This window comes from Eurytemora carolleeae, unplaced genomic scaffold (assembly GCF_000591075.1).
Source record: "Eurytemora carolleeae unplaced genomic scaffold, Eaff_2.0 scaffold901, whole genome shotgun sequence".
Lineage (NCBI taxonomy): Eukaryota > Metazoa > Arthropoda > Copepoda > Calanoida > Temoridae > Eurytemora > Eurytemora carolleeae.
Window position 1 is genome coordinate 13,791 of NW_019396793.1, and position 72,089 is coordinate 85,879.

Here is a 72,089-nt window from a genome sequence, read left to right on the forward strand (position 1 = left end):
CTTGTAAAGTCAAATAATCATTGGTCAATTATGAAACCAGCCTTTTTCATAATTTGGTTTTCTTTAACATTAATTTTAGATTTTCTATAAAATGATATTCCAGGGCCCTAAAGGTTACATAGCATAAATATGTGAAGTACACCTGCAGTATGGAAACAGTACAACAAAATGGCCGTTTTACACTTTTTTTTTAGCAAATTCCCCTCTAATATATATTCTATTCTCTTTGATTACATTACATGAAACAATTTTAAAAGATGAGAAGAACTGAAGGTTAGAATTAGATTAAATCGAGGTGTTTTCCCTCCAGACCAGATTTGAGTTGACACAAAATCAAATGAGGTCTCTTGTATTTGAGAACAATCAATTTCGTTTTTCAAAGGTTCAGTTACAAATATTAAAAGCTCTTCGTTTCTCGAAAAGACTGTAAAGACAACCTGAAACTCTTTAAAATTTGATGATTTCATGGTTAGACTAAGTCTTTTGTCTTAAATAAAGTCGCAAATAACAAAACTAGAAAAAAAGTTGCGAGGAACCACGGAAATAAAAAAACAGACACTATACATTACATATAGACGTCTTACAAGTTAAATATTTTCGGGTCACTCTGTTCCACGGCTAAACATTCTTTCTCTTTAACCTATCAGAAGCAAACAGCAATATTGTCAACCATTAACATTAAGACCCCCCCCCCTTCTATGTAATGTCGTCTTCAACTTAAATGCTCCTCTCAGAGACGAGAAACCAAACCAAACAATTTCAGCCCGCTTTTCTTCTTTGTTCTCCGATAACGGAGTATAAACGTTTATCAATTGTGAACCATTTCAAAGTTAAATAAGAATATTTCTATTTAAAGAATTAGTGACTTTCATCAACATTTAATTGTTAATCTTTTCAGAAGTTTTAATGTATAAAAAGCGTCTTCGGACTTTTCGACAGATAGTCTCACGAATATCTTTTCATTATAAATTTGTAAACCCTGTAATAATTATTTATCATTATTCATTTCATTATTTTTTTAGGAAATAAAGAGTTTTCTGCATTATCGATTTTGATTTGTGGGTTATACCTTGTCTATCTGTTCATCGTCAGAATCTTGTTCCTTAGCGACAACAAATATATTTAGCTACTGAGAATAATCAGTATTAGCTAATTCTCACAGATTTTTATCATGTCAGAGATTGTATATTTCAAAGGTCTATTTGTTTCAATAGATCGAACACAATGCATTAATTTTGTTCTAACAGTATTGAAAAGATAAGCTTTCACTTTAAACTATTCACAGAAGAAAAAGAAGGTAAACCTTGCTTTAACCCTTATTATGAATTTGTAGCTTCTATAGTTTTGAGTTTACAAGAAAAACAAAGGAATTGAGTCTTTGCCCCAAACTCAAATTCTAATCCTTATAACTTTGCCGTCTTATGTTGTATCATGTTGTATCGTATTTTAAACTTAGATTCACAGTTTGAAATAGGTAAGAAATGCAACATTGGGTTGCAAAGGATATTTGGATTTGAAAATCACATTTTGTGGCATAGACTCCATTCCTTTATTCGCGGTTACATACAAAACTCTAAACATCTTTGTTCTTCTCAATAACTCTTTAATAAGAGAAGTTATAAAATATTTTAAGTTTAACTTGAGCTTTATGTAATTTTATATTTTGGATAAGTACTCCTAGCTTGAGACCAGTTTCTGGTGTTTCTAGTAAGAGAGAGAAAATAAAGGTTATTAAATTATGTTATTTGATCCAATATCTTGAGTGAGTTAAAGAAATTTTTCTTTTATTAAAATAATAAACTTTCTTTCTGAGGTGATAGAGAAAAGAAAATCATAAGTCAGGATAATCTTTGTAAAATCCTTTTTTCCTACATTCTACCTTTTGCTTTTAGCTAGAAATATTTCTATTGAACTTCAGGTCAGATCGTACTTTATAATATTTGTATTCGAATTACAGGGTGTCCCACGAAACATGACAATAGAAAGGCGACTTGAAAGTCTTCTTTAATATTTGAATTTATTTGTGACATTTAGTCTTCTATCTACTTTAACATGTATGATTCTTGAAACAATTATCACATAATTCTCCTAGCTGTGGCATTTCCAAAAAGGGGTCTGCGTTTTTTGTGCTTTCAATATTACCGGAGATATAAAGAGTTTGGTTCAGATTTCAATTTTGTTAAATAAAAGCAAAATTGTCGAAATCTGAACGAAATTGTTCATATCTCGGGCAATATTGAAAGCACAAAAAATTCAGACCACACTTTGGAAATGGCAGGACTAGGGCAATTTTGTGATTATTATTTCTAGAAATTTACTTCTAAAATTAGGTTGACAAATAAATGCAGCAAATTATATAAAAAATCAAGACAATATTCAAATCGTCTTGCATACTGATCATGTTTCGTGGGACACCCTGTACCTTCCTACTTCCCATTTGAACTACCTTCCTACTTTCTATTTGAACTACCTTCCTCTATGATAATTGAACACACATAATTTGATGAACTTTCTGCCGTTATCAATGGAGGGGACCCCAAAATATTATTTTACTATTACTATAATTATTATTATCTTATTAGTTAGATTTGTTTAACAAATGTAATTTGAAAGACCAAAATGCAGTTCGATTCTTATCGAATTTAACGCGTAGAAAAATAAAGAGGTTCGATCAATCAGTAGATATTTCAAACTATTAATTTTAAGAAAAAATAATTTAAGTTTTAAATATTAATATATAGGGATTAGAAAATTTAAGTTTGTGGCAAAGACTCAATTCCTTTAAATCATCTCCACGTTTGAAAATTCCTGGGTATCCCCATATTCCAAATCTTTTTCTAGTGTTCTAGGGTAGGCGGAAACAAGAATTTGCATGATTAGATTGTAAGATCCAATATCTTGAGCGAGGGTGTAGAAAGCCTTCTTATTATACCACTATATCATCTTTTCTCAAGGGTTATCACAACTGTCTCAGAAAGGAAATATATCATATTTCAAATTTTTAAATTAGAACCCTGTCCCTATTTTTTACAAAAAAAGGATTTTAACGAATTTTTTGGATAGCATAATTATGGTTATAAAAATTGAAAAGTGCTTGCACATAAAAGTATCCATGAAATTGTTTCTTTACACCCAGAATTACCCCGTAGATTTTTAACACGAAAAAGAAGCTTTTAAATATAGATTTATTAAATATAAATTTGAAATTAAAAATTCAGATGAAAAAGGAACTGAGTCTTTGGAACAAAATCAAATATTTAAACCTCAATATCTTTAGAACCCAATGTTGTAAACCTTTGATATTTCAAACTCAGATTATTTGATTTAACAGAATTCATAGTTTGAAATATCTAAGGTCTGCAACATTTGGTTCCAAAGATATAGTGATTAAACAATCAGAGTTTGTGTCGAAGACTCAATTCCATTGTGCAATTTCGAGCTAGTTCAATGATCTTTGAGACTAAGGATAAATTTTAGTCCGTATATTATCTAGCTTTTTAAAACGAGAAAAAGCTTTAAACTATTAATACATCAGTTGTAAAAGTTCAATTCCACGAGATTTTAAAGTTCTTTGAGACAGAGGACAAAGTTTTCTTAGACTTTAATTAAACAAGATTTTGATCCAGTAATAAAAAGAAGCTTAAAAAAACTTCATAGTGTGGCTGCTATGAAAGTCGTCTTTCCTTGAAGAATTTCTCGCGGCAAGGAGAAGGATAGGGGAGTTTCTAGAAGCCACGAGATATATATATATTTTTCTAACTTTGTAACTTTATATTTAAAAATATAGTTAGTCGTTATCTAAATCCTCGTCTTATTGCTATCCGCCAAAAGAGATGTTATATTTCAAAACAAAAAAGTCCTCTATATTTCAGCATTAATATTCTTATTTATCTTTATGAATAAACATCGAGCAAGTTGCCGCATGGGGAAAATCCTTTGGAAAAATACCTAAAATTTTTATTGGGACGCCCTATATCAGATGAAAGGATTAGAAAACCTGATTTACTACAGTTAGTTCATTTTCATGAAAGGATTAAAGGGTTATTTGTTATTTATGGTAAATTCGAAGTACATTTTATATTCTTTTCTTTATACTTTCTGATAGCTGAGTTTTTAATTTGCTTGAGCAGGTATAGGTTTTCCAAATATCTAAAATGTATTCATTCATGATTGAAAGATAATTTCTTATTTGAAAGTTTTAAACCTTTTCATTTAAAGTTCTTAAAAGTTCTTTCTTAGTCCAATTAATAATTCAGCCATTTTCCTGAATGATTGGAGTAAATCTTTAAGCATAATTTCCAAATTATTTAGAATATATAGGTTATCATGCTTTCAGGCAATTCTTGCCCCCTTTACTTTTAACAAATGTAAACTCAATTTTGCGCCCTTTGTTCAAAATTAAATATAAAATCCATATTAAATTTTAGGCCCGATAGGTTCAGCCGTTTCGACTTTTTTTATACAAATGTAAGATAATGGTTTAAACTTTAGAATACCGGATTAAACATAGTTTATTTTTGAATTGAGGATTTGCAGATACTTCTGAATAATTATCAAAGTCTGAATAAAAATTTCCTCGGTAATACTGAAAGCACAAAAATGGCCCACCACATTTTGGAAATATTTTGTGAATATTACTTTTTTTAAAAGATCAAAAACGGCCTTGAAGTCGAATTTCCATGCTATCATACATAATAGGATATCCTAGAGCTGGATGGTGTTGTAAATTTTCAACTCTAGATTCACAACAAATGTTAAATGTTCTAATCTTGTTTTGTCTTTTTTCTACATCTAAAAGGGATAGTTTTGAAAACTTCTATTTTGTTTCTGCCGTAGAAATGGACAAGTTACTTTTGTCATGAAACCTCAATTAAAAATAATCAGTATTCAAAATTATATAAATTTAATATTTATTCATACTTCATTCTACAAAGCTTCTAAGGAGACCTTTGTGAATAGGGAGTTGCTGTCTTTGCAAGAAGGGTCACTTGAAATCACGCCTACAGTCCCCTTAAAGAGAAGCAAAAAAGGAAAAAAGAAAAAATGATAACACAAGTAGAGTTATTAGGCAAACGGTTTAGCATTTAGTTATTTTGAGTTTATTGTGATAACGAGGTTTATTAGTGATTTTTTAAAGGTTTCAGTTCTTCATTGAGTGATGGATGAAAAAGGTGAAAAGTTAAGTCTCCTTTCTCTCTAATAATGATTCATTCCGCAATAAAAAGCGGTTTTTTTTGGTATGCAACAATTTTCAGAGAATCACGCTAATTTTATACTTATAGGCCTAGATCAACTCCTAAAATGCTTATGTTTCAGCCTATACCTCCTTTATTTTTTTTCTTTAAAATTCCTGTAAGTATTCGGCCTTAGATATAGTAATCTAATGACTTACATAATGATTTGGCAAATAAATAAACAATTGTTTACCTTTGCAGGGAATCGTGTATTAAAGATACAGACCGTATAATTTCCGTACAATCGTCTTTGAATTTTCCTCCTTGGTGGGAACCCTGTTTATGGAATTTTCTAATCCGCCTTTGTTAAAGAGCCCTTATAACATATAAATGTAGATTTAACTAATTCACAGAGTTTAGGAAACTAAAGAGAACTTGAGATTTAAACTTTTCTACAACCACTCTTCACTCTATTATTTCCACTCATACACTACACCCCCCCCCCCCCTTATATTTCCCACCTCTGAAGTTGTATCCAATTTCAATTGATCATTTCTCGCTTTTAATTTTAAGCAACGTTTTCCCCATTATAAACCTGATAAGAAGAAGTGTTATTAACAATTTTTATCGTAAGGAGGATGTGCCTAAAAATAGTTCTCAATATTAACAGTATCTAACAATTGCAGCTTTTAACTGTTGCTTTTCAAGTCACCATGTTTCATCATACTCTGCAAAAAATATTTTTTTGCACGGATTTTTCTGTCTAATTGGTGGATTTTGAAAAATGATAAATGTCGAAATTGTTTGGGCCTTATCGGTTCAGCCATGTTGACGGTTTGACAAGCCTTCTGTTTTTTTTTCATTTCATTCGTTGCAGAAAATCCCTGTTGGTCATCTTGTTTTAAAGATCTTTCCGATCTGTAAGCAGGATTAGGATAAATTATCCCATTATTACCCAAACAGAAGAACAGATCCTTGGTTCAATATTTGATACCTCAAACATTACCTAAAGGAACTGAGTTTTTGTCACAAACTCTACTTTTCTAATCACTATATCTTTGCTATCCAATGTCGTAGACCTTTGATATTTCAAACTATGAATTCTGTTAGACCAAATAATCTAAGTTTGAAATATCAAAGGTTTACATCATCAGGTTGTACAGATATAGGGATTAGACAATTTGAGTTTGTGACAAAAACTCAGTTCCTTTCTAGACATTTTGTGCCTCTTGTATTTTCTTCAACTTGAAACCTAATCCACTGGAAGCTTCTTCTTACACTAGAGAGTTCTCCTAGTACTTGGTAAATGAATTAAATTCTATTCATGCCAACTCAACTATAGCAACTTAGAATTAATGGAAAACAATGTTCTCATTCTCTTATATAATGGCTTTTAGAAATTATAAAAATATTTATTCTTCACAGGAACTCAATTACTTTTAGCCCCAAATTTTGAGAAAAATATATACTTTAGCTAGAAAAGTGTAAAATTCGGTCGAGATTCCTTCTTTTTTTTGCTGTGTCAATCCACCACTAGCCTACAAAACAAATTAGAAAAAACAAGGAAAACATAATTATTTTTTTTCTCAATCAAAGTTTTATTCAGGGTTGGGATGTGAATCAAGCATGCCCATCGGGTCACTAAATAGTCCCTTTTAATTACGTTTAATGCTCCTTTGATCGCATTTAAACTTGACTTAAGGATCCCTTTGGTAGTGTGCCATTGACGATACATTACATACACAGTATCGTGATAACCAATTAAAGACGAAGATTTGCCGATTTTTTAACAAAATTAAATTTTCTTCACATCCATCGTTTTTGATGCATATCTTCTCAAAACAAAATGTGTGGCTTGAAATCTATCATAATTAGATCAAATAAAGTCTAAGTTAAACAAACAAGAACTGAGTTCTAACAACTTAGATTATGTTCTTAGAATATGCAGTTTACTGACTTCTTTCAAATATTTCAACACAAAAGCTTGAAAATGCCAATATTATTTATGAAATAGAAGAAATTTAATAAAAGTCTTCCCAGCTTTGTCACAGCAAGAAAATTGAAAATACAAAAGAAAAACATATTTTTTGTTTCTTAGTTCTCTCTTTTTGTAACTTGTGAAACTATAAAAAAACGATTTTATATCTCTAAGTGACCGCACTATTAAATCCCACTTTTTGTTCTGAATGGTTCTGAGCCGCAATTTTGTTTTCTTACTTTTGGACCATTTTAATGTCCTAAGGTGATGAAATAGAGAAAAATCTGCAATGCTTAATCTTCATCTTAATCACACAGAGAAAACTTTATAATTTTCTGAAAAGGTGCTTGATCCTTTGACTTAAATTCCGACCCCAGGATACTTAAGAAACATTAGATTAACCCTTTGGACAACAAAAGCTTAGAGATATGAGATAACTTCAATCAATTTCAAGATTTAAAACACAAAATTTTACCTGACGTGGCTGGATTTTAAATAGATGAAGGATAATATTTAAATGACAGAATAGACATTATATGTATTATTATTATATTTTTGTATATAGTCATGAAGCTGTGCTAGAAGTCTGAACACTAATGACGGAATGATTAATTAACCTTCCAATTCTGAACTGAATCTTAATACAACCGCCCCCCCCTCCCCAGTTTAACCCATTGTAACCATTGTACATTAAGGAAGTTGCAATGGTGTCGTTCAGAAAAAACGAACGATGGAGAAACAATCTTAATCGTTCAGAGAAAAAAGCACTATTGTTTTTTATAAAAAGAACGAAATAAAAAACACGAACGATTTGAAATCTTTCGAACAAACTTAAAACTTGAAATTTTAACGGACGATTTTTTAACAAAATTTAAAAGACTAGGTTTTTACTGAACGATCGTATTTACTGAACGATCGTTCAGTGAAAATGCTAACGAAAAAGACGGAAAATGGATGATAAATTTGAGAACGAACGAGATGAAATAAGCCGAACGTGCCCACATATAGTATCCCGTATTCAGTATCTAGTATCCTGTATCCAGTACCATGTATCTAGTATCCAATGCCTAGTCCCCAGTATCCTGTATGATGTTATATCTAGTATCCTGTATGATGTTGTATCTAGTATCCTGTATCCAGTACCATGTATCTAGTATCCAATGCCTAGTTCCCAGTATCCTGTATGATGTTGTATCTAGTATCCTGTATTGGTATAAGAGAAAAATAAAGTAAAGATTCATGAATACAATTCAAGAAATATTTTATTTTATTTATTTATAAGAAATAATACAGATACATGGGGATTTTCTTACAAATAAAATAATTCCTGGGAATTTACATAAATTTTTATTTGCGGATAATGTAAAAAGAGCAATTTCATAAAAAAAATGTCTAGCTTTGAAAGAATTAGAAATAAAGAGCTTAAACATAATCCCATGATATGCGCTTTGCTTTGAAAAATGAATCATAGCTAGTTTGAAACCGTAATTAAATTTTTTTTAATATCTTTTATGACTCTTTTCTTTAATTTTTTACCTTCTTTATTTCCCCTCACCTCCTAAACCCCACAATCTAAATGTTCAACAAGGTTGTCAGTGTATTTATATTAGAGATAAACGCGAATAACAACTTTAAGAGAAAAGCAGGAAAAGGTAAAAAAGTAGATTTTCAATTCATCACGTAGGTTCTCTAGTTTTGATTTTAATAAAGAACAAGTTTGAGAAAAGCTACATTTTTTGGTTACATAATATAAATTAAAAAAAACTTTAAACAATGTACAAAGCGCATTTTTCAAGCTTAAGTGTAAAAGAAGTTCTTTAAAAATGCCTTTTTATCAAAAGATCCTCCTTTCTGTAGATTTCTGTGGTATAGGCTGTGGGATTTTTGTAATTGTCAAAATTCACCAAGTTTAAGGATTTTTGTGTTTTTACCGTTAATCACTTCCACATTTTTCAACAAGGGTGCAAAACTTGTTTTGATAGATATCAATCCAAAATTTTTTTTTCAATTATTACTTCAAAATTTGTTTTCATATATATTTTCAAAACGTTTTTTTTATCAATATTATGTTTTGATCTATATCAATGAAAAACTTGTTTTGATCTTTATCAATCTAAAACTTGTTTTGATCTCTATCAATCCTAAACTTGTTTTGCCATATATCAATCAAAAACATGTTTTGATCTTTATCAATCTAAAACTTGTTTCGTTCTATATTAACCCTATCTCCGCTGGGGTACTTGAAAACCAGGATACGCTGGGGGGGGNTTTTGATCTATATTAATAAAAAATTTGTTTTGCCATATATCAATCCAAAATTTGTTTTGATCTTTATCAATCTAAAAATTGTTTTGTTCTATATTAATCTAAACTTGTTTTGATCTATATTAATAAAAAACTTGTTTTGCCATATATCAATCCAAAATTTGTTTTGATCTTTATCAATCTAAAACTTGTTTTGTTCTATATTAATCCAAAACTTGTTTTGCTATATATCAATCTAAAACCTATTTTTATCTATATTAATAAAAAAACTTGGTTTGCTATATATCAATCTAAAACCTATTTTTATCTATATTAATAAAAAACTTGTTTTGCTATATATCAGTACAAAATTTGTTTTGATCTTTATCAATCTAAAACTTGTTTTGTTCTATATTAATAAAAAACTTGTTTTGCTATATATCAGTACAAAATTTGTTTTGATCTTTATCAATCTAAAACTTGTTTTGTTCTATATTAATCCAAAACTTGTTTTGCTATATATCAATCTAAAACCTATTTTGTTCTATATTAATAAAAAACTTGTTTTGCTATATATCAATCTAAAACTTGTTTTGCTATATATCAATCTAAAACCTATGTTGATCTATATTAATAAAAAACTTGTTTTGCTATACATCAATCTAAAACCTATGTTGATCTATATTAATAAAAAACTTGTTTTGCTATATATCAATCTAAAACTTGTTTTGCTATATATCAATCTAAAACCTATGTTGATCTATATTAATAAAAAACTTGTTTTGCTATATATATCAATACAAAATTTGTTTTGATCTTTATCAATCTAAAACTGATTGAAATATATCAGAATTTTTTAGTGATATATTTCCAAAACTTGTTTTGATAGACATCAATCCATAACTTGTTTTCCACCTAAACCTGAACCCTGCAAACATTTGTATAGTGTTATGTAAAACATCGCTGATTCCATCTTCTTTTTGGCATACCCTGTATTTCGTTACAAATAACATAGACAGTTGTAAAGAAATTAAGATGAATCGAAACCAAATTCTCAAAATATATCATACTTTGATTTATAAATCTACCTTGAGTTATACATACATTAATCTAGAATTTTGGACTGGAGTTCCCACTGGGTTTCAAAGTTTTGTAAAACCTGGAATGTGTTGTGCAAGAAATACCCAAAATACAGGATTTCCTTTCCGCCATAGTTTTCACTTAAATATAGTGAAAGAGGGGGGGGGGGCTATAAGCTTTAATTTATCTTATTTTCTACACGTTATAAGTATACGCCCCTGAACACGGGTGTTCAATAAAAACTTAAAACCAGAGCTAGAAGAATTGTTTTTGTGTATCTATAAAAAATTTCCACTTTATAAAAGTGACTGAAACGCAGTTATTTGTTTTCTTTTTCAAAATCATGATTGCGTTGTAAATCTGTTTGGTGGGAAAAAAACGTTTATAGTAAATAAACAGTTGACACATTTTGATGTCCCAATATTTAAATATATATTTAAAAGTGCAAAATTCCAATTTGAACAGAACTTTTAACAGATTAAAAGGACTGTACCCGATGCACAATGGTACCAGATAAAAAGATGTGTCTGACAAAGTAGGAATGAAACATAATTTTTTATTAGAAACAGAATTTTTTCATTTGTGATTTTTTTAACAGAATTTTAACATTGTTCAATTATCAAAAAATAAGACGTTATCTGCCTCAGTTTAAGGTCTCAAGGGTTCTATTGCGAATCGGGCATGCTTCTCTTAAAACTACGACGACAGTCCCTTTTTGAAACTTTTTATGATGCTGTCATATATTTTTACATTTTGACATAAAATATTGATATATTTGAAAAATTTAGATCTTTTTATAAATAGGTAAAAAAATATGTTTGCAAAAATATATAAAATATAAAACAAAATAAACATATATATTTCTTTAGTTAACAGTAATTTATCAATTACTATTTATCTAAAAGTATTTCTATACAAGATGATTTATTATTCAACATCTAATCCATTTTGTTTCCCTTTCTCCTGGACTGCTATTCTTTTGTGTTTAACTGACAACCCGGAACAGATCACTTATGTAAAGACAGATGAGGGGAACTGTAGTTAGAGGAAAGAAAGGGGGTGCAGGTTGCAATATGAGTAGAACTATAGAACACAATGATCCAAAGGTTCCAAGGTAAAATTAAAGGCCAAGGCATTGTGACACTAAAAAGTCGACAAGACCATACAAATGTGTGCAACTTTTCATAGAAATCTGCATATATCTATGTAATGTGAGGAAAGGAGAATATGGGGTGTTTCCATTTTTTGACGCATCAGGACAACTCAGGAGGTTGTGTGCTGTATAGAGAATGATAAAAAAGATTGTAAACAGTGCTAGTACTAAGCTTGAGAAATGATTTCTCAAGTTCTAAAATTCGAAAGCTGTCTTATGGAAACACTCTAAAATGTAATATAATCTTCCACTTCCTTTTCCTTAGTAAACTTGTTTATAAATAATTGTTTCACTTTAAACTAGTAATATATGATTTATCAAGATGTACTGTACAAATTTCATTAAGAAGGAGCTATAGTTGATCAACTAATCGCTTATCAGTAAGACAGAGCTAATAAATCAGCTGAATAGTCACAGGGAGCTAAAAGATCAGCTGTTTATCAAGATGGAACAAGCGGATCAGCAGTTTAAAGGGACCGTTTTAGCTACGCTCAAAAAGGGCAAGATTTAACGACTAAAGTTTAGTTAATAAAAAAACTATATATCATGTTTTGCCAACGTGGAAATATTTAGTTCAGCTGGAATCCTCTAATCTTTCCGCCGTATCGAGTTCTAATGAAAACTAAGGGATCGTCTTCCGCCACACCACCGTAGTAAATCGGACATTGTCACTTTGCATGTATTGGGTCACTTAAGAATTACGCTTGCAATGTGTTGTGTTTAACTACTTCGCCCGTTGTAATTTCCAGAGTCTGTTTTCCACCTTTCCCAGTTAAACTATGAGAACTCTTCGATCTACCTGGTTCCTAAAACATGGTAGCAGATGTCTTGTCTCTTTTTGCTCTAAAATCTTCAATCTTCACAGGCATCCAAATAAATCTTTATTAATGCTAACTGTAAATTATCTGAACCAGGAAGTGTTTAGTTGAACCAGCGCTGGCTGGTGATATGTAAAATATACAAAATAGAATTTAAATTCATGGAAAATCAACAAATTGCAAAAAAAAATATTTATCATTAAAATTTAGTTGCAAACAAATGCATAGATACATGTATAACATAACATTCATACTTTGCAACTTCTTGTGCTGTTTTAGTAAAAATCAATGTTTTCATTTTCATCTTTGTTCGAGAATAATATCATATAAGCGAAAACAAATATCTAAAATTTAAAAGCATCTCTGATTAGAAAGTTCGAGGAATTACTCATTTTTTTGCAATTTTTCTGTCTTGAATATGTTTTGGATTTTATAACAAAACTTGAAGGTTTTTAAACAAGTACCGTTAGATAAAAAGCAAAAAATCAGAAAAAAACTTATTATAAATCTTATGATTTAAAAAAATGCTTGCATTTTACAAACGCAATCATAATTTACTTTAGAGAACTATGTATTTTTTCAAAAGTGGTGAATGTCGAGGTAACCCTATAACCTTAAAGCATATTTCTGTCATGTTTTGATTGATTTATATCTAAACTTTAAACTCAGTGCACACTAAACATACAGGGATAAATGTACACCAAACCAACTGAATAAAGCATATATTTCTATTTTTTTAAGGAACTGCTACAGTATTTGTGATCTTTATTTACAACATACTCGATCAATAATATGAAAAAATCTTCGTTTATCTGACTCAAAAATAATTTTAACTCTGACAATTTGTTTAATTGTTTCTAAAGCAGAAATCTATAAAACATTCTTTTAGAGAGACCGCAATGAGAAATAATAAATTTTAAAAGCTTTGAACATAGATAGATAGATAGATAGAAATATATTAAAATGTTAAACATACAAGCTGTGTATCTGAAAAATGTTAAACATACAAGCTGTGTATCTGAAAAATGTTAAACATGCAAGCTGTGTATCTGAAAAAAGTGTGTTTAGTCTTTTTAACATACTAACATGGTTTGGTTTGTTAGAAAGTGCATAAAGTAGGTACAATTTCCGTTAATGAAGGGGGGTGGGGTCGTCGATGAAACATTTTTCTTTTAAATGCCGTTTTAACCTTCTAAGTTGTGACTAATGTTCAAAAATGTGCTCGGTTCCATTTCCGAAGATATTAATTGCATTTTCACCCACTAAACGTCGTTTTATTGTACTAAAAAGTGAATTGGCAAGAGCAATACCCATATTTTGGGGGGACCAAGCTGAAAGATTTATATTTAAAATGCCGTTATAACCTTCAAAATTAACTTGAAATGTACTAGTCCCTTTTCCTAAGATTTTCAAAAAATTCAAACATCAGAGTTTGTGGCAAAGAATCAATTTATTTACCGAAGTATAAGAATATGTCTGTAAGAGTGTTTTTAAGTTTCTAAAATTACCACGAATTTCCAAGAAAATTTGGTGAACTAAATATAATTTAAAGATCTTACAGAATTCTTTTAAATTTTGTTAATTTATTCAAATTCAGACTTTTCTGTCTTACATAATTTAGAAACATAGAGTCCAGATTTGTAGAAATCTTATTTTGTATTTCTCAACTCGTGTTGAGAGGATACAAGCTCACCTTCAGAGAAAACTTGAAAGAAAATATATTTTGGAATTCTTCATTTCTAATTTATCTTTTTAAATGTTCAGTAAATCAATTTAGAAATTCTTCGAAACAATTGAGAAAATTTGAAAAACAAAATTTAATCTGTCTCTAATGAAAAATGAAAAATATGATTTATTGAATCTCGCCTCAATGATCTCATTTTTAATCTGAAAAGACTTAATGTCTAGTTTTCTAGGTACCAAATACTTGATATTTTAAATTTCGTCTAAAACTTTTCTGATAGGTTGAAAATGAAAGCAATATTAAGGGGTCGATAAACATATCACCCCCCACCAGAGGGGGGGGGATATGATTTATAATTTTATAGAGGTTGATGCACTGCACAGTGATTCCATTAGCGCCTGATCCAATCAGGGTTCCATAATGTGTTTGTTGTCTATTCTGAACATTTATCTTTCTATCTATCTCATTATCTAATTAGAGGTAAATCCTTGAATCGGCGCTATCCGTAAATGGAAATATTTACTTCTACTGAAACTATTGTGTTAATCGTATAATTTACATTGACATGGTTCTTTGCAGCTGAACACTAATCTATCTAATTAATAAACTAGATACTTCATCCTTATTTTCAAGGCAGGAAATTAGGAGTTTTGACCTATAAGGTTTTGACCTATAAGGGTTGACCAATAAGGTTTTGACATATAAGGTTTTGACCTATAAGGTTTTGACCTATAAGGTTTTGACTTATAAGGTTTTGACCTATAAGGTTTTGACCTATAAGGTTTTGACCTATAAGGTTTTGACCTATAAGAAATTTTTAAAGTTGCATCCTTTGGTGAAACCCTCCTTAGGGGGGGGATATAATTTATAATTTTATAGAGGTTGATGCACTGCACAGTGATTCAGAATACAGGGTTAATCACAAAGGATGAGACTTCATATGCAAAATATATCTAACACTCCTGTATGCCGAGTCCATTAGCGCCTGATCCAATCAGGGTTCCATAATGTGTTTGTTGTCTATTCTGAACATTTATCTTTCTATCTATCTCATTATCTAATTAGAGGTAAATCCTTGAATCGGCGCTATCCGTAAATGGAGATATTTACTTCTACTGAAACTATTGTGTTAATCGTATAATTTACATTGACATGGTTCTTTGCAGCTGAACACTAATCTATCTAATTAATAAACTAGATACTTCATCCTTATTTTCAAGGCAGGAAATTAGGAGTTTTGACCTATAAGGTTTTGACCAATAAGAAATTTTCAAAGTTGCATCCTTTGGTGAAACCCTCCTTTAACAAAAGGTATCATCACATGTATGTAAAAGTAAAAATTACACGAAATTCAGCACAATTGCAAATGGCCACTAACTTCAAGGTTAGTTTACTGGAGAAGGTTAAAGGAAATTAGTTTTTGACACAAGTTAAAAATTATAATCCCCATATTCATATGCAACCATATGTTGTAGATCTTTAATATTTCAAACTATGAATTCTGTTAGAACAAAGAGCCAAAGTTTGAAATATCAAAGGTTTACATCATCAGGTTTGAAAGAAATAGGGATTTAATAAATTTGAGTTTGATTAACTAAAAATTAAAAGATAACAAATTTTTTGGTTGAATTTAGAGATTCAGATATATTTTCCAAAAGCTCTTTAAAAAAAGAATTGTGATTGAAACATGTAAGATTTAAACTTAACGTGAAAGGAATTGAGTCTTGCCACAAACTCTGATTTTTGAATTCATATATCTTTACAACAATCAGTTGCTTTTGAGCTTCAGCACAGTCAGGTTTTTACAATGCTTTCCTTGTTTCTTGCAGCTGAAGAAAACCCTGTGTGGATAAAACATGGCAGTACACCCTACTTGGAAACAAAGAAAATAATAGTGCAGAGAAGGAGGGGTTTACTATGCTTCTCTTCCCCCTCCTTCTAGCCAGAACAAGGAAAATGGAATCATAGAAAGTAGAATCCTGATAGGTTGTGCACAAATCACTATGATACCAGTTTATGCTCTGCTGGCTGCGAGGAAAAGATTGCTGTAGATGAGGCGGTATTATGAAGTACAATCGCAGGAACTCCCCATTTACTCCAATGTGTAACCTAAAATGCAGCAGAACTCGGAAAGAGTATAAATCCAGAAGAAAAGTAGGGTTTTTTTGTATGGGAGTCCCTTGATACCCTCCCTCCCTACCTACTCCAAATTTCCAACTCCTCTATTTGTCAGAAAAAGCGTTTGGAATTGATTTCTTAGTGGACAACTCCACTTTTAAGACCACTAGGCGTAGGTTTTGGACATGAAACTCAAAGTAAAATTACAGAAACCTACAAGCAAAAACAAGAAGAATAAAGAAAATTGAATAGGACTAATGGTAGGGAACTCTCCAATTAAAGGCTCTACACCATCAATTTTGACCCTTAGCGAATGGAGACATCATTTGAGATAGGGCTGACAGAGGCTCCTTCCCCCCTCCATTTCACCCTAAACAGAAAATAAATCAGGAATATGTGTTTGAAGCTGAATCAGCCCTTTATTAATCGTCAATCAGTTCGTCAAGTCAGGCATTATTGGATAGGCAATAAAACTGAAAACTACAATTAATTTTGAGCAGAGTGTCGCAATAAATACTGGTTTCAACCAATTTTTATTTTCTTTCAAAATTATCAGAATCAGGGACAGTCAACAAAAGGAAAAGAAAAAAGGAAGAAGGAGAGAAATGATGACAAGAAGAATAATCAAATCAGAATTTGTCTATATTAACTGTATCCAATTTATAAAATTCAAAATTCAAAACTCATTGTCTTACCACCTTAAATATTTCAAACTATGACTTTTGTTATATCAAATAGTCTAAATTCAAAATATCAAAGGTTTACATCATTTGATTTATTCGTTTTTTGTGCTGTCCTATACAATCTGAACAAATAGTTTGTATTTTTCCGCTACCGGAAAGTCGTTCCGGTACTTTAAATAAACTGAAGTTTTTAAGATCACCTCAGTCAATTTATTAAATGGACCCTAAGAGTAACTTAATGTGACCCAACTGCAAAGATGACAATGCCAGTTTTATATTGTAACTCTTGAAACTTTTATCTGATCAATAATGTGCTCTGATCAATATTGTAGTTTATCAAGGTTTAAAAGCATTCAATTCTGATAATTCCTTAATTTTTTCATGCAGTGGAAACTGGTAAGTCACTGTTGTTGAGAAACCATACGTTAAAATATCAGTTTGAAGATATCTAATTATTTTTAGGTACCTTTGTGGATCGACCAATATTATCTTCACATGACACTACGCTTACAGTCCTTACAGCCTCTTTCACAATTTAGCTTTTTCTAAAATGACACTTTTGAGATTGTAGTTATGGAATTTTTCAGAAGTTCAGATGTGTTGACAGTTGTTTTTAACAAAATTAACACATACCTAACATATATGCTTTGAGAAAATATGAGCTACTAATTAACTAAAATATTTACCCTAGGAGGACATCTCTGTCAAACCTAATTAACAAAATATTGATAATTACAAAGTTGTCTTCAAAACAGACAAAAATACATAAAAAGATTTACAAAGTTTAGAGCAGTAGTGGGCGAAAACGTCATGTATGTGTATCTGTACCAAAAGTACAAAAGTGTAAGTAATAAAGAACCGAAGGCGTGTACTGTAGGTATATACAGTACATAAGAATCTCGGTATTTGTACAGTCTAGGAGAGTACATTTATTTATTGTTAATTGTTAACTTAAAAATAAGTTTAACATACATGTAATATATTATTTATATATTTGAGTCAACACTATAAGCCAAATTCTCATGGAAAGAATATAATTTGATTAAAGTTTACAGTATACTACTCGTTATTCAAGCTTAATTATAATTGACGACATTGTTCTGCAATTTCCTTGACTGTAGTCATGTTGTGTTTCTGTACCAAAAGAAAAGCAGTGCGATTGGCTTTCTCATGCCAGATAAGCGCCATTTCCCTTCCCTTTGTTCTTATATCTGGTGTAGGTGTTATATTGAAATAAAAAATATAAGAAAATAGTAAATCTAATCTAAATAAAAAATGTAAAAAATAGTACGAAAATATTAAGATGCAAGAAAAAATAAATAGAAATGAAGAACAAATTTAAATCGAAAATCTTATTTTAAACTGATTTTTTTTCTTTCAAGAATGTGGGTATTCCTAAATAAACAGTAAAAAATATTACTACAAAAATATATGAATATTAACAAAAAAAAATAATCAAAGAACATAGATAAATGTATGTAACGTACACAATAATAACATTGACACTTGACAGGATTAAAGATTAAAACTTGCACAAAAGTATTATGTATTTATAATTCAAAATCGTTTTTTGAACGAACGGAAATTTTAAGAGCGAACAAAATTTTGTGGGATCGTTCAGAAAAAAACGAACAATGTTCAAACGAAATTGGATTGTTCAGAGAAATTAAAAAATGACTTACAGATAAAAACAAGAACGAACGATATACAATCGTTTGGGAGATCTTGATCGATCATGAACGATGAATTGTTCGTAATATTACAGAATGAACAAATTTTATGAAAAATTTTGAAAAAAACGATTTTTTCGAACACACTTTCGAAATTTAACAGAGAACCCACATTAGAAAGTAATAGGATTCAAAATATAAACCTTGATACATTTTTTATAGTATTCCTTTCAAATTAGTTCCACCCCGCCTAATTATGTTGTATAAAATACGTTGGGTCAACCTGATGGCACGAATAAACATTTCGCCAGTCAATCCTTGTACTTGGTTCGGCAAATGCAACTTTTGAACTTATGTGCATTTACAATTATTTTACACTTGTACCACTCTACCGCCATGCTGACAAAGTTTGAGAGCCCCACAAGCACAACGACTCAAAAGCAACGCGCAACATTAGTTTAAAAGTTATATTATAAGAACCGGTACAAGGATGTAAGTATTGTCAACTTACCGGCCCGTATAGTGTCCCCATATAGTGTCCCCAGTATGTAATTTACCCAACGTTTTTAATGCAACAGAATAAGGAATACAAGGGGGAAACAGCATTTCCGAAATTAAGTTTTGATATTTTCAAAATATTTTATAAAAGTCGTAGTCCTTCATTCTTCTCATCTATTCATCGGTTCAGGACTCTGCTTCCATATATTCGACTGGCTGGTGCACCCGAATTGACAAAGGCACTAAATCCTAAGGGGATATAGGGAAAATATGTCTATTTGCCAGCATTTTTTGTCTGTGTCACAAGTAACGCAAGGAATTAAAGCTAGCTTAAAAAAATGTTTTCAAAGGAAATGAGTTCTTGCAACAAACTCTTGTTTTCTAATTTCTATATCTTTGAAACCCAATGTCTGAGGCTTTATATATTTCAAACTATGAATTCTGTTAGATCAAATAGTCTAAGTTTGAAATATCAAAGGTTTACATCATCAGGTTGCCCAGCTATAAGGATTAGAAAACTTGAGTTTGTGGCAAAAACTCAATTCCTGTGTTCTGCATTCTTAGAAATTCGAAAACATTTTCAAATATTTTAAAGTTAAATTTATAACTAGATTTTAATTAAATTAGTTTTCTTGCAGTCTTTATTCTTTAATATTTTAGAATTAAATTGAATTTAAAATTCAGATTTTTTTTTCGTTATTTTATTTGCATTTTAGAGCAAATATTTGACGTTATTTGGAAATCTAGGCTTTCAAGAATTAAATTTCATGAATTAAATTTGTTGCAAAGATTTTAGTTAAACTACACTTGGTGGTTTATAGAAACTACACTGAGTTTTAAACCTATGGTCTAAAGAAACTACACTGGTTTGTAAACTTATGTTTTATAGAAATTACACTGGGTGGTAAAACTATAGTCTAAAGAAACTTCACTGGTTGGTAAACTTATGGTTTAAAGAAACTACACTGGGTGGTAAACCTATAGTCTAAAGAAACTACACTGGTTGGTAAAGTTATGGTTTAAAGAAACTACACTGGGTGGTAAACTTATAGTCTAAAGAAACTACACTCGTTGGTAAACTTATGGTTTAAAGAAACTACACTGGTTTGTAAACTTATGTTTAAAAGAAACTACACTGGGTGGTAAACCTATAGTCTAAAGAAACTACACTGGGTGGTAAACCTATAGTCTAAAGAAACTACAATAGTTGGTAAACGTATTGTTTAAAGAAACTACACTGGGTGGTAAACCTATAGTCTAAAGAAACTACACTGCTAGGTAAACGTATTGTTTATAGAAACTACACCGGGTGGAAAACTTATGGTTTAAAGAAACTACACTGGTTGGTAAACTTAAAGGTTAAAGAAACTACACTGGGTGTTAAACCTATAGTCTAAAGACACTGGTTGGTAAACTTATGGTTTATAGAAACTACACTGAATGTTAAACCTATATTCTAAAGAAACTACACTGGTTGGTAAACTTATGGTTTAAAGAAACTACACTGGATGGTAAACCTATCGTCTAATGAAACTTCACTGGTTGGTAAAATTATGGTTAAAAGAAACTACACTGGGTGGTAAACCTATAGTCTAAAGAAACTACACTGGTTGGTAAACTTATGGTTTAAAGAAACTACACTGGGTGGTAAACCTGAAACTACACTGGTTGGTAAACTTATGGTTTAAAGAAACTACACTGGGTGGTAAACCTATAGTCTAAAGAAACAACACTGGTTTGGTAAACTTATGGGTTATAGAAACTACACTGGGTGGTAAACCTATAGTCTAAAGACACAACACTGGTTGGTAAACTTATGGTTTAAAGAAACTACACTCGTTGATAAACTTATGGTTTAAAGAAACTACACTGGTTGGTAAACTCATAGTTTAAAAAAAATCCACTAGATGTTAAAATTAGTACATAAAAGATTAAGAACTAGTTTATTGTGGTTTTTTACATTTTTATAGTGTTAACATAAGACTACGCTCTAGATCGGGGTGGAGAAAATGAAAGTAAACTGTAAAAGACTGAGGACAAAATTTCACTCGACCCCTCATTTAAAGAGTTGCCTTACTGTACCGTTCGCATTAGGGCCTACTTAACCTTTTTTCAGAGAAAAAAAATCATGTTGATATTCCTCTTTTTACAGAATTAATAATCTTCAATTGCAGTTTTAATTGCAGTGAATTCGGAATTTTTCAGCAGAAAAAAAGGAAGGAGACAAAACTTGAATTTATATTGAAGTCATCAATACAACAATACCTTTTCCAATAAAGGGAATTCAGCATGTTACCTAAAAAATTGAGGGTCTCAAGAAAGTCTCCAGTCTTTCTTTTAATGGGTGAACTTGGTGAACCCTGCTCATGCTTCATCTTCTAAATTAACATTTTCTTTTGACAAGCTTCTGAGAGATGAAGCTTTACCGAAGAACATAATTTATTTTGATTTAACAGAAACATTTACTGTGAATGTTAGAATTTCCACGAACTCAGCAGAATTTGACACTAAGATGGGACAGTAATGAATAGTGTCTTGAATTTACGACTTTGATCAATACACTCTACACTCTACAGTCATCATATAATTCATTAGATAGAGCGGTAACCTTTGATCCATACACCACACTCTACAGTCATCATATAATTCATTAGATAGAGCGGTAACCTTTCATCCATACACTACACTCAACAGTTATCATATAATTCATTAGATAGAGCGGTAACCTTTTCTTACAGAGGAAAAAAATCGAACTGTTTTCTGGCTTAAAGGGACTGTAAGCATAATTTTAAGTAATTCTCCTTGCATGACATGAATATATCGATCTAGACCAGGAGCATGAATATATCCTGTCTCAACCTGGACCAGGAGCATGAGTGCATCCTGTCTCAACCTAGATCAGGAGCATGAATATATCCTGTCTCAACCTGGATCAGGAGCATGAATATATCCCTGTCTCAACCTAGACCAGGAGCATGAATATATCCTGTCTTAACCTGGACCAGGAGCATGAGTGCATCCTGTCTCAACCTGGATCATGAGCATGAATATATCCTGTCTCAACCTGGATCAGGAGCATGAATATATCCTGTCTCAACCTGGACCAAGAGCATGAATATATCCTGTCTCAACCTGGATCAGGAGCATGAATATATCCTGTCTCAACCTGGACCAGAAGCATGAATATATCCTGTCTAAACCTGGATCAGGAGCATAAATATATACTGTCTCAACCTGGATCAGGAGCATGAATATATGCAGGTTCAACCTGGACCTGGAGCATGAATATATCCTGTCTCAACCTAGCATGAATATATCCTGTCTCAACCTGGACCAGAAGCATTAATATATCTTGTCAGGAGCATGGATTTGGATATATCCTGTCTCAACCTGGATCAGGAGCATGGAGCATGAGCATGTCTCCTCCTGAATACGATTCAGGAGCATGAATTCGTACATTTTTGTTCACATAGTTGAAATAACTGTAAAGATAGATGTATCAAGATCAAACAGATAACTTTGACAGCTCAAATTCTTTAAGAAAAAAAGGTATTTGATTGTCTAAACCTAGTATAACTACTAGAAAAGGTATTTGATTGTCTAAACCTAGTATAACCTACTAGAAAAATGAGTGCTTAACTCAAATGTTTAAGGTCAGCAAATATTTTTTAATTGTTAAATTGTTAATTTAAATGCTCGGCCGATCGTCTGGTATTTTTCAACCCGATGCACTTCCATCCCCCCAAACGTAACCCAAACTGGGAAAGAGTTAAAAAAGGCAAGAAGTTTAACCCTATCACGATTGTGTCCTCCCCACCCCACCCACGTCGTTTTTTCCATAACTTAAAAATGGCTTACACTACAGCGGCGCGCAAACTACTACACATTTTTAATTTAATAATTTTATACTAATTTTTAAAAATTTGTTTTAAAACCTTCCTGTTACTTTAGCCATAAAAGTTAGACACCTTAAAAAGTTGGATTATTAACATGCCTCAAACATCCCTATCGCAACTGTAAGAGCACAATTAGAGAGAGGGGTAGAATTGGATTGGGGTAAAATCAACCCCCCCCCCTCCTTATTAGCCAAATTGCCCAATCTGGATAGAGTTAAACATGATAGCAAAAGGGTCCGGTTTGAAATCATTAAAAGCCTTTATTTTCTAAGAATTGACAACAAAACGGCCCTCACCCTTTTTAAAAACATACAGCGTACGTCTCTGAACAATATACCACTTTTAAGGGAAAACAATCCAAATGATTCTGACTTAAATTGACTGTAAGCGAAGTTTTAAATGACCTTTTTGCAGTGATGGTATTGTACGGTTCACAACGGTACCCTTTGTCTCTTCAAGTAGAAATTATTATTTTGACAACTGATAATTTTCATTGGTGACTTCTCTGCAAATTTGATTTGTGCATTTCCTTGTCAGGAAAACATTTTCAGAATTTAACACGTTTAAACCCAGAAAACGACATTATTTTTCTTATTTGATCAGAGAAATGATTTTAGCATTGGAATCTTTGCATTGAGGGTCATAAAATTACAATTGCAAGAACAAGTTAAATTTAAAATTTTTGAACCAGTAAATAAAAAATATGTTTAATGTATTTTACATATATAAAAATCCTGTTTTTAAAATCCCCTGGTCAAGAATAATGAATCATGGTTTCCTAATTCCCTCAGGTCAGTTCCCCAATCACGCTAAGCTAGAGGTCCCGGATAGAAGTCCAGTGAGTCTTAAATTTAGAACCTTTTTTCACCCAATAAATGTTTATGTTCTGTACTTTCTCTCTGCCAGACTTTTTTCTTAGGCTATGTATTTAAATTTTATATTATAAATCTTAATTGAGATGTAAAAATATGACTGAAAACACTCCGGTACAGAGAGGATTCACTTGTTGTTATAGTTTTGCGTGTATATCATTATTACTATCCTCTTTATTTATTCTTTAGATAATGCTTTACCAACTTCTCATTCTTCTTATGGAAATCCTTGCACACCATTTCTGAAAAATAATTTTAATTGACACTTTTTGTAAGAAATTCTTAACTTTTGTTTTAAATTTCAAATATAGAAACAGAAAATCATATTAATATTTGATTTAAAAGGATGAAAGGAACCCAAAGATGGATAGAAAAATGTAAATAGTTGACCGTTCCATGCAGACGTAAAAACTAGGTCAAAATTGATGTCATAACTTCTGCTTGGTTTTTACTCCATCTTTAGTCAAAATTAACGTGTCATAGGAAAGTAAATACCTAAACATAAGCTTTACTCCTATTTACAAACCGCTTTGAAAGATGAAAAGTTGTCTTAAGTTAATATTTGCATATGCCTGAGATTATTCAACAAGTTAAGCTTAAGGCTTTCTGATACAATTTTGAATTTCACCTTACTATTGCTTTGTAGTATGTTTATTTCAATTATATACATGGAATTTGTAGTTACATGAAACTGTTTATATATTTTTTATAATTCTGAACATCTTCAAGATTATTATGAATTATGTAAATGTTTGTTTGTTTTTGGCTTGTTTATTTAAACGTATACTGCTAAACCGATCGGGCATAATTTCAGCTGCAGGTCTGTTTTATATGGTTAAAATTCCTATTACTAAAAGCAGAAAAATCTAAAAAATTTTCATTTATATAATCTACTAATAAAGACGTAAGAATAACTATTAGTAGCATGGAAAGTGTCCAAAAGCATATTTTACAATTTACTACACTAATACATTGAAAAACTTAGTTAATTCCTGAATCGTGTTTTAAAGTTCTTTGTTTTTTTTGTTTACCAGAGTCCAAAACTAAAGAACGAAAAGTTTTGACTTAAATTTTAAGTTCATGGTTAAATGCCACTTCTGACTTAATTTAAACCTGAACTTTAACCGTGAGGTTAAATATTTAACCCTGTGGTAAAATATTTAACTCGCCGAAATCGACGAGTTAAAATTTAAACACAGGTTTAAAATCTTGAAATCCTGCATTTTCCCTTTTTGTCTATTATTCAATCATCATTCAGCTGCTGCTGAGAAAGCGGCATTCAACTTAACGATATATTCAAAAGTGAAAACCTTGTTAAAGAAATTTCACGTTTTAGATAAATTAATTTTTGGATGTAAACCCAAAAAACGGTTGTATGTTTTGTTTTCGGTTAAGTAAGAACAGCTGATTAGCGATGGTTATTTAATATTCTCCGTAAATCCTTTTCTCTGATTGGTTCAGATTTTTCCCGGGAAAATCAAATTTAAAATTGAGAAAGTTTAATATTTAAGTAGCTATTCATTATTTTACAGAACTTTTAACCTCGAACTTAAATTCGCGCATTCTTTAGTTTTAGACTCTGGATGCATCATGCTATTCATATTCAAAATGTGTTGGATTTGTTGTTAAAAGAAAATAACTCTATGAATAATTTATAAAAAGAAACTACCTTACAGAGGGTGTTAGCGAAAGATGAAAGGGGCTATAAGGCTTACGTCAAAAATATTCGATGGTGATTGCTACTATTCTTATATGGGGCTGGGCACGTTCCAACTTTTTCTAGCCGTTTCTTTAACGGTTAGTTCCAACCGTTACAAAATAAAAATATCAGTTAGCCCTTAATTTTAAAGGTAATAACGGAACGATTGTTCCGTTAACGTCATTTTCCGCTTTTTTATTACAGTTAGATAACGATCTCAGTTTTATTAACGGCGTTAATGGAAACTTTTTATTAATCTTTAACGGCCTTAGCCCTTAATAGTACCGTTATTACAAAATTAACTGTACATTAACCGTTGACAAATCGTTAACAGCACAGTTTTTAAACTTATATTACAGTACTAACGGCGTAAACGGCGAAAAAAGATTCCTTAACGGTTTATAAAACACAGAAGACGACATTTAAAAACATCAAAACGCGTTAAATTTTTAAATTTTTCAAAAAATGTCATGTACTTTTAATCAGAAAATAACGAAATTTACCGTTTTTAGATTTATAGTTAACAATTTTAACCATTGTTTTTTTAAATGGATAATCCGTTTCATTTATGATTTAAAAATTAATGGTTTTGCCGTTCATTAACTGACTCTTCCGTTAATTTTCGATAACGGAACTTCGCTTTGCCCATTTCTATTGTTATATCTATCTGTTGCTTCTATCAGGAGAAAATGGTTAAATACAACTCATACCGAAGAACGCAGCGTCCATACAAGTTCACAAAGTTACAATATTCGTCTCGGATCGTAAAAAAATCCATTTAATTCTAAAGAAATCATTCAGATCTTACAAACTATAATCATCGATTATTTTTCGACGCATTCTTGTACTCTCAGACAAATAAAGTTTAAAACTGAAGGGAACCTTCAATTTAAGAAAAAAGACTGAATAATTCCTCTAAGGTCGTCTCTAAAGGATCATCCTGTGTGGCTAAAACGGTATTAATTTAGAATTGTTTTTTTTTCCAAAATACATATGTACTTAATATCTCTATTGTAGAAATATACATGACTAGATATTATACAAAGGACACATTTATATTTTAGGGAACTGTTCTTGACCCTCTCACGTCCCCTATTTTCAGAGATGTATACATGCGATATAAAGATTTAGTTTCTTAGTCGGAAATATTAGCGGGGTTTGAGTGAGGGGGAGTTAGAGGAGGGAGGGGGAGGGAGAGTGAATTATATGTATCTCCGACTATACTGGTTCCAACGGAGGAGGGAAGGAGGTCGGAATTGAACAGTAAACAGTGAACTCTCATACTGTAGGGAGCTAGACAGCATAGCCAACTATACTCCTAAAACATGAAAAACTTTTTTTCTGACAATTTTATAATGTTTTTATCTCAAGTGCAGTTCATGGTTTGCAGTTGTCAGGCAGTTTAAGCCAGTTGTAGAAACATTACATAACATGAGAAAGAACAATGATGAAAGATTGAACAATACAATCGAGCTGAATTATAGATCCAAGTTTTTACATTATTTATTAATGTTCATGATCAAGAACACATTAACGAATCAACCCCTCTTTCTATCCGTTATTATATTCTTTTTTATATTTATATACTACTACTATATACTGTCATTTTAATCTTAACTGACTATCAATTTTTAAAAAAACCATTCCCAATTTACAACGGTATCCTTAATAACATAATTCATACTTGACAACGCGTTTACGGCTACCGTGGTGAAACTCTATCAATGAAGGTTCACTCGAAATTACTTTTTAAAGCTCCTTTTAATTTTTTTATATTTAGTTAGACTTACTAAAAGACCTGTTTTTGGTGAAGATAAAACATTTTATCGTTTTGAAGCGCGCGCTAATGCCAAGTATAATTTAACTTTCTTTTGTTGAAGGGTTTATTTCTGTTTCCTAAATATATTCATATTGCTTAATAATTACAGTGCATATGTTTTTATTATCAGAATTTATAAATTTATTTATTATGACAATAGTTAAAAACAACTTAGCTAACATGTGTGTATAATGTATGCACTGCAGTACACCTGAACGGATTTAAGTATTCTACACCCTGAAAACTTAAGCAGTAATACCAGCTTGGGAACCCAGCTTTGCCCGACACCTTGTTTTTCTTATGAAAAGCAATCTGCTCAATCTAGAAGTTTTAATCCCAGCTAAAAACATTCCCGTGGCTCTACCAAATTTTCTAATCGAAATTTGAGGTCAATCTGTAAGGGGTTCATGAGTTATGATTGGGCATAGACACATACCTGTAGACATTACTTTACAGACACAATTAGTTTATAAATGTTTTTAAAATATTTATTCGTCTTATGTCTGAATATAACTTTTTTTTAGCAAATCCTACACCTATCACCAGTCTGCCTTATTTCAATAACGATTTCTAATAAAAATATGAAAAGCTTTTACATTTTTATGATATTATTTGACCTTTTATTATTGGAATAAAAATTGACCAAGATCTGGAGTAAAATGTTTATTTTACATGGTGTCCAAACTTTAGACGTAAACCAAAAATTCAAAAAGCCCTTGACAAATGAATATTGGATGTAGATACATATGTCACATATTGAGAAAATTTTTTCATTTTTACATTTGTTGGTGCATATTTCCCTGCTCCATCGCTCTTAAATAAAGATGCCATGCACGCGCCCCCCCCCATTGAAAAGCTACCATACAGACGCCCCCTCCCTTCCTCACAAAAAAAGTAGAGCTGATATCGTATTCAGCTTTAAGAAACTATTGTTTATATTTTTTTGTCTTTAATTAGAAAATAATGATAAAAAAATTGATATTTTATATTTCTATTAAGGGACTTTAAACGTAATTGTATGGAGGGTCACTTTAAATTACTCTCACAGTCCCTTCAAAAAGAATAAATTGTTATCTGTTTTCTGTAAGTGATGAAGTAAGGTTGTGTTGTCAAATCAAATCAATGAATAGAAATATATGGATTATGTCAAACACTCCTCGGAGAGTAGAACATACATCAAATATTATCTATAACATACTAAATAAAAGAAATACAATCCGTATCAGCATAAAGAAATACATTTGAAATGGTTTCTAAACATGAAAATTTTCTTTAGTTGATTTCGGTCTTATTATTTTTTTTTCGGCTTTACCAGATAGATTCAAAGAGTTGAAAGGAACCAGAGCGCTTCAGCCACAATTTGAGAATCAACAATTTTGCACTCTTTGGTTGATCGAAACTAGTTAGAAATTAAAAGTATTTTATCTTTTCGAACATGAATAAAGGTGTGAATTAGTTAGTATGAAGCATATTGATAGCTATCAATACCACTTGGTTATATACAGTTACACCCAATTGATGTACACCCCATTCATGCACAGTGTGCAGTGTGCACCCCATTCATGTACAATTTTACAGTTTGAACCATATCAAATTAAACCAATTTAATGGGCACCATGGGTATTCCAGGTTTTCTTTTTCGTACTCTAAAGAAACGAAAATACGCAAAAAAAAGCAAAGTTGATATTAACTAAAAGAAAAAGAATTAATTTTTTCACTTTTTAATTAAATCTTGATTAATTATCAATTCTTCACTAAGGTATAACAGTCTTCTCAAAATCATTGAAAAAGATTTTACTTCATTAAATCTCATTAATAATTTATGAGATAATGCATTAAAGTACAATATTTGTATTTTTGCTCAAAATCTCATTTTGATAATTTCAAGAAGTTAATAACATGATAAAAGTTAAAAAAATGTTTAGTAAACGAACTTTACTGAACTGAGTTCTTGTAACAATTTCACATTTTTTAACATTTTGATCTAACATAATTCAAATGTTGAAAAATGCAAGTTCTACGACAGCAGAAGGTTTCAAAGATGAAGGAATTAAAATCAGAGTTGGTATTAAGAACTCAGTTCCTGTATTCTTCTTTATTTACATATCAAGTTGTAATCTCTGTTTGTCTATTTGTTTGTCCGATCATAACTCAGAAAACCCAGGACCGATTTGCCTCAAATTTTAATTAGGTAACTCGGGAGAGCCACGGAAATGTTCGCAGCTTGGTTTTGAGATTCTGAATTTAGTGGATCGACTTTAATAGCGAAAATTTTTTCCCAGTAAAATCGTTCAAACGGAGGGGGTAACTTTTAGTAACCTTGGCAGCGCTGGTTTCCCAAGCTATTCAAAAATAAAATTGTTGTGTTTTCAAGATGGGCCTTAAAGTAAAAAGTAATTATAAGAAATATGGCAGATGCATTTATTTCAGCTTCGACTCTAATCCTTTTCATGAAAGAAATATATAATAAATTCTATAACATGAAGATAATCCAGCTCAACAAAATCCTGTTTTATATATTTTCCTGTTAAACTTACCCAATTATTGCATTTGAACACCTAAAAAGTAACTTTAGCATGTTAAAACAAATTTGAAATTTATTAATTATTTAAAATGAACTGTTTCATCACTACATTGGTTAAAACTTGAATTAAATTTTGTATTCAGAAAAAATGAGGTAAGTATAAGAATAAGTGAATTATGATGAATCCGGAGACTAGTCAGTGAAATAATGTGTCAAATGATTTAGTTACAAACCAACGTGAAACTGAGTTAGCCGTGATGGACGCAGAAAATCGCGTGATCCTAAACTGTGGCGGGATTAGACATGAAACATATAAGACGACGTTAAAAAAGATCCCAGCAACCCGACTGTCAAGGCTCACGGAAGCTTTGGCCAATTATGATCCAATACTAAATGAATATTTTTTTGATAGGTAACATTCATTAAACTATTAAATGCAATTTGTACCTTATTCTACATTTTGTAGATTAATATTGACTTCTGAGAAAACTTATTTTTTTGAACAATTTCTTCCATATTCCACAAAGACATGACATAAATATAAATCTTAAAACAATTATATTTTTAAAGTTAAAAAAAAAAATTTCTCCATCTACTGAAAGATTAAATATAGATTTTGATTCGACGGTACGTTAAATAGCCGGGGTTAATACCGTGGTCAGCATATATATCAATACAAAATCGTTTACTGAACTGGTGATATAGTACAGAGATAATTTGCTCCATAATATATTTGCATATATTATTTATCTGATACATTTATACCAACACTGTATTGATATATATGCTGACCAGGGACCACTTTATTTAGTGACAAACATATTTTCAATCCCAGAATATATATTTTCGTTTTCATTCTTTCGAATTTGCCGGACTCCTTATAAATATTATTATTTTATAATAGTTTACGAGTTGTTAATTCATTCTTGCATGACATATCAAGCTAAATTGAGTTTTTTTCGATACACACTGGACAATGGACATGCTAAGTGCGGGCGCAATATACCCGTTTTCCTTGAAACAATTTTAGCTTTTAACTCAGTCTTATTAGCATATTCAATATTTCATATTAGTGAATAAACAAAGTTTTTGGGGATATTTTTTGTTAAAACTGGTAGATGTAAAAAGATCGTAAGAGACAACATTTTTTCATTTCCCAATTTTGACCAGACATTAACCCGGAACCATGTGAGTTCCCATAAAAAAAATCAATCGTGTTGACGTTTATTGGGTTAGAATAAACAACCAAGCTAGAATAAAAACAAAAAAAAGCAACAAAAGACTCATTCTTAAGATTAAATCCCCCTCACCCAATTCCATAATATCCCAAACCCCCTTTTAATCCCCAGCCACCTACCTTCTAACTTTTCTTTTATCCCCCCCCCTTTTTATGAAGCCTCCTCTGCTTTTTAAACAATAATAATGTTCTGAATACCCATTTCCTTCACTGAATGGGTTAGAAAAGAAAATTTCATTGTTTTGGCTTTCTTCTCATTCTTTTATAAAAGACTATTATTAGAAATACTCCGAGCTCTGTTTCTTCATTAAAAATCATACATTTGATTTTTATTATTTTAGGGTTAGGTTAGGTTAAGACAGTTATAGGGCCGAGCGCTGCGGATAGGACAGGCCAGGGGGGCCGAGCGCCTGAAATTACCCATAAGTTTTCTATATAAATTTAAATTTTGAAACATCAAAATTTTTTTACAGAATAATCTTTGATTTGCTTAATAGGCGGCTTCCAATCCCAAATTTCTTTTTTGCATAAAAGGGTAAAAACCTCTGGTTCTCCAAATCTTGTTTATTCTAGAACTAAGTTTGAATCTTTAATATTTGGTTATTTTAACTTTAAAATCCATGTTAAGCCTTGGTCCAAGTCCTACCAGCCTTCTCATCTTCCAGGGTTAATGTAAACTTGACTGAGGACATTTCAACCGATGTCGGAACTTTGGAGTGAAGTATTTTTAAGAAACTAACAAAACAAAAGTTTCAATCTCCAAATAGTTTTCAAAATGTTGTCTATGTTTAGAATTTAGGCCATTTCGACTAAAAATTCAACCATGTGTTTAGAAATGATCTTATTCCATGTTGTTTAAAAAAAACTTTTTGTTTTAGACATCCCGGTGTTTTCGCTCAGATTCTTAACTATTACAGGTAATAACAATGCTCTTTTTGTATGTTTGAAAAAAAACTGGTTATTTTAGGCGCTTCTTTTTGGGTATGTTCTAAGAGCGTTTTGTTGCTGATCTAAAATATCTAAAAACTTAACTCATTTTTAGGCAAACTTTTTGAATTTTAAATGGTCATAAACATTACAAAAAAATTTAATTATTAATTTTCACACACAAATATAAATTAATATTATAAGGCGTATATGCTGTAAAAAAAATGAATTTATATAAGTCAATTAAAAGAATTCTATTTATTTATTTTCTAATTTACATTCTTTTACAAAGTAATATAGTCAGCTTTTAAAAGAATCAAATATTTTCAAGAGTATATTCAATTCTTTTCAATTAAACATATTGATTCAGTAAGATATCAAATTTTAATTAGATAGAATTGAAAATGTATGAACATAAGCAATTATTTTGATCATGTCAGCACCCAAAGAATCAGTTTTGTCCTTTACCATTATGTCAACTGGCCCTAATATGTACACTGGACAATTAAGGCCACTTTTTAAATTTAAAGTTTTTTGATTTGACATTTTTAAAACAAATTTAGTTTGCATAATATACATTTTTTAGATGTATATATGCATAAATATTAGAAAGGTTTTTTTTAGAAAAATTGCTTTGAAAACGGACTGGGCAAAACTTTTAATGTTTTCTTATGTCTGAGTTTCAACATTGTTTAGGTTTACAGCCGCAATTTTAAATAAATTTTCGCGACAGGAATTACGTGTTTATGGCCTGTAAATTTCCGTTTTGCAATATTCTTGAAAAGGCCAATTGGAGTACTATTACTTTCAAGGGGACCCCATGAATGTATCATCAAAGAACCCCAGATTTTTATCGGAGACCCGGAGACTACCGGATTTTCATTGGAGGTCCCAAGATTTTCGTAGGAAACCACAATATTTTCATCTGAGGCCCAAGATTTTTACTAGAGACCCCAAGCTATTGATCTAATAGACTCCAGATTTTCAAACCCCAACTTTTTGTCGCAGACCCCAATCTTTTCATTGGAGACCCCAAACTTTTAGTTTTTGAACCCCAATTTTCATGAAAAACCCTGAGATCTTCAGTGGAGACCTTAAACTTTGTAAATCTGAAAATTTGAGGTTAAAACAGAAAGTTTGGGGTCAAGAAAAAACATTCGAACAGAATAAAAAAATGAATTTTCAAAGTGCAGAATAACTTGGTTAAATGTTGGCAGAAACCCTCCGTGGGAACTGTAGCCGTCGTGGGAGGGGGTGTCTCAGCCCCAATACCCTTCCCCTTTACTCTGTTTTGAAAGTAACAAAAAATATAGTTGTTCCTGTTTTTTTTCTATATCAGATATCATAGAATTATATTACATTATACTTCTTCAGTAATTTGATTTATATATGTATATATAACATCGTACAACATATTTATACCAATCATATCAATCAGAAATATACAACATAACATTCAGATTTTCAGAAAAACAAATAATCTCAAACTGATTGAATATTCAAAAGGAACTGAACACTCGTCAAAAATTCCAATTTTTGAATCATTATATCGTTGCATCTGGCACTCCAGCCTTTTGGTTCAATACTCTGATTTTCAATTTGATTAGTCAAAGTTTTAAATTTAAGGTTTTCACATTTACTTTGCAGAGACACGTAGAGGGATTTTAAAATTAGATTACCGTGTATTTCTTTTATGAAAGTGTGTTAGTAAATATGAATAATTTTTATTTTGAACCTGTCGAGTCATAATTACTACTAAAGACATTCATATTTTACTAATTCAAAAATCAAGGAAAGATTTTATTACCTGTTTGCAAACATACTGTTACCATCTAAAAGTGGTCTAAAATAAAGGAAATATAAAGCCTAAAACTGATGTAAGTAAATCTACAGAGTATAGAAAAAAATATATTTACATTATAAAAAAAGAACAAATAATGGTTGATACTAATGAATCAAAGAAAGCCGAATCTCTCTGGCAGACCGTATGCCTTTCTTCCGCCTCATATGACGGGTTAATCTTCTCCCTTTCGATTCCTTGTGATTACTGCCGATCTATTCATCTCTACTCAGACCAATCCTACTCCTGCCACCCAATGGAGAGAGCATTGGCCTAAGGAAAATGATAGAGAAATTACATGGGAGCATAGGACTGGTCTGGACTCCAGTCTCTCTTGAGGAATTTGAGGAGTGGATCTGGGACTCTAGATTTAAAGTCATTGGACACTCAGCACGAGACTCTGGCCCCTTTAGAATCAGGTTGCTCTGCTGAACCTCCGTGACTCTGGGCTTTTGGACCCTGACCCTCTGGACTCTCAGACTCTAAACTCTGGCCCCACATCCTTACTCTCCTGAACCCTCATTTCCAAAGCAGAATGGAGTTTATTTAACACAACTCCAGTGATGGTTGGCTCTATTCATACACTCCTTATCCTCCTAACCCTCTCCTTTAGGAGCAGAAGGGAGTTGGTCCCTCCTCTGCAAGGCTTCTTGGATAACTACTCTCTTTAAGCAGTAGCCTAGAACTTATAGGCTGGCCAGGAGAGGGAGGGGGGATACAGACAAACCATCCTGTTCCCTGGGTTCGATGATCTCACACAAACAGTCCAACCTGATGTACAAGAATACCTGTTTGAGGGGGGGATTGGATGGCTACAATACCCACCCAGCCATGATTCCTCCGACATCATTTATAAACTGTCCCGTAACTGTTCCAAGGGACACTTTATAAACTTTCGCGATTTATAATAATTTTTAACCTTTTATAAAAATAACCAATTCTAAGTTCTGCTATTTGGTTTCTTCCTTTCTGGGACGGTACTTTTGCTGTCGGAAAACTATTTCATGCAATGGTTTGTAGAATAATGCTATTGAAATCTATAACTTTTAGGAAATTATTGACAAACATTTGTGCCCTTGTAACTCCTCTAGCTTTAATTTAATTCCAAAGCAAATGCAATTGCTTGCATATTAAAAATTCAAACTTATTTCTTCTCCTCTGCACCTCTGGAGTTAGGCTTGAAAATGTAAAGTTTTTTTGTATAAAGAATTTATCATTTGTCAAATTTATAATTGTCAAATCCAGTTATCTTTGCAACCTGAATTTGTAGACCTTTAATATCAAGGTTTACTCCATCAGATTGCACAGATATAGGGTATACAAAAATTTGAGTTTGTCAACGCAACTTGAATATAATTCAACCTCCAATATGTGCGTAGGACCGGAAAGTTACATTATCCTACTGATGTATGCGGACCTCTGTTCGAAGAGGAGCTTGAGTATTGGGGACTTGATAGTAACCAGGTCGAACCATGCTGCTGGATGACATATACTCAGGTAGTTTAATTAAGCAACATTGTTTCAAAATTTTCAAAGAGGTGGTATGACACTGAAAGTAAGTGTTTGTGAAAATAAAAGGGGATACAGGCAGAATCCGAATCAAAGTTGGTTTTGATCGCTACTTCATGAGGAGGGAATGCTAGAAAACTATCCATGTAAGGAAATATTTCTTTACAAAAATTACTGATATCCTCAAAATTGGTTTGACCATTCCGTTTAGGCCGTTCCTTTTTAACGAACGCATGGACAATGTCCGCCCTGATGACAATAGTTCGTCCGCTAGATGTCTCACGCAAGTTACCGAGTTTACTAATCAAAATTTGAGACAAATCGGTCAAGGGGCCCAGAGATGACTTCTTTCTATATAGATATGTTTACTTATTTTCAAAAAAACGTCTAGGTGTAAAATGTTCCTAAGTCATGAATGATCAAAAGTTTCAGCGCAATGAAAGGGATTGAATCTAATATCGATAGAAATATTTTATACTTTAAATTGTCTATTATAGATTGGACGGTCGGTCTATTTGTTTGATTCTATTTGTTCTTTGTAAGTATCGAAAAATGCGCACAATTAAAAATGAAACAATTTTTTTGGATTAACATTTCCTATAGAGTTTTGTATTAAATATTAAGGGTTTCAGGCTTATAGATGTGATCTTAAATAAAAAATAACAATATGAATTTTCAACCAGGAGAATAATCTTTTCCAAAACAAAGTTTGAAATAAATGACTAATTTGCTTTTCAAAAAATTATTATTTTTAGCACAGAGACACACAAGAGACCCTGGCTGTGCTGGACCGGTTGGATCTAGATACTGATAAACCAAGTGATGAGGAGTTAGCTAAACGGTTTGGTTACGAAGATGCATATTACAATGGTAAGACATTTTATCAGTATTTAACTATATCACGATTGAAAGGGGGGGGGGGGCTGTCCCCCCTGTGTTTTTTTCTTTATGAAAATGGCCTACACACTAGAGCGGTCAAACTTCCTCACTTTTTCAACTTCATAGTTGTGAACTTTAGCAATAAGTTTCTTTTTCGGGATGCAAAGAGTAGGGTATATCAGGTGGTTGTTAAATCAAAAATAGTTCATAACTTTTTTGTTAATTGAGCTACAGATCTAAAATTTATTTTTATGAAAAGCTCTTGACCAGGGTACCTAGAAAAACGAAATTTGTCACTTGAAATTAAACTGACATTTCCTTTAAATTACCTTCCAGTTTTTTAGATGAATGTCAGCTTCACAACGATAAAAAGGAAAATATCCCTTACATCCCTAACTAGTATTCTTGTTCAGCACTTAATTTTCAGATATAACACCAGGGGTAAAGTAGCAAAGGGTACCGTTGTAAATCTGACATGATACTCCACAAATAGAGGAATACTTGAAGATATGCCAACAGTCCCCTTAAAATACCTGTACTATTTTCTTTTAAGATATGAACAATTCGTACAAATTTTTCGCTAAAAACTTAAATATTTTGCATATTTGTTTTTAAGATTTGAAAAAGTTAGCGTCACAAAAAACCCGCGGTTTAATGTCATACGTTGACATCACACAAAAGATCTAGAAGATGGGAGGAATCGTAATTATACCCCACCACTTGCACTAGTTCACCCAACTAACGTGTACACTGGGTTTTTAAAAAGTTGAAAACATGCGTCGGAAAAATGTCGAAAAATATTTTTTTAAAACTTTTGACAAATATTAACATGTGACACATGATATCACATTAATTTTACAATGGCTTTTCAAACAAATAAGTTTTAGAACTGCAGCTTAATTAATGAAAAGTATGGACTGTTATGAAGAATATAAACAGTAGGGAATGGAAAAACACTAAAGGACCATGTATTTGATCCCTCCATCGTGAAAGGGTTAAAACATGCATTTTTGAAGTAAAATTGTAATGTATCTTATGTTTATATGTTTGTCCTGAATTACATTTTACACAATTTACATCAAAAGAAAGTTTGGGCTAAAAGTTGTTTAAGATTTAAACAGTTGTTCATAATTTTGTAATTCCAGGCTTTCCTCTCTAGCTTTTCTGGTTTCAGATCTAATCTTAGTATAACAAAGAAAAACCAAATGTCTTCCAACGAATTTAACAATTAAAATTCTTGTTTTATTTATCAAGTACACGGTTTCTTCAAAAGTTTGAATGAAATGTCTTTGTTAGACTAGAATATATATGGGTCACGTCAAACTAAAGTAAACTATACAAAACTTTGAAATCTTATATGTTTTCACAAAAAATTATGGAGAAAAACTAAAAATGTTTTTAGTTTCTTTATGTAACCGAAAAAAAAATTGCTTTTCTAACATCTGTGTGTAAAATTAGAACTAGAGGAGCAGCAATGTCACAAAGTAGCACCAGTAGTGTCAATTGAATTTGACCTTCTCCTCCTGGTTAGTTTACAGTGGGGTGTTAGAAAACTTGATGCATAAATAAGTTTTTAGCTTAACACGGGATTCAAAGAATCCCTCTAGGAGATTTACATTGGATCTATTTTTTTCTGGGAGCAAAGATGCATTCTTTTGTTCCTAGGTGCTGTTTCAAAATGGATGAAAATAAAGCCTAAAATCTGGAGTACATTCGATGAACCTTATTCATCCCCTACGGCAAAGGTAAATCTGTAAAACGATAATTTTATTTATTTTTTTATTGTTTTCTTAAGATATATATAAGAAGCATATATTTTACCGCCTTTTGACCTATGATTCCCCCTCTGCGAAATTTTCAGAAAAAAAATTTTCATCTCAGAAGACGATAAAATTAAAAAATTACTTAACCGCGGGATCCCTCTACCAATTTTGTCTAAAAAAAAATCGTCTTGGGAACCAGTTGTAAAGTAAAATTTCTTTAACTTCCTTGTAAAGTAGTTGTAAATAATTATAAACGATGTGTACAACTATAATACACATTAACACTGTCATAATAACAGGTTAGGATTTATGAAAATTATTCTTTTATGATTTTGTCATTTTTACAATGTTTTACAATTGAAATTTTACCTTATGTTTCTTTATAGATTTATCATTAAAAGAACAAAGAATAAATCTTAACCTTATCTTAACTGGGTTATTGATGGGGGATGATTTTGCCTTGAGTTCAGTTGAGAGAGGGGAGTGTGATATAATGAATTTTTAGAGTGTCGGTATTGTTTCTGTGTTTTTCATCTGTACCTCTATTCTAACCTTCTGCCTGAAAACACATCCAGATATGAGAGTTCCAATTATTCATAATATTACAGTTAGAACTTCGCAAAATACAACAGGCAATCAATCTATTAATTAATCAATCATTTGATAAATCAACTTTTTATAAAACATCTTTCCAATATTTTCGTTTCAATGTCTAGAAAAATTTATAAATCGTGTATTTATTCAAATGTCCTAAATTTAAGAAATGGTTATGAAAACTTGAGTTTGAAAATAAAAATTGTGCATATTTTACAGGATTCCAGAAAATTAAGGTACGTTAAATTAGAAAATAAATTGCACAACATTAAGTACAATTGCCAACTATTTCAAAATACTCAATATCACAAAGAAATTGAATTTTTGTCACAAACTCAAATTTTCTAATCCTTGACGGCTTTTTCTAATAAATTGATTGGTTCAGCTTGGACTCTGGATAAATATGGGACAAACGCTCATGATGCTTTCTTTTATGTGGAGTGCGTTTGTAATGCGTGGTTCACAATTGAGCTTCTAATTAGGCAGCTACAAATATTTAGTTTTCAACAATTTGAAAAAAAATTTTGTTAAAAAAAAAAATTAGGGATTCTAGAGGTAGCAACAAATTATTAATCTGCCACAGTAGATAATTTTTTTGTCAAATGTTAATAAAAGATTATTTATTTCTTTTTTTAGATTTTGAAAATTTTTCTTTGTAACCTTTGTTGTAGTATGGTCTAAGTTGTCTTAAAGTTTTCCCACAACTTCTTTCAATATTTAAATAAAAACTTTCTTGTGTTGTTAAAAATGAAATAATAAAAAGAAAAAAGAGATTGCAAAAAAACACTTTTTTTAATAACAAGTAACATAATATAAGAATTTGCAGAATGTCCTAAGGGAAAAAATCTTCACTTTGAGGAGAAATATTTTTACTTTTGACACATTGAATGCCTAAAATATTGACATATGTCAGATTCAGATTCTAAATTTATCAATGAAATATTAAACTTTTAAATATTGATATTTTTATATAAAAGGACTGTAGAAAATATTTCAATTGGTTTTCAATTTACAGATTGGCATGTCTGATCTCAATGGTATCCTTAAAATCAAGAATATTAAGATGATATATTTTTTTTTAATCTCTATTATGTTCTTTATTTTTTTATTCTAACTCTGTTCTGTCATCCAGAACATCATCAATTTGCTTTCAACTTTGATTTTAGCAATGTTAAATAAAATGAACTTATACATTTAAATGAAATTATATTGTGGCTGATTTAGATTTATTTCGTGTCCCGATATATGTGATTTCGTACGCAGTTCTGTCAATATTATAGACTGTATTGCTACCCTTAGCTTCTACATAGGAAATATCAAACATCAACTTCAAACATATACTAAACTATGTGTCAGCAACTAAACTATGTGTCAGCAACTAAACTATGTGTCAGCAACTAAACTATGTGTCAGCAACTAAACTATGTGTCAGCAAGATACTAAACTATGTGTCAGCAACTAAACTATGTGTCAGCAAGATACTAAACTATGTGTCAGCAAGTTTTGCAACAAATTGAAGAACAAAACTTAGACAGAAATTTTATATTTTGACATTAAAAAGAAGAACTTTTAGATATCTTGGACAAAAACTGCAACCTATAAGAACAATGAAAAGCATTTAAGATTGTTGATATTGGAGCATATTGTTGATATTGGAGTACATTGTTGATATTGGAGTACATTGTTGATATTGGAGTACATTGTTGATAATGGAGAACATTGTTATTGTTGATATTGGAGTATATTGTTGATATTGGAGTATATTGTTGATATTGGAGTATATTGTTGATATTGGAGAACATTGTTGATATTATTGGAGTATATTGTTGATATTGGAGTATATTGTTGATATTGGAGAACATTGTTGATATTGGAGTACATTGTTGATAATGGAGTATATTGTTGATATTGGAGAACATTGTTGATATTGGAGAGCATTGTTGATATTGTTGATATTGGAGTATATTGTTGATAATGGAGAACATTGTTGATATTTGAGAACATTGTTGATATTGGAGAGCATTGTTGATATTGGAGTATATAGATCTGGTGTTAGCTCAGCTAGCTTCCCATCTAGAGAACGCTGATGTTCTGGAGTTCTTCTCAATCATTAGAATACTTAGGTACAAACATAACAATGTTTTATTCCGTTTTTAATTCATTCTTTTCCAAGTTAAGTTTTTGAACTTTCTATAAATAAATCTTAAACCTTTTTAATTCGTCTGTCAAAAAGATGAACAAATGATTTCAAAATTTTACAAAAGATAATTTGTTTTATCAAAGTCTAAAATGTCTTTTCTATTTGATCAGGCTCTTCAAACTTACAAGACACTCATCTGGACTTAAAATCCTACTTCAGACTTTCAGGAAAATAGATTATTAAAATATTCTTTGTTTTTAAATTTTTAAACTGTTATTAGTAAATACGGAAGTTTTAGCTTAAAAAGTTATGTAAAATAATAAATTCAAAGTTAAATAAAATTTAATTAAGAATTTGAGTTATGCTTATATATATGCTAACTCTAATTTTTTAAATATTATATCTTGACAACGTAATGTTGATATACCTAGCTCTGTGATGTTTCAATCTATAAAAGCATTTAAAATCTAAAACTTTAACTATTTATGAATTCACCATCAGGTTTCAAAGATATATCGAGATTAGAAAACTATTAATTGAGGCGATTGATTACATACTTTCTTTGCCAGAACATTTTTCAAGGTCTTGAATTTTAATTTCAAAGTAAGATTAAGGATTTCTTAGTTTTAAATATTAGCAAAATATAATTGTGGTTATTGTGTGGTTTATCATCATATAACTTTATTCTTGTTACCATTGTATACAGATATTTTTTACACTGGGCCATTTTGCTACAAAATTCCATTAATTTGAAATGTTGGCTTTTGGTTTTACCTAACTAACTCACTAAATTTGTGTGTAGACTTAGACAGAGGTGACAAATACGTTTTTTTGTAAGTATTCAGCAAAGTTTTCATCGATTTTTGCTTGAGAATGTGAGACCTTTAATTCACGGTGGGTAATGTTGATACTTATGAGAATCAAATTGGTCTCTGTGTAGTTGCCAAAATTTATCTTTAATGCTAAAGACAGACCCTTTAAGAATGTTAAGACCAGGTGTCTGTATTTGTATAATTTATATAAAATGTAAAGCTCTATCATTATCATTATCATTATCATTATCTATTATCCTCCAGAGCTTCAGCTAAAGAACTAATGTTACTGGTTTTCTTCCTGGTATTGGGAATCATTATCTTTGCTAGCTTAGGAACAATTCAATAGAGATATGTAGAGTCTACACCCCCCCCCCACTACCTCACCCATTCTTCACACCTTGGGGCCGGTTTAAAGATATCGTAGAAGTAATTTTAAAGGGAGGTTCGCGAAAAATGAAAGGGGGTATAGGCTTAATGCGATAAAAAAGCGCTTTTGATCACTTCTAACCTTACTTCTATCGGTTGCGTCTATAAGGAGAAAATTGTTAAAAACGACTAATACCAAAGAACGTAGTGTCCATACAAATTCAGAAAGATGCAACATACGACTTAGACCGTAAAAAAATCTATTTAATTTCAAACAAATCATTCAGATATTAAACCCTATGGTCATCGATTATCTTTCGCCACATTTGTATATAGTTGATTTTTCATAATATGTTTTGATTTTCTTTTTTAAAATAACATTTAGCTTCCAACTTGTTTTCGAACATTCCTGGAAAATATGAAAATGTCGTCTTCATTACCAAAAATCCTCGAAACAGTAATAAATGTTTTTATAAGTAACTCTCAGATCATAACAATAAAAACATATTATGAAAAATCAACTATATATACAAATGGGGCGAAAGATAATTGATGACCATAGGGTGTAATATCTGGATGATTTGTTTGAAATTAAATAGATTTTTTTACGGTCTAAGTCGTATGTTGCATCTTTCTGAATTTGTATGGATACTACGTTCTTCGTTTTTAACAATTTTCTTCTTATAGACGCAACAGATAGAAGTAAGATTAGTAGCGATCAAAAGCGCTTTTTTATCGCATTAAGCCTATACCCCCTTTCATTTTACGCGAACACTCCCTTTAACTATAATCCCTTAATTATCTCAGCAACTATGTTTTCATCGTTTTTTTATCTGTTAAATCGTTAAATGCTGAGAAGGGTCCTCTTTTTATAGAGAAACCCGATAAATTTTCGGAAAGAAAAAACTTATTGGTTAATTTTACTCAGACGACAGTTTAAAAGGTTTTTTTGTGAATATAGCTCAGGCTTTAATAAAGGGGTTTGGATCATCATTATTTTAATGCAAATATATAAACATCGGTATCAAAATATTGGTCTTGAAACACTGAAATCAAAATTGGTAAAACAGGAATATTTGTTTCTAAAAATACAGAAAAAATACTAAATTTTTTTTAATGTTTTCTTGGAAATACTCATAATTTATGAGTTTTGAAGAAAAAAGCTAATCACTTTTTTCAACGAGAACTTTAGTTTTTGCATGAACAATGTTTAAGTGCGTGTTGATATTTTGAAATTTTTTATATCGATTTTGAGTTACTAAAAGTAACTACCAATGAATTGAACCTAAAACAGTGCAGTATTAATGAAAATTAATGTTATGTTTATTTTCGATTTTTTGTTTGATAAAAATATAACACAGCCGTCAGCCAATTAACCCCAAAAAAGCACCTTACTGCACATTTACAAGATATGTACACTTAGAAATTCTTTACAGGTTCAAGGGGACTGAACATATTCATACCAATGAAAAATCGTATTTTTACTTTGTGTATTCTCTACCCTGTTATTAGAGAGGCCCCTTCACTTAATATATCAAACAATAGGTGAAGAAACAAATCATGAATCCCAATACAACTAACTAAGCTTTGACCCAAATAAGATTATCTTTATTGAATGGTTCAGTGTATTATGCAGAACGAATACAACCCAACCCTCACAATGACTTTAATTCAATTCCCCTTGGACTGTGGTGGGCTCTTGTAACCATGACTACAGTAGGATACGGAGATATGGTTCCTAAGACCTATCTAGGGATGTTTGTAGGAGCACTATGTGCTCTAGGAGGTGTACTAACTGTAGCTCTTCCAGTTCCTGTCATTGTTTCAAACTTCGAGATGTACTATTCACATACACAGGTATTTAGAATATGACACATTCATGTGAATTATGCTTCATTCAATCAGACCTTGCTGTCGTGCTTCCCACCCTTTACAAAGAGTAAAGTGATCGTAAAGGCAAAGTATGTTATAGAGATGCAAGGCATTTTTACAGGCCAAATTTTGTGCCCAGTTTATTGTAATTTGAAATTCTTACTTCAATGGTATAATTATTTGTGAGGTTTTATTCTTCTTTATTTTTGATAGATATTACAGTGGTAAGCAGTTTTACGTTTAATGTATAACATAAAGATTATTTCTAAAATATGACAGAGCTAAAAAGTTTAGAACTGTGGATATCGAGATCAATGCTTAATCTCATCTTTTGTTAATCTTAAGATTATTTAAATCTTTAGTTTGTATTCAGGAAAGTGCCTAAATTCGACCAATCAGAAACCGGGAAAATTGAAATTTTGGGCCCCATTATATATGAGAGAACTCTCATTAGAAGGAATCAATTAAAACATCTAATAACCAAATAAAGATTCACAAGATCCTTTTTAATAATTTCTTAATAACAGGAAAAAGCGAATACATTTAGAATTCCACTTCTTAATATTTACTAGTGATAAGGATTACAATTTATTTAGTGAGACCTTTAAAACTGAGGAATCGGTAATTCTATGCATGTTTAAAATTATATTATGTTTGTTGGGTTTTCATCGAAATTTTCGTTGAACAAAATTTTCGACCTCAGTTTCGTTCAATTTTCGTTCGATCAAAAATCAAAAATTTTCCGTTTCGCATAAAAAAAATTGTATTTTTTCGAAAAAAAATAAGATTTTGGGGGAAAGGTAAAAAATTTCGAACGAATTTTGCGAAAATTTTCGCGAAAATTAACGAAACTTTTCGTTTTCGTTTTTATTTTTGTTGGCTGAACGAAATTTTCGGAAAGAGATTGAACGAAAATTTGGAAATCCTAGTTGTTTGAAAATTAACTTCTTAAGTAAAATGAGTTTGTGAACACTGCACAATTTTTGTTTGTCCTGTTAATTGGACTATTTACAATGCATAACTAACGTCTAACAACTTTCTTCCATATTTCATAGTTTGATTGGTCTCACTTAATTTTAGGCCAGAGCTAAGCTGCCAAAGAAACGGCGACGAGTGGTCAACGTTGATGTCTCTGAGGTCAGAAGAAATAGAAATCGGTCAACTTCTAGATCTGTTACAAGTAAACTCAACATGAGTAAGCTTGGAATGGGCTCAAAACTTGGTAGGTTTATGATTAACAGAAAAGAATAGATTTGTTGACTTTTAATTGAAAGTGACGTTATTGATTGAGAAAAAAAGAAAAAAAGATCATGGAAGACAATTGAATATGATCTTGTCTTTATTGTTATTATTATTATGGCCTATAGATCAGCATATGATTTTATATTTTTTGTAAAAAAGTCTTTTTAAATAGTAAAGAATCAATATCTATCTCAAAGGGTTATTTAGTTGCATTTTGAATTAATTGAATTTTCATCCAGTTAATAATTTGCAAATCTGATTAAAAATTGTAAATATCTGCAGAGCTGATTGAATTGTACAAATAAGTGTTTTTAGCAAAACAGAACATGGTAATTGTTGCATCATCCAGGCTGTACAGTGTGTACACAAAACTTTGTTAAAGTATACTGAGTAGCTTTTATACTTTAGTTAGGATATATATATTTTTGTGAGCTGTTAATCTTTTATTTTTTAATAATTTTCTAAAATGGTTTTTAGCTAAAAACCAAATATTTCAAGCTCTACAAAAAATTCTACATTGCAAGCATTTATAGCTATTTATTTACTGTAAATTGTAATGGTACTATTGTGTGTGTATTTTTAAGTTAACACTGGCAATTATTGAATCTTTATGATAAAGAAAATTACAGACCCCTAGCCGCGGGGTAACTGGGACAAAGGGTAAACATAATGGGCAAGCTTTGTTAAAAAGTAAAATTTGACCTTATCCCTACTTAAAAGTTAGAATAAGTAAAAATTAAATGTTATTGGTATTAAGTGAATGGTAGGATTTTATGTTATGATTTTATATTATTAACACTGCTAAAGAAATGGTTAAAAAAAAAATAAAAAAATAGTTAGTAATCTTTGTTTACAATCGTTGCTTTTTTTTGATAAAACACATTAAAGACGCTAGGTTTTCTAATACAAATATTAACTGTTAAAAGTTTCTCTTCAAGCTGCCATGTTTCTTTGTAAATCTTTAAACAAACAAATCCATGGATCGTATCTATTTAAATAGGCGCATTTTAAAAATGATAAATGTAGACATTTATTTCCGGACGAAATTTTTAAACTTTGACTAAAATATTCGCTGGGGTTTGATGTTTGTTGGATACTAACGGATAGATAGACAAGAAAAGTATATGATATATATATATATACACTATACATATAGATGAGGGAGATGAGGATATTAAAAATCTAAAATTAAAGATAAAGATTGAATCATGTCTTGAAAGAGATGCCAATTGTCAGTGTTAACTTCTTGCTCTTGCTCTCAAGTTGAAATGTGTGTGTCCCTCTCTCTAAACTCTCAGTAGTTTCTGGTGCAGCAAATTTTAGCTTTAGTTTTAAATTTACTTAAAGATTGCAAAATCAAATGTCAAGGACATTATTGATTTATTTTAACAATTTACCTTGACATTTTAGAAACGGTTTAAACTAACAATGTATTTTATAGGGAAGTTTTTTTTCAAATCAAACATTAAGTTTAAGATAAAAAATGCATGCTGCTATCTTTAAAAAGAAAGTATAATCATAATTAATTCAAGTTTAATTATTAATTGAAGGTGTGTATTTGCTGCATCCGTTTGTTGATTAAGACTTTAAAAAGAGAGTAAATTAAATTGATTGGTTAGGCAAAAATGTCCGTCTGAGTGATTTTTATTCTCAACCAGAAGTTATTTTTGTCTATTCCTCGTGAATTTACAACAGTTACTTCAAGATAATCTCTGGTTGGCAAAAGAAGAGTCGATGAAATTAAACTAAAACTGATTATTTGGTCCAGGGAGAAACAATACGGGTGGTCCACCATCCAACATGACCGCGGCAGAGGCATATGCAGCTCGTTGGGACCTTTCCCCTTATCCAACTCCTCGTCCTATTCCTATTATTCCAAGACAAGCTACAGCAGAATTTAACTATTCCTATCCTAACTCCAGTATAAAACCACTTGCTACTCAAAGCTCCCTACCCTCTGACATACCAAGTCCTCAAGTTGAAACTGTTCAGATTAGAAAAAAATCGCGTCCTAGCATTTCCTTTGACTTTTCCAATAACGTTAGCAGTGGATCTCCAGATCATTCAGAGAAATGCCATCTTACCACCCACCTCATTTCAAAATCCTAGTGCTAACTTTTAAATATTTATTTTCTTTCCTTTCATATTTTCCTTTAAAAAAAGCATAAACTTATCCTTTAACTCCTCAGAGATCCAATTCACTTCTTGGTAATTAAACTAAATATATTTGTTGTCTGTAGTAAAGTAGATCTAGAATATTTCTTAAACCCAAAATTTCTCTTTCTCGATGCGCTTCAATGTATAGGTAAATGTCATCTCCTAAGTAATGGACAGTGTAATCTGTACATAACGTCACTGATTATAGAGGCAAGTGAAAGCAGGGATTAGTGACGTTATTTACGGATTTCACTGACCATTTCTTAGGAGACGACATTTTTTCGTTTATTGGAGTGCATTTAGAGTAAGCACCCTTAATGAACAACCTTGATGAAACCTAAACATATTTTAATTGTTAATATGCTCTGTCAAGATCTCAAGAACGAAGGGAATGTTCGCAACAATTTTAAGGAAAGAAAAGACGGGTTATGATAAATTCAATGTAAGCACTATTTCATGAAACGCAGTTATGCATAGCGCAAAAAAATCAAGAAATTTTTTTTTAAGTAACCCTTATAAATGTCCATGACATAAATGGGATTCTTGAACCTGAGAATCTGCCATTATTGGTAAAACTATTTTTTTAAATACGGAATAATCATTTCATTTTTTTATTGTGTCTTGACAGGGAATTTTGCATGTTTATTTTCGGCATGTTTATATTGATGTTACTGCTAGTTAAAAGAAATTTGCATGACCTATAAACCTTAAACAAAAAATCCGATAAATGCAAGGAACCATAATGCTCCCTAATCGTGTTTTATATTTAGTATTAATAAGTTTATGATTATACCTGTGGAACTGTTAACAAGATACTTGCTGATAATTAAGATAAGAAAACATTCAAAACAGTGGCATTTGGAAATTATCATATCTGGCAATTTTTCCACTTTGCAAAAATATCAAATAATACCACCTGCCCGGCTATTAAAGTGTCCTAAAACGTAATTTCTGTGACCCCCTATTTAACAATGGGGCGGGGGGGGGGGGAATTTGACGCCCCCCTGTATTTTTTTGTGTTAGCACTCTCATTTTTGACACTACTATCGTAAAAATTTTGCGACTTTTAATGAATTAAAGTTTAAAGGATTTCTTGTAACATTTATTTTTTAATGCATAGGGTTGGGTACAAGGCGGAAAAGTCCGGTCTTTGAAAAAAAATCTAAAATACCCCATAAGTTTTTTGTCACAATAGACCTAAAAACTATATTTTGAAAAATCCTTAAAAAAAAATTGAAATTATGTCTACAGTCTCTTTAAGTAAATATACCTAATATCAAATAATCCGTTAATAATATTTCCAAGAAAAAATAATTGGCTTTTATTTGATACCCAATGAAAACATTTTTTTATAATGAATTATTAAAAACTTTTTGTTTAACTTACAATGACTTAAAAAGTATTTTTATAGTTTCTATTAGTACAAGAATTTGTTATAAACGGAAATGGGATTTCACATAGGATTTCTAATCTACATCACCGGCTTATATTGTTAAATTATTTCAAACCTTGGTTTTAATAGTAGAACTTTAGATAATTTTAAAAATATTCAGATTTAGAAAATGCAAGTGATCAGTTTCTCTTTGAACATTTTTGTAAGTTAAAAATAGTTGAGACTGTACATACTCACTAAATTTATTCTGTTGTTCCTTTAACAGAAAATTAATTTTCCTTCAAATTATAACATGCTATATTACTTGAAAATAACCCTATTTTCGCACTCCCTCTGATCTAAATTTGGCACACGGAGTCCAAACTATGGGTTTAAGGCATTTAACGAAATAAACTTTTAAAAATTTACAATGTTTTGCACATTCATGTTTTATGGAAGTTAAACAAAAAAAATTGACTTTGGAGTTTGGACCAGATTTGATGAATAGCGACGAAGCTAAACCCCAACTCTCTTAAGTGAACCGGTTCAAGTCTCACTGTTCGAACTTAGTTTAAGTGTTTCACCTACTTCTCGTCATTCATTAAATTTGATCCCCATGAGATCGGAATTTATGAACGTTAAAAGAAAAAATAATTGTCCCTGCTTGTTTAACTACTTTTGTGTGATGCCAGTACGAATTCGATATTGTTATATCGAATTGGCAGCACAATAGAAATAGTTGAACTAGTCATAGCAGATTCAACCATTTCCCGATATTCATAAACTCTAAACTCACGTCCCTGCACTTGATTTGTCATTGCACATATGTATACTTGGCATGTTAATTGCGTATGTTTTATGTACACATATTTTCAGTAAATGTTCAGGTATAATATCAACATAAAGTTTAAAATTTCATTTGTTGTTGCAAAGTATTTGAATTACCAGCATTTAGTGGACTGTTTGGTTTATATCTGAGCTGAATATAAAAAAAGTTGTCAAATAATAATATTTTAGAATTATAGAAATCCAGGTATTTATTTTAAATGTATAATTACAACAATAATTATAACGGTCTATCTAGTTTATTAAATGTTTATTAAAAGTTTTTAAATTAGAGAATATAAAATTTTAGGTGGGTAATTTTTCTAATTTTTGTTTCAGCCATTTTTCTAAAACCACTTTACAGTATCGAAACTGTATTCCTCTTGATATTTTTATGTATGTCTAACATTTTCCTTTAGAAAAATAAAAAATGGCTGCCTCTAAATCCTCTAAATGTATTTTCAAAAAAAAAATGTAAAAAAATTAACTGTTTGACAGTTTGAGTTAAAATGAAAAATGTGAAAAACATATGAGTATCATGAATACCTGTCGAGTTAAAAACAATTTACAGAATGGAAAAGTATTGAAAATTAGGCAAGATAAGGTCCTAAAAGTTTTTTGATAATATTGTTTTTATTCAGCACTTAACAAATATTTTTAACCTTCGGTCAATTTACAATGTTTTCGATTCCTGTAAATTGATTTAATTTGGTTTTTAATGCTACCCACATTGATAATCTTTTCAAAATGTACTCATTTTTAAACATTAAAATCCATTGCTGGCATTTTTGACTCTTGCAAAAATGCGCATTATTAACAATAAACATGCTTTAGAATTTCTAGTTTAACAAGTTTTTAGGAAAACGTCTAACCCATTTCTTTTTGACACCTTAATAGTTTAAAATCATTAGAAGATCGAGATTTTTAATTTTTCGGTTTACAGATTATTTTAAATATTTAGAAATAAAATAGATCTATTAAAAACCCCCTTCCAAAATAATTTTTTTACAGAATAAGCATGTTTTATTCAATATAAAGGTAATCTGGTTTCATATTTGTCGGAAAGAAACTTTTTGGTATTGCATTATTTTTTTCTGAAAAGCTTTTAATAAACTTTTTTATTATAAAAATAAAATACAAAAAAAAGAATACCTCTCTAGACGTTCGCATAACTAACTAAATTGCACCGTTTAACAAAAATTTAGGATTAGTGAAAAGTACATTTTTGTACTTAAATCTAAATTTTTGTCCGACATAAATTGTGTGTGTATGGTAGAGGAGCTGGGGTTGTCTGGTGTTGGTGCGAATATGGTAACTGTAGGACCAGGGGGCCCCCAGCCTGGGATGGGCATACTAGCAATGATGGCTAGTATTGGGGCAGTTCCTGGAGCTGGAGCACCTCCTCCTTATCCTCAACTTGGAGCTGGAGCACCTCCTCCTCATCCTCATCTTCAACCTGGAGCACCTCCTCCTCATCCTCATCTTCAACCTGGAGCACCTCCTCCTCATCACCATCAACATCAAACCACACATGGTATTTTTTCACTTTATAAAGGGACAGTAAGCGTATGTTCAAGTGAGCCTTCACGCAAAGAAGGACATACCAAATTGACAGCGCAACCCTTTAAACCTATGACTGTTCATGAACGGCAGGGAACTTAACATGTTTATTTTAAAAAAGTGTTTTTGATCATAGAGTTTAAAGAGTGGTTTTTTTACTTCACTTGGAGTGTAGCTTAAAATTATGTCTACAGTCTCTTTAGAGATTGAGAGCTATGTTTGCCCTCATCTTATGAGTCAATCACAGAAAACTTTATCAATCCACCACCAATCAATTTTAAGTGTAAAAGATAAAAGCGTGACTTTTTTTTACTATTTTTATTTTTATTATTATCACCTCTAATCCTAATGCTTTATAAATATTTCCTTTTTAAACACTTAATTTTATATTTTCTTTATGTTAATTAACCTTTTACATAAATGACTAAATGATAAACTAAGAATTACAAATTAAAGAAAAATTTCATATTAAAGGGACATTAAGCGATTCACAACGGTTCCCTTTAAAGCTTTATATTAATGTTAAAAATTTTGAAAACTGATTATTTTCAATTGTGGTTTATCATTATAAAAGCCCGCTTTTATAATGCAAAAAACAAATTCAAACAAAAAAAACGGCAATACTTTCGACATTTTTTTAGATAAAGGTTTAAAAGGTACTGTTGTGAGTTGGGCATTGACATTTTTGAATGGAGGGTCAGTTAAAAAAACACTTACAGTCTCTTCAAATTGAAATGTTACGAATTTTTAATCTACTTTTTAAAGAGACTTTCTCATACTTTAATCAAAACTAGATGGGCTCCAACTTACGAGGTAACAGAGTCGTTCCATAAACATAAACATAAACATAAACTTGGCCCCTCAGCTTTAGATTTATATGTGAAGGAAAATAGAAACAGAAACTGAACTTTTGCCTCAAAGTCATAATTTCTATATTTTTGCAAACTGATGGTGGTGGTTTATTATTATAATGTCTCGTTAGTCAATATTCTCGATACGTTTAAAAATAAAGATGAAAATAATTTTCAAACTTTTCCATTTAATGCAATTTTAACACAATTTGCAAGAAAGATAATTTGAAAATATGAAAATGTTTTTATTCAGTTTCCAGTTCAATTTAATAATGAGTAAATGAGCTTAAACAATAAAAAAGTTTCAAATGTGTCTCATAATAATAATTTCTTTATCCCTAGGTGTCAATTTTCTTCCGATAAACGAAGAAGAAAATGGAATAACAGCCAATTCTCCTCTAATTGATAAAACTTCTAAAAATGAGGTGAATCCACCCAGTGATGCTGATAATAAAAATGCCTCCAAGCATCTCTCAGAACCGGAATCTCTTCAAGTTAAAAAGATTGAAAAATACTACCATACATTGTCTGACCGTACAACAGAAATGATATTGCTGTAACGTTTACAATTCATTATAGAAAATTATTTTGTCAAATTGCAATTTGACAATTATCGTTTTTGAAAATGCACACTAATGCTGCTTTTTTTATGAATTTTTACATGGCAAATACAACACAGCTTTTTTATAAATAGGTTAATTTTAAACACCAAAATTGGTTAAATATTTGGAAGAATTTATAAATTGTTTAAGTATAATTTTTTAAGGTAGTAGTTTTTTTATTTTCTGAAAATTGTTGGGTTCTTTTAAGTTTTTCAAAATTCTTTACGATAAAATAATATGATTATTTAAAAATTCTAAAATGATTTTTTTTAGAATTATTAAAATCATTAAATATTAGTGATACTAATATGCGTTGTTAAGTTGATGATATATTACGTTAACAATGTTATTATAATCTAATTGTGCGTTGACCCTATTTCAAATTTTATGAACAAACTGAATGCTTAGAGAGAAAATAATTATTATATACTAAACATAAAACTGTCTACCAACCTGGGACAATCGTTATTTAATCAAATTGTATAAAAGGACTGTAGAGTGTAGACGTGTATTCAACAGACCCACCATATGTAGAAATCTCTTTGTTTGATAATCGAATTTAAAATATAAAAAAATACGATATCTACGTCGTGTTTGATCAGATAAGAGTTTAAAGGGTTTGCTTGTGAATCGGACATGCCGCTCTATAAATGGAGGGTTTCTTGAGATCACGTCTACAATTTCTAATTTCTAAATGTTATGTTGAAATAATAAACTTTCTTTTAAAAGTGTTCTTTTATTAAGAAAATATTATGGAATTTGTACTATCTGTAAAACCTTATGTTTCCCAGTCTTTGTATTTTAAACGTTATTTTTATCATAAAATATAGATTGCAATATTTAAATAATTCTTTTAAGAAACATCAAATTCAAGGGGGTGGATAATAGCCAGAAATGACGAATAATACAATTCTTTGGATCAACAAGATAATCTTCAAAAATACGAATATTTTTATGTTTAAATTGTTGCATTACAAATTTTGAAAAAATATACAGGCTTATGAAGTTAAATTTGCAAAAAAATGCAGGTGAATTTTTGGCTTTTTTTCATAGTTTTATTGATGAAAATCTTTAATTGGTGTGGATTTAAGAAATAATTGTAGAAAAAATTTGGCAAAATTAAAAATGAGTACTTTTTACGAAAAAGTGTACATATTTGTTTAGTTTTTCTCTTTTTTTTAAAAGGTATAAATGTTAAAATCCAAAAATGGAAAGTGAGTCCCACCCCGGACTAACCAGAGTGAGGAGGATTTGGTTTCTTCTATTTGAAATCAAACATGTTCATGGTCTAAAATTCGACAACTCTACAACTTACGGATTTATTTATTCTATACTTCTTCATTCAACACGTATACACCGAAAAAAAGTATTTAAGAAAAAAATGCTAAAAAGTGGGTCAGAGCATTTGTAGGAAACTAGGAAACTGCGGTAACTCAGTAAAATCCATAAAACTATGGAATAGGAAAGCGATATTATCTCTGAGCCAAAAACTTAATACAGGTTATCATTATGAAAACCAGTTTTAAAACCCGGGTTTCACGAATGGGGTTAGGCAGCTTTGTATAAACCAATTTAAATTAAATAAAGGAATTGAATCTTTGCCACAAACTCTGGTTTTCTTATCCCTATATCTTTACAGTTCAATGTCGCAGACCTTAGATATTTCAAAATTTGAATTATTTTTGATTAAATAATCTAAGTTTCAAATATCAAAGGTTTACACCATCTGACCGCAAAGATATATGAACTAGAAATTCGGAGTTTGTTACAAAGACTCAATTCCTTTCAGTAGCTCTAAAATTTTAAGTTTTACAGCTGTAAAGGGTTATTCTTTCGATTTTAGGTAGGTTTGGCAAAATTATGATCGATTTTTGCTTTGGAGCTTGCACTCTTTAGATTATTGCAGAGTTGTAAACATTATTATTAAAAACNTAATATTTTATGGAGACAGATTAGAAATAATATTTTTGCAGTATATAAATAAAACGTATTCGGAAACTTTTCTTACAATCGACTTCTCATTCTTCTCACCTCTAGTAAGAGTTAGGTTAAGTTTAAAGTTGGTTTGTCCCTGCATCAACTAAACAGTTAGTCTTGAATTGACTTTTATTAAGGTTTTACAAATCCTTAGATCTTCTTACAATTCAATAGGAAAGCCAACATGCCAAATTCACAGAAATAAATCCATTTGGAATTCACGGTTATACTAATTCCATATCAGGGTACAGAGAAAACTGAAAATATTGAAACAACCACATTTCATTATTTGGTTTCTTATCAAATGATTTTTTTGGAGGGGGATTTTTTAAGTGATTTTATATATCATAAAACTGGCATTATAGGAATCCACAGTGATGCAAAGGTTGCTAGCTCTCACTCAAAATTCGATCAGAAATTAGCTAACTACTTTTTAAAAACTGAATTTAAAACAAGTGCTTAACAATTCTGAAATGTACATATATGAATGAGCTAGTTAGGAAGGTAAAATCAAAGGTTTAGACATTGGGACCACTTTAAAGTTGATCCGGTTTTGATACTTTTTATAGACGTTTGAAATTATGTAAATCAAAACAATTTAATAAAAATTAAAAAATTTGCTTGAACAAATTTTTTCTAAAAAAGTTCTACAAAAAGTGCTGATGGAAAATGTCTTTAAAAATTTTGATTTTCACTGTACCCTAATCCATGTTCACGTTGAATAACCATAAAATAAGATTGGTAACGGTTTTGCCAACCTATTTGAAAGTCATGGTCTTTAGCTTTTTGTTTAAACTCTCGTCTTAGAAATAAAAAAAAATTTGCATACATTTCTAGGAGAACACATGACAATTATTTTAAACCTCAGCTAAAAACTCTGGAATGAGATGTCCTTAAGCCCGATTACTTAATCTGAGTATCCAATGGACACACTTTTGATTTTCTTCTTAATCCTCTCTTATTGAATACCCCTACTGTATAGAAGGTAACTTTTGAGAACAATTACAGATACGATACTATATCGATTGGACTAATGTCCGATTGAACTAAAGTTAGCCGTACACAAGCGAGCTTTTAGAGCATTTACATAAATATAATTTCAATCATGTTAATATGAACTTGTTAAGAAACATATTTTATCACATTTAAAAACTAGAGTAATTTTGAACGTTAGTCTTAATAAACATTAATCCAAAACTTACGTTCGTTCATTCAATCTTTAGTTCAATTGATATGACACCATCAACACCAGAAATGCGCAAAAAAAACCCTGGTTTTCAAAAGTTAAAGAGCGCATCTTAACATTATACGCTGATTGGTTGAATTTTAAACTTCTTCTTGACATCGAATACCATTGAGTAATAATACGAAGAGGTAAAGCTTAGCTCAGATGTACACAACCGACCTCCCTATTAATTTACTAATAGAGTGGTCGGTTGTATACATCACAATATGTTTATGTATCTAACACTGTACACTTGTATATAGAGTGATCGTATTTCTAAGGGTTGGTTTTATATTATAGATATTTGAATATTAGTATTGATAATTAGATAGACACTTAATATGGATTTAAATAAAGAAAGAAAATCTATTTCGAATACGTATTAACCTAATGTCGGGTTTAGTAAAACCTGGAGATTAAGCATTGATTCGATATCCACCATTCTAAAGTTTTCAGCTCTGCAAACACTTTTTTAAGCAATTGTCTCTTTCCATTTTCTTAATATTTTTGTCATTGAGATTTTTTTAAAAACCAAATTACTTTTTTAATTAAATTTGAAGGACTTCTATGGACTTTTATTGAAACATAGGTTCATTATTGGTGTTATTATCATTTATTTATTTATTATTCCTAAAAAATACTTATGTATAATGTTCTTGATAGCTAATAGAAACCCAGCGTAAAAAAGTCATTGTTATCATTCAAGTTTTGGCCAGCGTTGAACCTGGAACAAAGCTGGTATAGTATGTCGAAATAATGGTAAAGAAGTAGTTAAACCATCCTTGCTTAATACAAAGACCATTCATAAATGTTAATCTTAGAAAAACAGTTATACAAAACGTTTTGTATATTTTAGATAGATACACTGTTACACAAAAAATGTAAACTCTATAGAGATACAGAAATAGAGACACTAATTAGATACATTATAATTACTAAGTATACCAGGGACATATATATATATATATATACAGGGTTACCCAACAAGCAAAATAGAATTTGGACAAGCATCACCGCCAAGGTACAAGTAGCGGCCAGTAAATAAACTGCTTTGATCAAACCTTTTTTCAGGGGGCGGAAACGTCATGTGTGGTAGTGTCTGTACCAAGAGAGTGTGTGTAAGGTTACCGTACCAAAGGTGTGTACTGTAGGTTTATACAGTACGTATGAATCTCGGTATTTGTACAGTCTAGCAGAGTACATTTGTTTATTGTTAATTGTTTACTTAAAAATAAGTTTAAAATGCATCTAATATATTATTTACATATTTAAGTCAACTCTATAAAGCCAAATTTGCATTGAACGAATATAACTTGATTAAAGTTTACAATAAATATAGTCGTTATTCAAGCTTAATTATAATTGACAACATTGTTCTGCAATTTCCTTGACTGTGATCATGTAGTGTGTCTGTACCAAAAGAGTGTGTGTAAGGAATACCGTACTGGTCTGCAAAGCAGTGCATCTGGCTTTCTCATGCCAGACTAGCGCCATTTCCTTTCCCTTTTTTTCCTATTCCCTGCCTTTTTTCCATGATATTGACTGATCGAAGTTACTTCATAATCACGAACATTTTCTACTTAATCCATACATCCATCAATTTGATAGTTATAGCAAATGTTATGGTTTTCTTAATGTTAATCATTATATTGATGATATCTGGGTATTCTTTATATATTTGTGTTCTAAATCCAATATAACTATTACAACCAAGTTTATGAACTCTATAAGTATAAACAAACTCCTAGNCTAGTTTCTAGCATACAGCACATTTCTCAAATAATAAATAAATTTGAATCGGAAAACTTGCCTTTCGTCGAAACCTATTAAAGAATGAATACCTGTCAACTTAAAATTTTGAAATATATCTTTATTCAATAGAAAAATAATATAAAATCTCAGAGATTAGTTCAGCAGCTAAATGGGGAGAGGGGAAGGGGGGGAATAAAACTTGAAAACGGCTTGTACTATAAAGTTTCAGTAACTTCTTTACTTTTAAACTTCATATTTGAGAAACAAGAGGTAAAAATGTGTTTGATGTTTACAGGGATTAGAATGATTGTAAGTTAAATCTAAAAAATGAAAAGCATTTAGCTTTTGTATTGTATTAGCATGGATCTAAAATAACAAAATTTAAAAAAGTTAAACTTTTAAAGTTAGGGCTCAGACAAAAAAGGAATATAGATTTTGATCCTTTTTTGACCCCCTAATAAACCACGGATTTTTTTTACTAACTAACGAAAGCCCCTGGGAAATTTTACAAATTTTCTCAAATGACTGGAAATTCCCAAGATACCAAGGCATTTGGGGAAATCCCCAAATACCCAGACATTTGAGAAATGTTCCAATAACCCAGACATTTGGGGAATTTCCCAAATGCCTTGGTTTGTTGGAAATTTCCAGTCATTCGAGAAATTTCCAAAATCTTAAAAATATACCACCCTCAAATATCTGTATGTATTTCGGAAATTTTCCAAATTTCTGGGTATCTGGGAAATTTCCCAAATGCCTATTTTTAAAATAAAATGTAAATGCTGTCGTGTCATGTGAACATAAGCCTTTAAAATAAGTCTGCAATGGCCATTACATTACTGCTCGCTTCTAATTGGTAAAATAAAACAACTGTGTTTACAGAGACAAATACACTTTCAGCAGTCAATACTTTAAAATACTGATTTCTAAGTACTTTATCCAAAAAAAATTAGATGCCTACATATGTTTTATTCCTCTTCAACTAAACAATATGATGATTCCTTTTTTCAATATTTCTTGATTTGTTTGTCTTTTCTCCCTAGAGGATTCCGCTGGTCAGAAAGTATAGAAGATTAAGAGATTAATTCCCTCTTACAACTTACCAAAGTATTCATGAATCAAGGAGATGATCTTGGCTAAGGGAGGGGGGAGGGGTGGGGGCTCAATAGCATCTTGTACTTTTACTATTTTGCTACAAAACAAGAAATCTCCCCCCCCCCATTTATCAGAGAAAAAAAAGAAGCAAAAAACATAACAAAAAACTCTGCTGAAGGGATTTTAAGCAATTATAAGAAACGTGAAGGATTTTCAGAAAATTGAAGAGCAATAAAAAAGGATTAATTGNTTGATCCCAGCAGGGATTGACCATCACGGAATATCATCGAGGAATCAAATTGATCTAAATAAGATGAAATCAATGCTTAATTTAAACCTTAAAAGTTTTGACTTCAGATTCCAGAGTTTTCTGAACTTTTATAACTTTTATTAGATATTCACAACATTATATAAACTATATATTTATCAGTATTATGCAAAAATGATGAAAGAGGAAATTATGAATATTGAATATTTTCAGAAAAATATTAAATTTAAAGAGAGCTCGGCCCCGGGAAACGTGGGAAAAACATTCTCTCAAAATCGTATGGATTAAAAAAAGCTACTATAAATAATGTTATTGTAAAGTAACAATACGAATTATATCAAGGACATTATTTGCATGTTTTTATATGTTTCCATTAAGAAATTATGACTTTGCCACAAACTCTGATTTTCTAATCCTTATATCTTAGGAACCCAATTGTTTAAGTAAATTTTGTCCGATCAAATATTCTAAATTTCAATTAAAATATGTTTAATATACCTTAAAATCAGGTTGAAATAATTCAAGGAGCAGAACATTTAATTTTGTGGCAAAGACCAATTCCTTTGTTTAATCTAAATATGTTTCCTTCCAAGAAAGGTTTTAAGAGTATATTTTCATGCTGGGAATAAAGTAAAGAACCGTAATCCCTTGGTAATTAGTTAGATTAAAACTGCACACCAGAACATTTAAAAACAGCTAGAAGTTAGAAGCTTGAAAATAGAAACTAGAAGCAGCAGTAAAATTAGAAACAAGAAACTAGATGCTATAGAAGCTAAAATCTAGAATTTATCATCATAACGCAGGCAGCTGAAAGTCAGAAGCAAAAAGCTTTATGCTGGAAGCTAGAATTTATAGAATTTACAAGCTGGAAACTAAAATTATAAGCAATTAGAAGATAAAAGATAGAAACTAAGAAAACACAAAAAATATATATTAACTAGAAACTAATAGAACCAAAATTGACTAATATCATGTCAGAAAACTTGTCAAAATGTCGAATAAAAAATGTTCTGCACTTCAGTTTCAGAAGAAGTAAATATTTCCATTTACTGTTTAGCGCTGATTAAAGGATTCATCTTTAATTTTTGATAATGACTATACATAGATAGATGTTGTTACTGCCATGCAATTTCTATTAGTTCAGAATAGACACCAAGGACAGGACTGAACCATGATTGGATCAGGCGCTAATGATATCGGCATGCAAGTGTGTCTGATAGGATGGCAATGGCATTTTCTGCACATTAGGGTTATGCTTTAATTCGGTGATTCACTTGAAAAGTAGTTAAACCAGTTCTAGGTAATTTAGCGAGTTCTCTCCTATTTATTAAATCTGGTGTCAGACTGATAATGGTTTAGAGTATATCTAAATGTGTTCCTTGTAAAAATAACAATGTTTATCTAGTTTATTTATTTGTTTAATGTTTACTCAGCTCCGTTTAAAGAGAATAAAAAGGGAAGAAAAAATGCTGACGGTTATATGATAGTTTATTTGTGTAAAACTATCTCAAAGGGCCTTATTCGTAATGTACTTTTTAGCATGTACATTTATTTCCGAGCATAATTTTTACTACACATCTTAATTTAAAAAAGAGACTCGTTATACTTTGTGATTAAAACAATAGTGTACAAAATGTGATATCAACACAGAGCTGACGTTCTATATTTACAGTTTTACAAAAATTCCGAGTATTTTTTCTGCGAATTCTAGAAAGAAATATTAAAACTTTTATATATAACATCTTTTAAACCAAGCCTACGAAACAATTACAAGTGTTTCTGTAATAAATAATCATGAGCACGTCATCCTTGTTCAGTCAAATATTTCTCTTTTGAGCCGCTTGGGAAAGTTGTAAAGTAAAGTATACATGATGCATACACATAAACTGCTAAATAATAAAGAAATTGTCCCCTTCTTCTGAGATTATCGTGATTTTGAAATGGGTTTCCATTGTAAATCAGACCCTATTTTTGTTGAGAAAATGTTGATATGTATTTTATTTATCATTATAATTTGAACACTAAAACCAATCAACCTTTAACTTTCTAATGAGGCATTCCGGAATTATATGAACAAAAGGCTGTATTTTAATCATATTTTCCCTAGCGTTTGGTTTCATGGGAAGGGAGTGGGGGGCAAATTGACCCCCCCCCCCCCTCAATTTTCTTAATGTGATACAAAGCTTTAACATTTGATACGTTTTTGGAGAGCCCTTGGGTTTTACTTCAATAATCTGCGAAAAAATGGCAAATTTGCAAAAATCTAAATATTAACTGCAAAATCTAGTTATTAAGCAAAAATTGTGCCAAAAAAAATTGCACAAATTGCAACAAATCATGCACTTTTGAAAAGCCCTTGACCCAGCAAATTCAAATCTGCAAAAAAAATTTTAAATCTTTAAAACCTAAGTGTGTTTCAAGGAAAATTGAAGGCGTCTCTGCAAAAATCTGCGTAAATATTCTTTGCAAAAATTGTGCACTTTGGTTGCTTTTGTTTTAGGTTTTCCAAAGGCTATACAATTTAGAAATCTATTGATTGGAAGTTGGTCTGAATATAGATTTAGTCTGGTTTAGGTAAAGTAATGCATTTATTTAGGCATTACTTTTTAAGTTATCGCAAAAAACCTCATAGTAAATAGCGTTAAAGTGCCTGAATTGTGGTTTCTCTGAAACTGCAATTTGCAAATTAATGTGCAGGAACATATGATGATGAGTGTTACCTTACTTTAACCCTTGCCCGATTGGGCAATTATTGTCTAATTCACAACTATGAAACTGAAAGTGGCGAACTTTAATCGTTCTAAGCCGTTTTTAGGTTACATGGTGATTGGTTTAAGACGGATATAGATGAGATTAAATGTAAAGGAGGAATAGTTTATACCTGTGCTGCCCAAATTATACAGTATAATTCTTCATTGTATAAAATTTTCAATTTTCATACAGACCTATGACTATTTGAAGAACTCATAACATTTCGTTCGAAATATTTCGATATTTAGAACATTTTGTTAGAAAATACGAACAAAATGTTAGGAATATAACAATTTGTTAGATATTGTTTACACTTTCTTTACAATTTCACACAAAAAGTGATTTTTATTTCTATATTCTTTCTAATAGTTCAATATTATAAAGAAAAAGTTCAATTTTTTATTATGACAGTGGTAAATATTATATGAAAACTGTGGTATTTAATATGTAGGTTAGTGAGATGCCAAAAGGTTTATATATGAAGCTATTAACACACATATTACTTCATTCATATTTTTGTCAGTCTTTTAATAAATTAAACATTTGTTTAAAATGTGAACTAAGGGAAAAAATAATATACAAACATGTATTTATTCCGACAAAACCGTGACCCTTGGAGAATGTACATTTTAATAAAGATTTAATGATCTGTTCTCAATATTTAAAAAATTCATAAAAATGGTTAATTTTAAAATTCAAAGAAATAAATATGTAAACAAAACATAAAAAATATTTGTGTCCGCCGGGGCAACAGTGATTGCATGCCTTAGATATATGATTTTAAAATTTAATTAAATTTTAAAATTTTCATAATCCATCCTCATTTGAATTCTTGCCAAGTAATCTAAAACTGAATAAATTTTTAGGTAAAAAAAAGTATTAAATGCGGGTAATTGCAACCTGCTTTCAGAGTTTTAATTAAATAATTAATTGATTAATCATTTATTAATGGATATACCAAGGCAAGTAGTTTGAGAAAATATTATTCTATTCATACAAACTTTGAGGGATATAATAAATATTAATTTCTTTGACCGGTTAGAAGTTTGTTTTAATAAGATATTTAATGAGTTTTTACTTGTGGTTTTATGAATAATTGATATTAATTTTATCAAAACTAAAGATCCAAGACAACTAAGTAAAATTTGTAAAACATTGAATTTTTTTTGTTAAACAGAAAAAGATACATTTCCGCGAAAATAAGATATACTATTAACCAGGCCCATGCAACTGTTACATAGGAAGACGATTTAAAGAAATGTTATTAGTATTAGTTGCTTGAACACTGTATAGTGTCCACGGCACACAAATACTGCGTTTCACGTTTTAGGGCCATTTTAAATCAAAACTTTATTTTAAAAGTTGTTTTCCTATCTATATTTATTCATATTATACCTTCCTTTGTCAAAATTGTTTGCAGAACTTTATCATATTTTGAGTTAAGTGTACAGTCCCTTTAAACAATTCTGAATCTGAGTTGTATTGTATGTATTTTGAAGCCAAAACCTATTGTTGTATACTCTTGATATAGAACTTGTGCCAAGCTTCCGATTTATAAACAAATCTATCCAATGTGTTTATTTTTAATCAAATTAAAAAGAAAAATTGTTTTTAGAATGTAAACACAATTTTCAATTGGCAGTTCGTAATACAAAGTTATGTTAAACATCAATAGAATTAAACAAATTGCGTTTTAATCTATTTTTACAGTTTTTATCAAAAATTAGAAATGTCTCTTTTTCTGCATTAAATTTCATGTTTAATGTTATTTTATCGGCACATTTTATTCACACAATGTTATTTTTAAAAATACGTTCTTTATTCCTAATTAAACCCGACCATACATATGTGGTTTTATTCGGATGTCGGTTTAGGTTGTTTTCGACTGATCCCAAAAGGTAAGACAAAAAGTCATTTTTGTCTAGTATAGATATGATTTTTTCATTGGAGTTGAGAAATGGGATACATGTCCAAAATCAAACGTTAGGGAAATATTTAATTTCAAATTACAGGAGAAATTAGTTCCAAAACTAACACTTGGCCCATTTCTAACAGTGAGTGTTAGACATGGGCCAATTCTGCAAAGTTATTTTTTTCAAGCGTATTTATCTTAAAATCCAAGCCGAGTTGAACAAAACTAAACCATACATTTATTAATTGATGATGATTGTTGTACAAGCTGTACAATACATAAGAAATTGAACATAATGTGTGAATATTCTCTCTCCCCCCGCCCCTTACTGTACTGCAGGGACCCTGGAGAAGGATAAATTATATACATAGAATCCTGATTGTAAACCGGTATATGTACAGTGTATACTGTACAACAATAAAACTGATTCAAATACTTCAGTTTGCACTAACCTGCGCTGCAACTCTTATATCAGAATTAATATTCAGAATCGCTGGTAGATGTAGAACGTGGGCGTTCCTCTCTCCCCCTCCCCCCCCTTCATACTTCGTCTCTCTGCGTCCTGAGAGCTCGGAGTATAGAAGCATTAGAGATGTCAACCTGCACAACCTCCTTGGAAAGGTCGTTATCATTTATTTCTGTCTTCTTATCTTGAAATAAATGATTTGTATAACTTTAGTGAATGCACTGAAATAATTCTGGTTACAAAAATATAGAGGTTTTTACGTATAAAGAGATAATCCTCTTTAAACAAAATCTGGTCTATACGACAATGATCATGGTTTTCATTTTCAACAATATCCCTATTTTGAAACAATTACCGAATTTCAGCTCATGTCGCGTTTTCGAAACATATCCTGGTTTTGAGACAATTACCGGAATTCACATCAACGTCAATTTTCAAGCAACTTAAGTAACAAAACAAGATTTTTTGAAAAGGTAAAATATAAACAGAATAGAATACAAAAAATACTGTTAATTTATAATAAAAAAATCATTATAGCATAGAAAAATCAAAGTTTAATATTATTCTGTTCTTACAATATGGATTTAACTAGAAATTTGGGAAATTGTTTATTAGAACATACGGGCACTTAAATCAACTTTATTCCGTTATTCAACAAATAAAAAAGGGAAATAAGATTTTAGAAATAAATTAGCAGTAAAGGAATTGACTCTTTGCCACAAACTCTGATTTTCTAATCCCAATATCTTTGGAACCCAATGTCGTAAACCTTTGAAATTTCAAACTATGACTTTTGTTAGATCAAAAAATATAAGTTTAAGTTTAAGTTTAAGTATAATTTCTACTCTGAGTGATTTAATTTGTAAGTTATGAAAGTGAATTTTGTTCTGAATTGAGGATTATACTCAAAAACAGGAAAGTGGGGTTTGTCTCAAAAACGCCACAATGATTCAAGTTCAAGTTATGTTCGAAAATGGAAAACCTGACATTGTTTTGAAAACGGTCAAGGCCGGTTTTATATAAAAAGAACTTCTTTTATAATTTCAATTCCTGAAAATACTTTTCAATTGGGAATTGTTGTCCTTGTCATACTTTATAAAATGTTGTCTATGGTTTTAATAATCGACTTTGACTTTCGATACGGGCTAAGATTCTAAAAACCCAGTCTTTCAATTTGTGCCCATTCTCACATTCATTGTTAGAATTGGGCCAAGTGTTAGTTTTAGAAATAATGTCCCCTGAATTATGAGAACTGCAGACTAACCATTCGGTTTCTTCGGTTTCATTTGAATTTTGTTCAATAGTTCAACAATCTTTTAACTTATTTTAATACTTTTCATTTAAAACGGATTCACTGACAAAAAAGTAGAGGTTCCAATTTATTAAAAAGTATAAATATAAAATATGTTACAAAGATCCAATTAGAATCAAACGTTTATAGGTCATGAAGGGGTAACATATGTGAAAAGTGTTGCTCTCAAATTATAACAAAAAAACTAGACTCTTTTCGATATTTCGAAAAAAATTTTAAATTTTTAGGTAAGTGTTGATTTGTAATATGTTTACTCAATAATGAACTAGGTTGCATGCAGAACAATATAACTGAGCATTCATAAATCATCAACATTAACACTGAAGGGAAAATAAAATAGTGGTAATAAATACATTCATTAAAGGGACTGCGTAATTTGAATTGACTTTATAGGAAATTTTTTAATTCTTAGGCCTTTGCAAGCTTACGGTGTAAACCTTTGATATTTCAATTTTATATTATTTGATCTATAATTATTCATAGTTTGAAATAACAAATATCTATGATATTTTGTTGCAAATATAAAGGGATTATAAATAATCCTTTTGCAAGCCAAAACTCAGTTTCTTTAAAAAAGACTTGATTCCTCATATTTCCACAGCTAGAAACACTATTAATTGTTAAACACTTGGGTTAAAAGCTTTTCTAGATATCAGAAATATTAATATTAGCTTTGTCGCAGAAAATTTACATTTACATTCGAATTTTGTAAACCACGTCAGACATAAAACTGGATTTTCGTTGAATATGCTAAAGGTTAGTTATTTTCATTAACACTCCAGTTTTACGGCAATTTGCACATCAGTTAAGAGATAAAAACACAGACTTCTTTGCCCTTGTTGGTCTTGAGAAGGTTTAAAGGGTACAGTTGTAAAACAGACATACATTTTTTGCATGAAGGGTCACTTGAAATTACTCTATTAGTCCCTTTCAGCAGAATCAACTAAATCTATTTATTTGAGGTTAATGATGAAATGTATTAGTCATTAATTGTTTATAGCCACAACACAAAACGCTGCAATCTTAAACTTTTGAAGAATTTTCATTACTTTAAGTTTTTCAATTGTTGTTTCTCCATTAAGGACATCGGAAAAGTGGCCTTATATCATTTTCAATATTGATCAGAGAACGTTTAAACGGAAGGTCACTTTAGATTATTTGGGCTCAGGGTCCTTGTGGGTAGAACCAGCTTGGGAGCCAAGCGCACCACCTCCTGTTCGTTTAAAGTACCTTGCCGACTTTAAGGCAGCTAGGGCAAGTTGTACAGTATACATACAGATTATAACCAGCGAAGCTATGACAGTACACCACAATTGAATCATCCCCTTTTAGTGAGATTAATTGGACCACAAGTGTAAAGATGTTCAATTGTTTAAGGTAAAAAATGTATTATTTCCACTTCCAAAATAGTTTAGAGTCCGAGGAGCAGAAACTATTTCTTTAATTAATTCAATGAGATGACTTTCTTTTCTGCCATTTTAGTTTTTATAGAAAAGAGAAATGTATGTTCGTTAATATTATATAATTATATTTATAATATCTTTAGTGCATATTCTGTACTACTCAATGTACGACACATCTTACAGAAATTATTTATGTAATTTTTACAATTTTTGGGCAGTTTTATTTTTGTGAATTTACAGATATTCAGACAGCTACGAAAAGCAAAATCATTTTTCAATGTTGAGTCGACTTTAAATTGGGTTTGAGTTGACCTATAGCTAATACTTTGTTGGATCGTTTTTGTTAACACTATTTTTTAAACTATCATAATTTGTTACTAGACTAAAGTGATTCTTTGACGAGGAAGAGAGACTTAAGTTTTTCTGATGCATATTTATATAATGATGAGAAATGAATGGAAATCCTACTGCCAACTGCCAAGGTTCCAACTGGATAGATTGCTATCAAACACTTCCAATAAGCGGAGTAACGTAGAAAGAGTGACCAATAGAGAAAGCAAAAACATCAGCACAAAAAAAGTGATATTGGCACAAACATTATACTTTTAGCATATATTCTTGATACGTTTATTATAAAGAATGTTGCATGTACTTTAAATATTTAAATATAAATGAACACAAGCTTTCCTTCTCCTCTTTTAATGATCTTGTTTTTAATAAAGAACAATATACACTTTATATTTAAAAGTAACTATTTCTGGTTGAACACAGCACTTTTCCACTTCATATAAAAAAAAAAAACTATAGAAAAATGACCTTATTTCAATTTGAAATGTTTTATTGAAAAAAGTATCGAATCAGCTTGAAATCAAATGTACTTTTGATTAGTACTGTAGTTCCACCTATGATTGGCTATAAAAGGCAGAAGAACATTTTAAAAAGGATTTCCTCTGTATCGTCCTGCATCTCCTTGACTGGGAATTAAATCTATCATGTTTACAGTGCACAATATACCAAATCAAAAATCTCACTGAATTCTTCGCTGTAAGCTAAAAATTTTATTACAACTTTTTTATATTAGATATATAGATAAAAAAAAAGATTTATGCTATACTAATCGATTCTGAATTCAATTGTGGTTTGCCTATACTAGTTTAATTTTTCCTTTAAAAAAAAAACAGCTTTGACACCACTACAATATTCTCAAGGCTATGCGCTTTCCTTAAGACTTTTCTTTGAGTCTTAAACTTTAAATCAAAATGTTCGTTTTATAGACTTAAGACTAAAGGGTTAATTTCTTAATTTCAAATGATGAAAGTACTTATTACCCTCTAATACATTATAAAAGTTTTAAATTATTGAAAAATAACTTATCCTGTATCTGTTACTGTCAATTGCACAATATGTTTATCACAGTTCTAAGTCAAAATTATCTCACAGCCAAACTTTTTAGACCCAATAATGTCTAAGACACTATCTAAACCATAACACTGAGACAAAACATATACCTAAGTCATGTTTTATAAGGCTTAGCTATGTCTAACACACATTTTCAGTCACAAGTCAAAAATTTGTCTAAGTCTGTTTTTGGAGACAAATTTAAGTCTAAGACTCTTTCTAAGTCTCAAATTATAAGTCACAATCATTTCTAAGTCGTATTATTCTGGTTCAATTTTGGTTAAGAGTATGACTTCAATACAATTGTGACCTTAAATATTTCAAGAAATCATTGTAACTTGAGTCACAAACCAGGGGCGTAAATAAGGATTCTATAGTGGGGGGTACATTTTTTTAATTAAGCGCGAAAATGTATTTGTAAGGAAAGTGTTTTAAGAATGAAATCCCAAAATATAGAATTTTATTATGCTTTAAAATTATTCTCTTTTTAATCTAAATTTTTCTAAAATGTGCAAAAAAGCTCGTTTTCCCAATTTTTTTTTTAATTCAATATTGTAGAATTTGCGTTTTTGAAAACAAATTCTGCTCAATATAAATCATTTCTGCAATTTTGTTAAAACTAAAAGAATATTTGAAAAAGATCTTGATTCGCCTCAGGTCGGTATTAATGTATAATGACTTCGTTTTCTACTTCTTACGTTTTATTTTTAAAAAATCTAAGATTTTCAATTTTACAGCAGTGCAGTCTCCTCAGGTACTATTTGTGAATTTACAGTTTAGTATACTTCTCAGAGGTATAAGGTATAAGGGTATAAGGTATAAGGTATAAGGTATAAGGTATAAGGTATAAGGTATAAGGCTGCAATGTTTTATGCAAAAATGTATAACCTTTTACCAATTACTTAACTACTACAGCTGATAACCAGTGCTTCATGATTCTAAAATGTACAGTCTTCGGATACAAAAAAGTACCAGTTTTTAGCATTATTAAAACCTTCTTAACTTTTCATATCAGGAGCTGGATCTTATGATACACATTATTTCTTGTCCATAGTTCAATTGCGATAATTGCCTATGCCCGTTATATCTACCCTGATAAAAAAAATCTATTTTATTTAAATGTCCAAATACCTTGTCCCAGAAAATAAACTCCTTTTCCTTTAACTTAGTAAGTAAGTAATAATCACAATTAATTCCTTATATGTAAATCTCAACGTTATTCTATCTAAAAGTAAGTAAAAAAAAAGCTCGGCCATTTTTACTGCCCGGAAGCTAGAGCTGTACTGCTTGAAAGTCCGGTGAGTCTTAACTTTAGAATCCATTTTTATTCAATAAATGTCGACTTTTTTGTTTTTGCTTGCTTAAGCATTTTCAATATTTAACTCAAAACAAAAATACACAATAAATAAATCAAATTTTTGAATTCTAAGAGAGAGCTAAATTTTTTTTATAGATTCCTACTTTTATATTCTGGTTTTAAACTGAGATGCCTGGGTTCAAAGTATAAAGTTTGACCAAGTTTCAACAAACCCAGGCATAGTTCTGAATTGTTGGGTTGGAACATTTTACAAATTTTCTGATAGATTTTAACAGAGCCTGGATCCAGGTTCGAATAAAGAAGCTTTCAAATAATTCTATAAAATTTTTCATTTAAAAATTTTAGTTTTTAGATATTGGTACAAATGTGAAAAAGTTATAACTAATAAAGGGCTGTAAAATCATACAAATTGAAAATTATTGAATTCTACAATTTTGTTACAATTACATTTTTTTCTAGTTTTAGTTTGTAAAAAGTCATTATTGACAAAATGCTGATAGATTGTATGGGTTAATGTGCCCTAGTTAGACGCCCTTGTAAAATGCTGATAGATTGTATGGGTTAATGTGCCCTAGTTAGACGCCCCTGATTCCAAGAAAAACTATGCTAACGACGCCCTGTCCTAGATTTTACTTTTAAATTATCAGCTCAGAGGTTATGAATAATCAAAATAAACAAGATATCAAAGCTTTGCCTAAAGAAATATCAGAAAACTAAACAAATATGTATTTTCTGATTTTTCAATAAAGAACTATGACAAAGGAACAAAAACAAACTTGGGATTTAGAAAAGTTTTTATTCACAGATTTTCGTATTCGCTCTAGATGTCATTCAGAAAGGAATTAAGTTTTGACTTCAAACTCACATTTTCTAATACTTTATCTTTGCAACCTAATATTTGAAATTTACAGTATTAGCTCTAACAGAATCCTTGGTTTTACAATTTACATATTTGCATTTCTACGATATAAGGTTACAAAGATATATATATGGGATTAGAAGATCAGAGTGTGTAGCAAAATCATTAAAAAAGCTGATTAGATTAATAAAAAATAGCGTGCCTGTGAAATTAGAGAAGTTTTTGAAAATTATAATGTAAAAGAACACAGAAAGGTTTTACATTCAATATCAATAATTTTGTTGGAGTTTCTATAATTTGAATTACTGCTGCACTATCATATGAAAATTAATTTTTCTTGTGTGTGCAATACTATAAATATTAATAAAATTTTCTTAAATGAACTGGTTTCTAATTGTATCTTAGAACCTCCGTATTTTAAACTGTGGATTGTGTTAGAACAAATAGTCTAGTTTTAAATATCAACCCCAACAGGTTGCAAAGATAGAGTTATTTAAAAATTTAATTTTGTGACAAGATCTCAATTTATATTTTAACTATCCTACCCATGCAGAAAAATTTATATAATATATATATATTATATATTATATATTTATAATATTAGGGTGAGTCGTAACAAAAATGTTTATCTTAAGGTTTTATACAGATCATTAATGAAGGTTGACTTAAGATAGATTTCCGTGTTCAATATTGGTTTATTGGATATAGGATTCTCAACATATGCAAACTAGTTTTCAAAGTACTGTAAAATATTCAACTGTGGAAGACGATGCCTGGCCGCTTAAACAAATCCCACAAGATTCAACGGAATGAGATACGGGGCATTGTACTGAAAGTCTACACGTGCGATATCGATATTCCCTCATGTTCTGAACCCTCTAGTAATAAGTTATAAGAAATATATTTACTGGAAGTTCCTTTATGCGTTTCATTAGAGTTTGACCCACGTCCTCTATATTGGTGACCCCGACGTGATCTGAACACGCAGCCTTAGAAAACATTGCTCCAGTAATTTAGACAATAGATAAATCCAAAGTGATAATGGTGACTACCCCCCGACCCCTTACATTTGCCTCGACAAAAACTCAACATTTTCTAATCTATATATGTTTGCATGTCTGATGGTGTAACTTCGCATGATTCTTTGATTTAAGAACAATCATAGATTCAAATATTTTATATTTCTAGATGCTCTTTCAAAATTTGACGGATTTTTTAAAATGCGTTTTATAAAAATGCAAATTTTTAACACAAAAAATTATAACATCATAAAATTTCTTGAATTTTTGTTGCTTCAACAACTTTTGATCAAAGGAACTGAGTTTTAGCCACAAATTCTGATTTTACAATCGCTTTATCTTTGCAACCTAATGGTGTAACCCTTTGATACTTCAAACAATCATTATTTGATCTAAAATGATTCATAGTTTGAAATATCTATGGTTTCCGACACCGAAATGCAAAGATATAAGGATAAGAAAATTAGAGTTTGTGACAGAAACTCAATTCCTTTGGACCAAGTCGTGAAAAAATCAAGAAAAAGTATTGTGACTCTTGTTGATAGAATCTTAATTATATTATGTAAACTTCTAACTTAATTATGCATGACTTCAGGACAATATTTTTATATAGATTATAATCTAAATGATCAAAATATATCAAGACATTGATACCAATAACTTAGAATCCACCCTTCCTCCAGACCCCCCCCCCCCCAAAAAAAAAAAAATTCTTTACTGTGCTTATTTCCAACTCAATTTTTTCCAATATTGAGAAAGAACTTTAGTTGATTTCAACTGGAGTTCAATCGCTGTTTGGTCTATAATTCAACAATCTTTAACTGAATTCTCATAATTCTTTTTGTAGTTCAGTGCATTTTTAAGTCAAGCAAT

The 72,089-nt window shown here is 30.6% G+C and overlaps 1 protein-coding gene across 2 annotated transcripts; it reads left to right on the forward strand.

Moving 5' to 3' along the window:
- The first annotated feature begins 29,763 nt into the window (after positions 1-29,763).
- On the forward strand, positions 29,764-52,652 carry LOC111708745 (potassium voltage-gated channel protein Shaw). 2 transcript variants are annotated; one of them, XM_023482206.1, is made up of 15 exons: positions 29,764-30,322; positions 32,026-32,064; positions 35,294-35,411; positions 36,179-36,293; positions 37,968-38,047; positions 38,571-38,697; positions 39,045-39,141; positions 39,884-39,969; positions 40,704-40,782; positions 40,970-41,026; positions 41,876-41,946; positions 43,605-43,837; positions 44,933-45,074; positions 50,725-50,982; positions 52,202-52,652. In XM_023482206.1, the coding sequence occupies exons 1-15, from the start codon at positions 30,168-30,170 to the stop codon at positions 52,417-52,419; spliced, it is 1,875 nt and encodes a 624-aa protein (XP_023337974.1). In that variant the 5' UTR covers positions 29,764-30,167; the 3' UTR covers positions 52,420-52,652. The 2 variants fall into 2 exon arrangements, 1 of the variants encoding a protein (XP_023337974.1); XR_002766726.1 differs by lacking the exon at positions 52,202-52,652 and adding an exon at positions 46,863-47,302 and having other exon boundaries at positions 29,766-30,322; positions 50,725-50,813.
- Positions 52,653-72,089: the final 19,437 nt, after the last annotated feature.

Bases quoted from the DNA above. Each gene is read 5' to 3' on its own strand.
- LOC111708745 (XM_023482206.1), top strand. From the start codon at position 30,168: ATGGACGCAGAAAATCGCGTGATCCTAAACTGTGGCGGGATTAGACAT. The intron at 38,048-38,570 runs GTAAATCTGTAA...ATGAATTTTTAG, and splicing joins ATTCATCCCCTACGGCAAAG to AGTGTCGGTATTGTTTCTGT. The intron at 38,698-39,044 runs GCAATCAATCTA...TGATTGGTTCAG, and splicing joins AACTTCGCAAAATACAACAG to CTTGGACTCTGGATAAATAT.